The sequence below is a fragment of the Cryptomeria japonica genome, chromosome 7 (genome assembly GCF_030272615.1).
Source record: "Cryptomeria japonica chromosome 7, Sugi_1.0, whole genome shotgun sequence".
Lineage (NCBI taxonomy): Eukaryota > Viridiplantae > Streptophyta > Pinopsida > Cupressales > Cupressaceae > Cryptomeria > Cryptomeria japonica.
In genome coordinates, this window is record NC_081411.1 from 279,549,117 (window position 1) to 279,621,205 (window position 72,089).

At 36.3% G+C, this 72,089-nt stretch overlaps 1 protein-coding gene and 1 long non-coding RNA gene across 2 annotated transcripts; both read left to right on the forward strand.

Moving 5' to 3' along the window:
* Positions 1–29,483: 29,483 nt before the first annotated feature.
* On the forward strand, positions 29,484–47,356 carry LOC131027080 (chromatin assembly factor 1 subunit FAS1). The gene is made up of 13 exons (XM_057957052.2): positions 29,484–31,228; positions 31,468–31,567; positions 34,757–34,904; positions 35,092–35,215; positions 35,304–35,345; positions 41,476–41,750; positions 41,838–42,215; positions 42,386–42,467; positions 42,551–42,697; positions 45,751–46,188; positions 46,288–46,425; positions 46,534–46,579; positions 46,710–47,356. The coding sequence occupies exons 1-13, from the start codon at positions 30,233–30,235 to the stop codon at positions 46,916–46,918; spliced, it is 3,123 nt and encodes a 1,040-aa protein (XP_057813035.2). The 5' UTR covers positions 29,484–30,232; the 3' UTR covers positions 46,919–47,356.
* A 5,364-nt stretch (positions 47,357–52,720) lies between these two features.
* LOC131027091 (uncharacterized) lies at positions 52,721–54,713 on the forward strand. The gene is made up of 2 exons (XR_009358578.1): positions 52,721–54,443; positions 54,558–54,713. It is a non-coding gene; the product is annotated as an uncharacterized LOC131027091 (long non-coding RNA).
* Positions 54,714–72,089: the final 17,376 nt, after the last annotated feature.

The following is a 72,089-nucleotide window of genomic DNA, read 5'->3' on the forward strand; positions in this document are numbered from 1 at the left end:
CTAGGGGTCTTACAGATACGTGAGAGGCATCCGACCACACAATGCCTGCGAGATCAGTTGACCGTTCTGGAGATAGATTGTATATGTGCAACAGGGTTATATGATATGATGCACCTACCTGTGATTCAGACAAATCATGGATTACTCAGAGCGTTGGCACAGCGAGACATGCTCCTTTCATTTGGCGATAAGAGAGATGAATGTGACACTGGAGGACGTCTGGAGGATACTGCATATCTCAATTATTGGGGAGTTGGTTACGTATGACAGGGCGCTAGGTGAGGTGACACTACGAAGAGTATTCCCGTATCCATATTTAGAGGTGTTCTATAGATCGGTTCCATGGGAGGACATGGTAGATTCATTTGAGGTATTACCAACAGTGGTATCAGGCATTGTGGGAGGGCTACTATGTCTGGATCAGAGGTCACATGGGCTTGTAGTGGGCTAGGGGCAGGTGATTGAGCGGATGTTCAGTGAGGGCACCTGATATGCATGGGGACCATGTGTGCTGGCACATTTATACAGGGATTTACATGATGTTGTGTACCATGAGATTTCATTGTTGGGAGTAGGGATTACCTTGCTTCATATTTGGGCATGGGAGCACTTGCCGATATCGAGACCAGTGTGTATGAGGTTTAGGGTGATTGATCAACTCTATGTATATATGTATGGAGGTATGATGATACAGCCCCACCTGGGGAAGCTGGACTACTAGCGGTGTGCATTGGATGAGTTAGATACAGTGATATGGTGCCCCTACTGGGAGTGTGAGTAGTGGGAGGATGATGCAGAGGTGATGCCATATGTTTTCATGGGGCGGTTCCTCATTAGATGGACAACGTACGTGATAGAGAGGCATTTTCCAGGGTGGCTGATGAGACAATTTGGGCATATACAGGGTTTGCCCCGAGGTTTAGGTGAGTATGCCAAAGTAGTACGAGAGAGGTTCCAGTGGGGGCTAGTATTATCCCACAGAAGGTAGTAGCAGAGTTTCAGACATTACAAGCTAGACCATGGGCATACCGAGCAAAGGTTGCAGATGCGGGGGTGACAAAGGAGTATACATAGTATCGCGTCACTCATTCGATTCCATGGATCTCAGATCCCATAGAGCCCATGCCATTGTTTGAGGATGATAGAGCACCGCAACAGGGGAGGAGGAGGAGATAGGCAGGGGTGGCGAAGATGGTAGGGGAGATGGAGGAGGAGGAGGAGGAGGAGGTGGTGGAGGTGGAGGTGGAGATGGAGGTGGTGGGGGTGGGGGTGGGGGAGGTGGATTTTGAGGTGGAGCAAGTGGAGGAGGATGATTACAGAGGAGAGGCAGAGGTGGGCAACCATTACGACTATCACAGGGTTTGCTGATACAGGGAGTAGCAAGAGAAGGGGAGAGATATCGGTGGTGGACAGGGTGGTGATGAGACGATGGAGATGGAACAAGGAGTCGTAGGTGGTGGATATGAGATGATGGAGATGGGACAGGGAGCCGTAGGTGGGGGAGAGGGAGACCTACGAGATGTGATGATATTACAATTGCAGACTTGCCTAATATCAACCGATGTGCACATCCGAGATTCATGTCGCATTTACCAAATGATGCTGTGAAAAGGGGATTAATGGACAACAGAGAAATCATGTTAGAAAATTTCAACCATAAGCATAACATGAAAATGAATCCATTTCAAAGAATATCAAGAAAGATTAATATCAAAGCAAAGAGGACAATAAATAACTAAACAACTCTAATACTCCCTCCCTATGCTTGATGATGTTGGCTCTTCCTTGTTCCTCTCCTCTCCAAGTCCCAAATGAGTGTAGCTCTCAGCTTTTAGCACTATCCATGGATGCCATATAAAGATTCAAGATGGTTGTAAATGAAAACAAATGCTTATGCAAGTGTAAAAGATTTTCTATGAGAAAGATCCTAATTAATGTCTATGTGAATCTTACTATAATAACAATGTCCAAATGATTTTTCTCTCTCCCCTCTTGCTTGGGGAATGATGTCCTTTTATAGGGAAAAATGTTGGTTGAATGACCAAGATTGAGTGGCCTTGCGAAGGGTCAAGATATATGGGTTTGGGATCTATGTGATGGCTTTCAACCCAATCCCATGACGGAAAGTGTCAACATGAGATGGCTTGAGAGGAGAGGGAAGAAGCATTAAATGCTTGAGATGATATAAGGGTTACCCTAGGAGGGTTTGGTTAGGTTTGAGTTAGTGGACAAAGATTTTATCCAATGGATAAACTCTTGTGCAAGAGTTAATGGAGATAACCATGGTCAAAGGAATAAATTTTTGAAGAGATTCATGAGTTAAATGAGGGTTGAGTTAGAGGGAAAGTCTCTAACCATGTGGGGAAGTTGAGCTAACCATTAATGGTTATGTAAGAGCCATAAAGGCTTTGAAAGACTTTGGGGGTTAACTTGTTGAAGAATAAAAACCTTTAATGCATTTTTGAGAAGTGGCCTTTGTTTGGGAATTGCAAATGATTAGAGACGGGGATTAGGCTAATTAGAAGGGGTTAAAAGAGTATAGAAGGGGGCTAGAAGAGTCTAGAAGAAAGTTAGTGAGCGAGTGGGTGATGATAAAAGGGGATTTAATTTTTTTTAAAATCATTTATTTCAACTGTGCAACTTGCATTTGTAGGAGAATGCAAGTGGGAGGGTTTTTAGAGATTTAAATAAATATTTATTTATTTAAATGTGGAGAGGGGTTAGTTAATCAAATATGCTTTATTCATTTAATTAATTGTTAGAGTATGGTTTAATGAACTAAATTAAATAAATTGAATACTTTATTCAATTAATAGGAGAAGATGTTTAAGATGAATTAATTAAATATCAATTTAATTAACTATTGATCGATGGTTAAATAATCAAATAAATACTAAATATTCATTCAATTAAGTGGACAGATTTGGGTGTCTACAGTATCAACTCTTGAATTTGTCTCTTGATTTCATCATTTTCCAAAACTAACCTCCTATATATTGGTTCATGTGGTAGTGGTGTCCCTGGTATTAAATCAATAGAGTGCTTGACTAGGCAGTGTGTTGGGACCCCTATTGGTTATTTAAACACACTATGATATTCTTTCAAAAGTTTATCCATTTGATTTTATTGTTTTTCTATTATGGCCACCTTAACATGTGTATGAAGGACAAATGAATTTGTTTTCTCAGGACGGATCATGAGTACAACAAAAGCTCCAGTTTGAGCAATCAAACGTTTACATTGTTTAGTGTAGACACCTAAAACTTGCACAACTAGTGAAATGAATTTTATTCATTTAATCATCATTTATTCGTCTATTAATTAGACCAAGGTTTAGTTAATATCCCTATCACCCTATTAATCAAATTAAACACTTGATTAAAATCCATTTCTTCTAGCCTAACCTATTAATTAAACTGAGGTTTGATTAAATCCCCTCTAGCCATTTAATTGAATAAAACTTATTTATTTAATTAGAACCCCTTTTCCCTTTTAATTGAATTTACATTTAATTAAAAATCCCTTTGCATTTAAATAAATCATTATTTATTTGTGAATAGTCCCTCCACTTTCAAAATCCTATAAATGCAAGTTGCATCCCTTTTGGCTAAAATAAATCTTTTATTTTATCTAAAATGCATATTTTCCTCCACTTGCATTCTCCTACATTTTCCATTAGCATGCTAATATTCTTCTAGAACCCCTCTAACCTCTCATAAATTAGCCTAATTCTTCTTATCATGTCACATCCCTAAATTTGGGGAGTCATTTCTCCAAATTTGGAAGGAAGTCTTCTAAATGTGTTGAAGACTCTACCTTCTTCAACAAGTTAACTTGTTGAGTCTTCCAAACTTGTAAGGTTATCTAACTTTCAACAAGTTAACCTCTAAAGTATTCAAAGAGAATTTAATGCCTCTTACAAGACATCACCCTAGCCCATGATGGTTGTCCCTTTGGCCATCCCTCAATTTTGTACAAGAGTTTACATCTTGGACAATAGCATGCTCCCTTGGATAATGACATTATCCAATGATGTCATCTCTTGAGGTTACCCCTGATGCTTACTTAGCATGTAATGCTTTCTTAGCATCCTCTCAAGCCATCTCAAGGTGACATTTGTCAACATGGGATTGGATTGAATCCTCCTCGTGGATTGATAACTTTCAATCCTAGGCTTTGTTGAGATTACTCAATCTCAACCATCCATTTCTCTATTCTCTCTATAAATAGAGCCTATTTCTTCAATCAAAGGATCCATCTTCTTTTGAAATCCATATTATAATTATTTTGTTATGCAGGTTATCAAGGAGCTTCAATTATTCATCTTAATTGCATTATAGTTTAGATTATATCATGTTTTAGACTATCGTTTAGCTTAATTTCATATCAATTTCATGGCATTCTCATATCTCATCTTCATCTTAGCTTAATTAGATCACTTAATCTTTCAATTTGGAAATACACCTCCATTTTGCATATCATATCAATAGCTTTTCATCTCATCACTAAGATCTTAGTTGCATCCATTTTGATCCTAGATCATATCCTCTAATCTCGTTCTTTAGGTTGTCATCTTAAAGATCAAGTGCTATTCCAAGTGAGGGGCACCTTGAATCTTGAAGATCCTTGGAGATAGAGGACCATGAGACGATTTTGAGCAATTTGATTTGATGAACATGTTTTCTTTATTTGGATTTCTCCATGTAATGTTTCATGGGTGCATTTGATGTTTGCTTGTTGTCTTGCAAGCTCCCAACAAACCAAGTGTACATTTAGCACTAATCAAAGAAGTAGTTTGTTTTGGACATACATTTGGTATACGATATTTCCTTTCACCAAGCTTGATTGTGACACTGTGTGGTTTGGATTCAAACACCCCATGTCATTGATACATGTATAGCTACCCCAAAAATACATCACACACATCCAAAGGTGCTACATCACAGATTACCTCATCCTTGAACAGTTTTATTGAATATGACAAATGACACTGTTGGTTTATTTAAATATCTTGCCCCCGTTCACCCATCCCATGGAGTATGGTTGTGGGTGTTTTGTTGTTTTCAAATTTAGTCTTTTCCTCCCTAGAGATTAAATTCTTTCGGCTGCCGCTGTCAACAATAAAATGTAGAGGATTCCCACCTATCCACATCTGTGAATGGAACAACCACTCTTCATCTTCATGAGGCAATACTTTGGCAGTTGCAATTATGGCATACAGGTCTGCTTCTATGACCCGATCATTTTCCTTTTTCTCAAAGGTGTTTATTGGTGATGATTCAAGCTCAACTTCTTCTCCTTGTATCTTTGTCACATCTCCTAAGATAATTCCCCACTTGAAAAATTATACAAATGAAAGTTGCACCCCTTTTGGCTAACATAAATCTTTTATTTTATCTAAAAATGCCTATTTTCCTCCACTTGCATTCTCCTACATTTTCCATTAACATGCTAATATTCTTCTACAACCCCTCATTAATTAGCCTAATTCCTCTAACCATGTCACATCCCCAGATTTGGTGGAGTCACTTCTCCAAATTTGGAAGAAAGTCTTCTAAACGTGTTGAAGACTCTACCTTCTTCAACAAGTTAACTTGTCGAGTCTTCCAAACTTGTAAGGTTATGTAGCTTTCAACAAGTTAACCTCCAAAGTCTTCAACGAGCATTTAATGCCTCTCACAAGACATCATCCTAGCCCATGATGGTTTTCCCTTTGGCCATCCCTCAACATTGCACAAGAGTTTACCTCTTGGACAATAGCATGCTCCCTTGCATAATGGCATTATCCAGTGATGTCATCTCTTGAGGTTATCCCTAATGCTTACTTAGCATCTAATGCTTGATTGGCATCCTCTCAAACCATCTCAAGGTGACATTTGTCAACTTGGGATTGGATTGAATTCCCCTCATGGATTGATAACTTTCAATCCTAGACCTTATTGAGATTGCTCAATCTTGGGCATCCATTTCTCTATTTTCTCTATAAATAGAGCCCCTTTCTTCAATCTTAGGATCCATCATCTTGTGCATCAAACTTATAGTCATTTTTTTAGGTTATCAAGGAACTCAATTTGTCATCTTGAAGCACTTAGATCATCTTAGTTGCATGCTAGTTTATCTTTCATCATTTTTATAGTATCATGCTAATCCCATTTTCATGCTAGTTTAATTCATAGCCATTGTATATCAATTTCATAGCAATATCCATGTTAGTTTAATCAACACACCTAAGCTTTCATTTTGTATTCCATCTTGCATTTCATCTTTTCATATCATTTGATCATCTAGCTAGGATCTTAATTGCATTCATTTTGATCTTGGCATATCCTTCAATCTCGTTCTTTAAGTTGACATTTAAATGATCAAGTGACCTTCCAAATGAGAGGCACCTTGAATCTTGAAGATCCTTAGAGATAGATGAACATGAGACATGCTTGGGGTTCTTGATTTTGAAGCTAACTTAGTTTAGTTTCTATTTTGATTTCCAACTCTAACATAATGTTTCATGTGTGTGTTTGATGTTGTTTGACTCTCTTTTGCAGATTCCACGCTTTCTGACACACACCTTGAATGCTCAAGAGTGCTTGATGATAAATACTCGAGGAATGCATGAACGATGGATGAATTTTTCTAGGTGAAAATGAATTGATAGGATGTCCTTATATAGGTTTCCCTAGGTAAATTATTAATTAGGCCCATCTCCAATGGTCAAATTGAGCCATGGGAACCCAAACTCATTGGGGAGAGAAAGTGCCCTGACCTATTTGAAATAGGGCCTATTTAAGGGGGAACAAGGTGCCTAGGTCGCCCTGGTCTAGATAGGGGCACCCCAAGTGCCCCTGTCCTCCCAAAATAGGGAAAACAAACAGACAAATGGGAAGGCACAACCCCAAGATGGGGTCCACTCAACCATGCAACTAGGTGACATCAAATTTGAGGTAAAAAGGGCCAAGATTGAGCCTAGGGGAGAACTAGGATGGGACACACTAAAGTAGGGGCACAATAATGAGGTTTGAATTGTACCAAGTTATAATTTATGACGCTACATTAACAAAACCAATAGAGCTCTATATCAAGAATGTAAACAAAAAAAAAGAAGTTATACCTTCACACACATGATAAGTTTGACTCCATTATTCTTCAATCCTTCGAGACCTTGTGGACAATATATTTTCTCTCAACATTAAGCACTAGCACAAGATGGCATAAAAAATGGAGTTTGGTTGATTGATGATATGAGCATGATAGAAATACGATGATGAAAGCAATGATGGAATATCTAAGCAAATTTCAACACAATAGATGTAGATGCTAGTTGTAGATATGTTGAATGAGAGGGGAAATACTTATATAAATCTCCAAAAGAATCAAGGGCTTCGATTAAGAGGCTAAAAGATGAATGATCATAATTAAGAGGTTAAAGGAGAATGAATACGATTAAGAGTTTGAAATGAGATGGAGGGATACGATTAAGAGGCTGAAGATAGTGAATAAGATTAAAAAGTTAATTTGAATGAAGGGATGAAATTGAGATGTGGGTTGACTTTTTGAGTTTAATGAATCTAGACGTGTGAAGAAAGGAAAAAGTGGGACACTTGTCAAATGACTACAAATTTTGGTTATGATTCATGTGAACAAGTTAAAGGGCCAAGATTGGAAAGAAGAGGATAATGAATTAATTAAATAAATACAAGTATCTATTTAGTTAATAGTGGTAAAATGAAGAATAATTGGCTTGTTAATGGGCTTCAAAGGGTCAATCCTTCAAAACAAATGGATTTCCAAGTATCATGGATGGGTCATCAGAGCAAGGTTGGATCAAGGTCAATTTTGATGGAGAAGCATGTGGTAATTCCGACCTATTGGGTGTAGGATGTATTGCAAGGGATGACCATGGTCACATTATTTATAAATGCAATCAACACCCAAGGGCGAGAACTAATAATGAGGCTGAAGCCAAGGCTGCTCTTCTTGCAGTTCGATTGGTTGGAAGATTAGGAGTGGAAAATATACATCTTAAAGGTGATTCCCATAATAGTATTCATGCTATTCTCATGGGGCAAGGCAAATAACTGGAAGATTGATCATGAAATTCAATGCATTAAGAATATCCTTATCACTTTTCAAAGATTTAAGGTGTCTCACATTCGGAGAGACGGTAAAAAAGAAGCTAATGCATGTGCAAACCAAGCCTTCGACCTTCGTGAAGGTGAAGCAATAGTGTGCTTCCCTCTCCCAAATGATCAAGTTTTTTATTGATTTTGAAATTATGTTGGTTACCATCTATATGTTGATGGTTATGTTGGTTGGTATGGGAGGAGTGAAGGAGAAATAGCCCAATTCTTGACTCCCAAAAGATTGCTTGTTTCCATAGTCCTCTTCTTTGCATTTGAATATCTTCCTGGAGAAGTATGTTGAGCTCCCACATCCCCAAGTTTGCTTCTGGTATTTCTGGTTGATGTACTATTGTTGTTTTTGTTGTTGCTATTCTTTTTTTTGTGCTTAATCTTTCTTTTATCCTCCACTACTTCTTCTTCTTTCTGCTTTGACTCACTCTTTCCCAGCGCCTTTTTGATGTCTTCTTCATCTCCCCATTTTGGCTCATTTTCCTTTGGAAAATTCAACTTTACCTTAGCTGGAGAGGCTAATGAGATCTCCGACAATCCTTGATCCAGGATGTTATCAGGTTGTGCATCTTGGATCCAGTCTGCTACCTTATCTGACTTGAATGAATTTGATACTAAATTAAAATTGTCTCCTTCCTCTTTATTGACTCTGGATTGATGATCTCCCTTGTTCTTTTGATCTATATTTCTATTCTCACTATTATCTGATTTTGATCTATCTTATCCTCTTCCTTTTCCTCTTTTTGGCTGCTGACTTGTGACTCTCTTCCTCCATAATCTGAGTCCTTGCCATTCTGCTCCTTCTCCTAATGGATGGTATTTACATTATCTCCTTTCTTCATTTCATTTACCAACTCTTTGACTAACTCTTCCTCTGTCCTTCCAACCTGGGACTGTTTTTCTTGATCCAGACCATCAGAACGTGATGCTTTCAAAGAGTTGTCCACCTTTTTCTATACTTTAGTTTGGCATTGAGATTTGACCACATTACTTTCTTACAATGAAAGCATGCAAAAGGGATTGTTTCATAAACAATATTCTGCTTCCATTTGCCAAGGTTTGATTCTATCTCTATTTCCTCTGGCATATCCATTTCGGGCCCAACTCCTACGCAGATTCTAGCATAAATAAGTCTTCTTCTGGATGTCGTGACTGGATAAATAGCAACAAGCTCCCCGAAGGCATTAGCTATTCCTACAAGCACATCTTCCTCCCAATATTCCATTGGGAGCCCAGGTAACTTTATCCAAATTGGAACTTGGACACAATTTTTTTTTCTCTTCCCGCATTAGGGTACCACTTATAGATATACATTAAATATTTTCTGATTGCCCAAGAACTATTGCAAAGGATGTTTCTGTGATCCTCCTCACAAGAGAAAGAAAAGGACATGCATCCTTTGTTCATAGCAACCACATCTACCTGACCTTTCAAGTTCCATTTCCTCTTAACAAACCCACGAACGACCTCAATATTCAGTCTTGTCCCAAAAAATTTGCCAATCAAAGTATTTTCCATTCGAGCAATGTTATGATCTACAATTTGGTCAGGAACAAAAATAGCAAACTTACCTTGAGACACATTCGAGGTATTTTTGATCGGGGGCAAGGATGAATTACCTTTAGGTTTGACCCCAAACAGAGAGGACCATTTACCAATGTGTCCAATTGATCTGGGTCCCCCCTTTAGATCCCCTGAATTCGGTAGGTTCTCGAGATCCTTCCCATTAGATTCTTTTCCTTCCACCGTGTCCTCTAAACTGCTTGTCGCTTGCTGTCCTGGAATTGCTTTCGGTTTACCGCCTCCCAAATTTAAATTTTGGACCTGACCATTCCCCTTGCCTCCTAATATTTGCTCCTCACGTGGTCTGGGACCCCCACCTAGGTCCCCCGAGTCCAAAGGAACATCGGGTTCCTTACCATCTGAACTCTCCCCTTCTACAAGGCTCTCTGAATCTCCCGCTACATACTGTCATGTTGCTGAACCAGTGCTCCCGCCCAAAAAAATTGAATTTTGGGTCCGACCGCTCCCCTTCTCCTTCCTGCTCTCCATTAACATATAAAATTGATGACCTATTATTGATCTATTTTTTAATACATAATTCCATATTAGTTGTCATTAATATAAGAAATTATGCAAAGAGTTCATTTTAAGTACATCCTATTTATATTATCTTGTAGAACGACAATGCACTGAGGGTGAAATGGTTCACTGTGATGGCGGTGAACTTCTCATGTGTTGTACTAGATTTGTTAGAGTTCATGGTAACAAGGAAGGATCACTCTATGTTCATTCCCAAAAAATTTAGGTGCATTAATGGGAACTTTATCTACTGGAGTTTTCGAGCACAACTGATTTGTGCAATCATTTTCCTTGATTCAAAATGCTTGCATTTATGGCCTTGGGTGGTGAAGCATCCTATTTGGATGAAAGATGTTTTATCATGTAGATAGCCTCTGAGATAGTTGTTTCTTTTGGAGTAAGAGAGCGTTAGCGAAGAGAGTAAATCAACACTAATTGGGAAAATGGAAGCCAATTTGTCATTGATGGCAACAAAGCCCATGGTAGCCTTCTGGGGTCAAATTTTGAATGAAGGGCTATCTAATATAGTCAAATACGATGATAGAGACTTCTTTACCTGTGTCAGAATTGTTCTCGAAGATGAATATTTGAAGGCACAATTTAAATACAAAAGCAATGCAGATATAGCCTCCATGTTCGTCACTCGCTTTGAACTGGAATCCAAAGAAACGGTGTGATGGGTGGTTAGTAGTTGTATCGGAGAGGAATGGTGTGAAGACTTTGAGAGTTTAATGGGCATGGAAAGGGAGGGCAAAGGTTTTGTTTGCCTAGGTGGTGTGTGGTTGTAGGTGAGTGAATTAATTGCTCCTCTACATCCTTTCCTCTTATGGAGTGCCAACAACAATAAAGAGATTCACAGAGCATCTGCACAAATTGGAATGAATGTTGTGAAAGATTATTTGAAGGCCAAAGAGGAACAAAGCATTCGGAAGGAGTTGGAAAAAGGGGGGGCATACAAGGTGTACTCGACTACATCATCAGCTACTTCATCGAGGAGGCATGAGTGAGGGAGGCTGCGGGGGTCCAAAAATAAATCATGATATATGTCGTGGATTGGTTTTCTTCCAAAGAACCAGGATGTTGTTGGTGCTTCAATGGCTACATAGGGTCGACGAGTTGCAACAAACAACAAAGGAAAATAAATTATGGTAGCAAGTTAAATTTTTTGCTTGATACATAAAGTTTGTAATGATATTTTGATGAAGACTTTTATGTATGTTTTCAAGTCAGAGGTAGACATGCCATAAATGAATGGTTTAGCAGTTTAGGGATGGTGCAATGATATAGTGATAGTAGGATGGGGGTTGATATTACTGTTAATATGTGTTGTAGTGTTTTCGAAAGGCAGAGAGGGGGTGTAGATCAAATGATGAATTTTGATATTTCAGATGAAAATGTATTGTTTTGAAAATTTTAATACAAAGACTCTTTTACTAATTTTTAAAAAAAGTAGAATAATTGAATAAATAAATAAAAAACATTTATTTAATTAATAGAAGAAATAATAAAAAAATTATTAAATAAAATAAATATTTATTTAATTAAGTGAGGACATGTTTAGTTGTCTACACTAAGTAGTAATGACTATGGGCTCCCAAAACCACCTAAAGAAGATGAGAATAATAAAGGCTTGTCTACCGAAGAGTACACAACCATATTGGCTTAGAAGATGCTCCTACATCTTATACTCACAGGAATGACATTTTTGATATTTATATTTTGAGATTTAAAGTCATCTCTTGGTCTATCAAAAGCAAAGTGAATTTATCGAAGTGTTGCGAATTCTAATACTTCAATAGCATAACAATTTCCCAATTTGAATTTGAGGAATATGGTGATATTTTTCAGTTTAGTATTTACTCCTGATATTATTGAATTCTTAAACTATATCAAACCAGTTTTTTCTTCAATAATTCTTGAGGGATGAAAGAATATGTTTTACAACCACATTATTGGCAACTCTAATATAGCGGAAAAGGGGTTCACTAGTCTAAACATGCAAATTAGGAATAAAAATGAATCCCACCAAATACATCAGAGAACAACCAATAGGCCCAACTACAAACCCTTGCGAGAGTTAGGCACAATGACTTGATTGTTCTCTTTTGTTGAATTGATTGATTGGATAAGTTGGATGTAAGAATTAGGCTAAAAGGTACAAAATTGACAATAAACAATATAAATAATCAGATGCAAATCTAGAAACCAACTAACATGCATAGAACTAGAAAGGGGATGCAAAGGGAATCTATGACAAAAATTTGATTTGAAACTAGGTGGACATTGTAGCTTGGTTCCCTAGTCTAGACAATTGTCTAGGTGCAGAACAAGAATCCAACTAAACTCGAGAGCTTATAATTTTTTTTTCTCAATTTTCAAGTCAAAACACTTGAACTATGGGGCTAGGTGCCCTAGTCCTCTTATTTTCTATTGGATTTTATTTGGTTATCTCTATCTTTATCTACATCATGCTCATGTGTACATTGTCTGAACCTGAAACCTGTTTATGAGCCTAGGTCTATACAAAAGGAAAGAAAATGGTGTTGGGCTATATAGGGGCTTACCTTAGACAAACCCTAGGTTAGACTCAACCCTACAACAATGACGATGAAGAAATAGGAATTTGAAGTGAAATACTTGATTGAAGTGATTATAACTTTAGTTAATGATGCAATGCTCTAAAGATAGGTCCTCCATTTGTTGATGCAATGACATGATAAATCATCATAAAATTCATCACAAAGTCATCATGAAGACATAATTGAATATGCCTTGTTGTAGGTTGTTGATCCTTGAACTCGGATATGCTCTTGAATGAAAAATAATTGCTCTTATATTGGAATGTTAGGATAATAATGAGATAAGATAATGAAACGAGTTAAGAATGGTGTCTTATATATGGAACTCTCAAGGTAAATTCACTTTTTGGACAAGTTAAAATAATCATATTCCAACTTTGAGGATAGATCTATAAATGTTAAGGTTGACACATTATCTTCTTGAAAAGCCAAAAAACATCTGACCCGACAAAATAGGCCCACATTTTTAGGGTTACAAGATAATAGGGCCCTAATACATATATGTATTTTATATGAAAAATGACAATATTTAAGTGGGAAAAAATGTACATGGAACTTTAAAACGAGATAGGACCCATAAGAACTTAAAATGAATTAAGATAAAGGACACACTTAAAATAAGGGCCCAAATAAGTGTTGATGTATTAAAGTGAAATATGACACGTATACTTGGTATGAGGATTAATTCAAGGTAAGAATAGGGCCAAAAAAAAACCTAAAAAGGAATGGAAAATTAAAATAAATGCTAAGGAGAGCATGGAATTGGACTCGTAATTAAAGGAGTACAATTTAAGACACTACACTAACTTCCTGGGTTGGTATTTTATGCTATTAGTATTTTGTGTCTAGCTCCTAGGTAAAATTGAAGATTGTGTATTGACACTGATTCCAGCTAAACAATCTCAAATAATCGAACAAGACATTGCATTTCTAGATGAGATCTAGATAATAGTTCACACATTTATCTAGTCTTCCTTCAATTGGATTGAATTGAAATCACCTTTACCAACAAATATTTTACCACTGATGTTATTCAATAACTAGTAATGGGGTTTGTCCATTGCCATGCTTAACTTTTTTCCACATGATTACAAAGTAGTACAAGATGCCACGTCATGTTAAAATCCATAAAACCACTCAGGTTACAAGGGTAGAAGTTGTTCTTCTTGTGTCAAATAGATAGATAATACCATGTTTACTTTCAATTGTAAAGTGAGCTCTCTATAGTTGGTGGGTCCAAATGTTTTTTGTCTTAATCATTTAGTTCACATCCCTTTTCATTTGATGGAACTAAAGATGATTAGCCTTAAGAAACTTTTCTATTTCCAATGGATGTATTTCAAACTCAATTTTAAATCCTTGAGGTTAAAGCTCAAGTCCGGGCCTATAAATCCTTAAATACACCTTATTCTAAAACAACTCGGGTTAAAAAAATAGGAGTCACCCATAGGTTGTTTAGAGTTAAACAAACATATTATTTGTATTGTATGCTACGAGCAAACTAGATACACATACACATACACACGTACGTACATATAATGGATAATTCCCATATTCAATTACTTAGACCATCTAGTGTATAATTACTTGATGCTAAACACAAGATTTCTTGTATTCATAAAGTACTCAAGTTGAGGTCCATATGAGAGCATAAATTAAATGGATAGTTGAAATGAAAAGGTTACATTTGTTCATTGAATAGTGAGCATGATGCTGGGACTTTTATTGGTAAACAAGTTGATATAGTTCATAGATATAAACATATTCCACTTGTAGTAGCATTAACTTGTTTAGTAAGATTCAATGTCTCTTAAAATATCCACAGTGGTCAATTCATTATCCTACATGAAAAGTAATCACAATCCTTAGAATTTACAGTCATCGCATGTCAAATTGTTTCTATTCACTTCATTCATCATAGTCATTCTAGGTTAATACTACATCTCAGTTAAGTCACATTGCATTTTCATTTTTACCTTAAGTATATGAGATTTTAGATGCATGATTAGACTACTATACACATGCAATATGACCATAATCAAAATATAACCATAAAACAAATGTCCTTGTCATCAAAATCAAATAAAAGCATCTCAAAGTGGCATCAAAATATTAAGTATCTATGTCCATCTATAGGTCGAGCCTCACATGCTTCTTATAGGTTACTCGACATGTTTTATTACTTCAACCTTGTCTTTTGAGTTATACTTCAATGATGGTATAGTAGTGAAGGACCAAACCATAATGATTATTTTCGAAAAACCTATAGAACTTTTTAGAAAATTTGTGTCCCAATAAGCTCAGTTGCACCATTTAGCTACCTTCTCACTAATAACTTCAACAAAGAATGACATCCACGAGCCAATAAATTAGGGTGCATTGTAGGGAAAACCCCCACATCACTTTGAAATTTGAGCACCATGATCACCCTCTCAAAAAATAACTTCAACCCCATACACCACTTGGAAATGATCAGAACCATGGCCACACACAAAATTGTCACTTTATCTTTTCTCCAATCTAGCATGATTGTCATAAATTATGAAGCAATAACAAAGTTGACTTGGCAATTGTTAGCCACATTCACGAGAGTTGTTAAAAACACCTCAAGATTAAGAGGGGGGTTGAATCAATCTCGAACAAGCACTTAGACCTTTTAATCACAACTTCACATTCAATTAATCATTAGTATTAATGGAAGATAAAATAATGAACACCATACACAAGAGAACACCATATTTACATGGAAAACTCTAAAAGGGAAAAACCATAGGGAGAGCTAACTCGCAACATACAAATAAGATTATTTATTTTAGGTACACTGCTAAGGAATATTATTACTCCTGGAAGGACTTGTAGGCTGAGATGCACTACCCCAAGGTAAGATACAAAGGACTTGCAAGCCGAGACACACTACCACAGGGCAAGACACAAATAACTTGCTAAGGAGATTCAAATATAAAATGCTTCTAAAATGTTTATGTGTGAGAGATTTGATTAATTGAAAAAGTCATGTGAGAGGGATCAATGTAGCACCTTGATGATGAAATAATGGGTCCTATTTATAGATGAAATAGGCAAATGGAGGGTTGAGATTCAATTGATTGAAGAAAGGTTAGGATTGCTTGAGGAATTTGTGATCCTCAATCCATGCACTCCTCTTCAACCCAATCACACGTTGACAAGTGTCAACATGAGAAGGCTTGAGAGGAGAGAGACAAAGCAGTAAATGCCTGAAGAGAGATGATGGTTACCATGGATGGTTGGGTTAAGGTTAGGTTAATGGATAAAGCTTTTATCCAAGGGATAAAGGAATTTGCAAGGCCTAAATGGTTACCTTACTTAAGCAATAAATGCTCGAAGAGACTTGAGGGTTGCCTTGGATGGTAAGGTTAAAGTAAAAGTCTCTAACCAAGGGTTAAAGGTGGGTTAGTTGGATCAAAGCCTTTAAGGCTTGAGGAGACTTTGAGGGTTAACTTGTTGAAGATAAAAAGGTTTTTAATGCTATGTAAGAGACTTAAATGTTTTGACAAGTGACTCTTCTCCAATCCCTTAGTTTAGGAATGCACAAATACTTGGAGGGGGATTAGGCTAATTTAGAAGAGTTTAGAAGAAAATTAGTGAGCAAGTGGGCATTGTAGGAAAATACAAGTGGGTGAGGATAAATAGGATTTTAAGTAAATAATAATTTATTAAAACGTGAGAGATTTTAAATAAATATTAATCTACTTAAATGTGAAAGGGGGATTTAATTAAACAAATATGATTTATTTATTTAATTAATAGTTGAAAAAGGAGGAAGGATTAATTAAATGCGAGTTTAATTAATAGTTGGATGAATGGTAATTAAACAAATATAAAATTCATTTAATTGGGTGGCCAGAAATAAGTGTCTACAATAGCTACTCACTCAAGCAACCATTATGCAATTCAACACTTATACTTTACCACACACACTTTTGCAACCTCAACTTCACATCTTCCACTATTACCTTTGATTCATATACACGCACCTCTAATTCACATTATTTGATCTTCTATGTATATCATCCTCTTCGTCACAAAACGTAAATTAGGTTGGCCAAAACAAAGGACAAGCATAAGTCCTATCAAGTCAACCACCAAACATAATTACAGTGAAAGTGGTCCAATCTAGGAGATAAAAAGGACCTAAAACATCATATTACAAATTTCTAAATAGTCCCAAACATCACACATGGCAGTACACATGGACAAGGTAACATGTAGATGAACTAAGTAGCACATAACTAGTTGACCCAAAAACATATCTTCCAAACAAATCAACTCCATGTAGATCCCCACAAGCTAAAGTAGGACCCTTTAATACAAAAACACAATCTCCAATGTTGTTACATACCCCCAAGGGCATAACACAAGCTAAAGAAAAGACTCTATCAACCAAGGCACAATAGTTACCTCGAAACACTAACACCAAACACAATGTAGCATTGAACAGATCATCTAACATCATGCAAAGCACATAAGGACATCCTTTGAACGTCCAACAACATTCTTGTAGCGTCCTAAAATTGCGACACTTGCAATTTCGATTGCATTTCGGTCTTCACGATGGCGACGCAACACGCAACCTGAATGGAGACCCCGAAACTTGCTCACGACACTGAAAACTGCATTTTTCAAGTACCCTGGCCTGAACCTCCTTGCACCCTACTGTCCCGGGAGGTGGGACCAGAGCGCCCAGCGCCCTGGTCCCTGGGTCCTATTTTGGGCCCGGTCTCCTAAGGGGTCTCGGGTCTTTTTGTTTGCAAATTGGAAATTAAACTTTCCTGGTCGGCCTAAGGTCGGGAAAATCAGTCTATCAGCCCTAATTGACAAGTATATAAACTACATTTTTCTCTCTCATTTGGAGATAACACATACATGAGAGAAAAGGCGTGGAAACTATACTCAAGCATTCAAGCATTCAAGCATTCCTTCAAGCAATTGATCATTTCAAGTCTCCATTCAAGGCTAAGTGTTGCATTCAAGACAAGGATTCAACCATTGAAGAGGAGATCACTTACTACATGCTACATACAACATACTACTACAACAAACAACAACATCTAAACCTTCGCACATAAGGATACCAACATCCTTACAACAAGGTATTGTACTTGTTTTACATTACAGACATTTACATTTACAGCACTTGCTCATTTCTTGGTTAATTCCAAAACCGGGGTTTGACCTAAAGGCAAACCCCTAATCCCTAACCCCCCAATCGTCTTCGCTTTTCTGTGTGTAGGTTGCAGGTACGCGGCTGAAATTGAAGATCTGGAATCCTTGTGCAGAGATGAACAGATCCCCCTTCGTTTCGCGGATTTTTCGGAGGACCGTGGCGCCGGGCGCCATCGTCCCGACAACTTTTGCTCAAATTTGCAGGACAGCGCCGTATCGACATTTTACTGCTAATTCCAGGTCCGCAGCTTCATCCTATATCCCTATCTCAGTTTATAAGCGAATATTTGTCATTTTCTATGCATTCCTAGCTTAATTCTTCTATCAACATTCTTTACAAAAGAGGGTAGCCTTGCTGTCTTAACCCTTGAAACACATTTAGCATCCAATCTTGCATTGCGTGGGATTGGATCTTGTGGGTTTCAACCCCTCTTTTGAATGTAAAGTCTCTCCCCTAAGTGAAAACCATCAACCCTAGTGAATCTCCCTAATCTCCCTTCTCTCTCCTTGGAGTTGGAAGAGGGGAGAGCAACTAGGGTTCGATCGTGATTTTCCGCTTTACATTTTGGTGAACCCGACGTGAACATCCTTTCTGATTTTTCATGCTTAGATCTGAAAAAAAAAAATTGATTACATTTCCATGTTTGATCTTTTGCAAAATTTTAGAGGTGATTGCATAAAAACCCTAAATTTTCTTTTTAAGTAATTAAACTTGTGAAATATTTAATCATTAATGCTTGTTACAGATCTGCCCTTCTATTACAAATTATCAATTCATATTTGTGCTTTAATTCTGAAAATTAAGTGGTTAAGTGTCAAAACTCTAATTTTTGAAACCCTCTTGATTCAACCTTTGTCTGACAATTTCACTGATCAAAACATCTCCAAATCAGCTGTAACTTTGGATTCCGCAATAAAATCACAATATCTTTCATCCCTGAAAATTTGGAAAAAAGTTGCGAGGACCGTGTGCACTCCGAGCGCCATCGTCCCCGACATTTTTTCCGAAATTTCGGGAGCGAGATCTTACTGTGTTTTTCTGTTAAAATTCAGAATTTTGGCTGATTTTATCAAATCTAACACTTTCAAAATTACAGTCAAAGTTGGTCTTGTGATTGCTTGGATTAAGGCTTCTAAACATTCAAAAATCATCGAAATTGAAATTTTGTGTCAAAATTGTGTTCTTACTGTCCTAAATCTGAAAAGTGTGTTTGCATTCATTCGAAATTTCAGTGCTTCTTTCAAATTCTTGCAATTTGTGACTTTTGAAATTAAGTGCTTAAACACAACAACTTTAATTTCCGCTTTCAAAATTGAATTTTGCGTGAAATTGAGTCAATTTTTAAATTTCAAAATTTGCATTGCTCTTGACATTCCCTCTAAAATCATAAAATTCAAAATTTCAGTTTCCCTCTCTTTTTCAAAATTCAAATTTTGCATTTTTTCGACAATCTTGGTAGGATTCAATTTTGAGTTTGCAACTTTAATTTGGCCTATCTACAGATCATAAAATCACTCAATTTTTTCAGATTAGCTCTAAAATCATCATACCTTTCATCCCTGCAAATTTTGAAAAAAGTTGCAAGGACCGTGTTGCACTCCGGGCGCCACGGTCCCGGACATTTTTTCCGAAATTTCGGGAGACTGTTGTGATTGCATTTAACAGCTTAAATCTAGAAGATTGGCTGATTTTACTGAAAATTGCTACCTCTAAATTCAAAACTTTCTCTCCTTCTCTAGTGCATGAGTTTTACAACAATAAGCCCTACTTACACTATTCCCGTTAGACGAAGCCGTAGAATTAAGTCTTTCCGAGGTTTAATTACTGAGGAAATGGAACCTAATTTGAATAGCCTTTTTAACAAGGACATGGGTAATTCCTCTAATCCTCTTAATGATGAAGAAGCTCTCCATGAGGTTTTTGAAGAACAACTTTCGAAATTGGATAACCAATTTGATGATTTTCGACAATGGATGTCTCAAGAATACCCTGATAGTCAAGCTCTTCCTTTAATTGAGGGTCTAAAACATATGCTTCAAAGTGATAAGAATGGAATTGATATTTTGCGTGGTATTGCACACATTGTGGATTCAAATGTGATGCCTATGAAGAGTTGTGCCGAATCTTTAGGTTATACACAACCTCCTACTCAAGTCAATCATTCTATTCCTTTGATGACTCCTATTGCTAGCATACCTACCTTTACATCAAACATAATGGCTACTTCTACACAAGACATTCCTCCCGTGATTACTAGTCATGGGGGCAACCCTTCTTCTTCAATTAACCCTCTTCCTTCATTTAATCTGACTTCTTCATTCATTCCTTCAATGAATGTCCCTATTATATCTCCACAAATGAACACGACGCAAGGGGGCAATTTGTTTAACCATTCCATTCCTCCTTGTAGTGTTCCTCCCGTCCAATCATCTCCTATGACTAATTATCATAGAGTCCCACCACCTTACTCTTTACCTTCTTTCAATAACATAACACCTCCATCTCAATCTAACACATCCAATATGAATTCTTCGACTAAAGCGACCATTAATAATCTTGCACAAACTGTCTCTTCTTTACAGCAACAAATTGCCTCTATGAATCAATCTAAGTTTAGTGTGCCCACATTTGACGTTGCGAGCCCACTTTCTCTTGACATTGTCCGAGCTATTCCCCCTAAACATGTTGAAATTCCGCATTTGGAGCTTTATAATGGTAAGGGTGATCCTCTAACACATGTTAAGACCTTTCAAACAATATGTACTGATTTTGCTTATGACCAAAGGTTGCTTGCAAAATTGTTTACTAGAACATTAAGAGACAAAGCCCTACAATGGTATTGCTCGTTGCCTTCTTATTCTATTACTTCTTTCGAACAACTTGCAAATGCTTTCATTCAACAATTTCAAAATAATATAAGTCCTAAAGTTACTTTGATTGATTTAATGCATTGTAAACAAGGTGTTAAAGAAAAAGTGACTGATTTCATTGGTAGATATAAGCATTTGTATGCTCAAATTTCTTTTCCAGTGCCTGACAATGATATTCAAAGAATCTTTATTTCTAATTTACAAAAAGATATTCGAGACAAACTTCTGTTTTCTGAGTTTACTTCTTTCCAACAGTTGTGTGCAACTCTTCACAATTATCAACTGACTGTGAGTCAAATGGAACAATCACATCCTATGGCTCCGAGTGATAAGGGTGATAGCAGTCAACAACCATTTGGGAAGTTTAAACCGAACAGAGATTCCATCAAATTCAATGAAAACATCATCAACAACAATGTGAATGCAGCATCAGGTGTGCCTCCTATTTCTAATTTTTTCAAGAAAGAAAGAAAGTATACTCCTTTGAATGAATCATTGCATAGTATTATGAATAAGTTATTGGAACAAAATGTGCTTACTCTTCCTCCTATAAGACAAATTGATCCTGCAAAGACTACTTCACCTTATTTTGATAACAAATCTTTTTGTCAATTTCATCGTCAGCCTAGGCATGATACTGAAAAATGTTTTTCTTTAAAGGGTAAAATTCAAGATTTGATTGATAATAATACTATTTCTGTTTCTGGAGTGAATGATAAAGGCAATACATCTGTAGCTCCTCCTAATCAAAATCTTCAGATTTTCACTGATCCATTACCTTCTCATACCTCTAATGCAATTGAAACTAATGATTCCTCTCTTTCATCTGATGGTCTTGTGTCTATGACTCCGAATGTGATTAACTTTGTAGAGCAGCAAGAAATCCCTAAAGAACCTTCCATCACATTTGATTCCAGTGAAACCATTAGGGCACCTGATGGTCCTTTATACATAGTTGCAAAAGTTAAGAATACACCTTGCCGTGGAGTGCTTATTGATCCTTCGTGCATGATTAATGTTATTACTGAAGAATTTCTTTTTACTTTGCAATTGAATCAAGTGATTTATGACAAAACAGATGTGATTGTGAAATTATTTGATGCATTTTATTCTCCTGCAATTGGTTCTATTACATTGCCTATTGAGGTCCATAACAAATCTCTTGATGTGAACTTTGCTATTATTCCATCTTCCGAACAATTTCGTGTGAAGCTTGGCTATCCTTGGCTGTCTTCCATGAAAGCTATTGCTTCTCCTATTCATAAGTGTTTGAAATTTCCCCATAATGGTGAAGTTGTTACTATCAATCATAGTCTCTTTAAACCAGCTGAAAGAACTTCTAGCGTTCCTATTGATTACTTTTGGCCTAAACAATTCCAATCTCTTCCTCTGCGAAGTGATAATCTTTTCAAATCTTATCAAAAGTGGAAAACAGATATGATCCTATCTCTAAGTGAACCTAGAACACCTAAACTTGATATTCCTATCATTTTTGAGAAGGAAGTTCTTCCTTTGAAAGATAGAACTAATGTCTTTCCTCAAGAAGATTCCCAACCCATCCCTATGGATGTGACTATGTCTATGCCTAATAAACTTCCTAAGAGTGGACCTATACCTCCTCGTCATGATGGACTTGGTCTTCTACCTAAACCAAATATTCCTCCTTTATATGGAGCAGTTCCTCCTCCTTCCTTTTATAGAGAGAAGAGACCTTCTTCTTCTCCTATTATCCAGCCTAAGAGACCACAACCTAAACACCCAAGTGCTAAGGATGAGAACATTCCTCCTCCTCAATCTTCTTCACTTCCTACTAAGACTAGATGTAATTGTTCTGCACGCGAACGTCGACGAAAGCGTCATCTTAGGGCTCAAGCATCTGCTTCTCAAACTTTGCAATCTCCAAAAACACCCTCAACAAGCATTATTCCATTTTCTCCTCAGCCGGACATTGAGCCTAAATCTCCTAAACATAAGATGCATGATGGTCTTGATCCTGTGCGAGTAAAAGATCCTATTTTTATAAATCTTGATGATGATATAGATGAAAATGTTATTCATGATGAAAATGTTACTTCTCTTGCTTCTGATAGTGAATATGAACTTGTTGATGTTGATAACCATTTATCTAATGAATTTTCTAAAGCACTTATCCTAGCTCCTAGACAAGAACAATGTGGCTCAGAACATGAACATAGCCCTTGTTTGGATCTTGTGATAGCTCCATCTGCTGTGTTGGATGTTCCTCCTCTGGCGTGTTCCCTGCCTTCCCGAAACATTGATCAGCAAGATCGGGGGGTAGATGACGTGCTAGACTAGTTACATTAGCATAGCAGATTCTCCTCCCCTCTCTTTTTTTGTTACTTCTTCTATATGTTATTTTCATTCTTCTGTTTGTCGTCCTTGGTGTTGTCTACTTGAGGACGATGCAAAGCATTGAGATCTCTTTTGGTCTCTCTCATGTTGACTCAAAAGACACATGTGTTCCCTTCTTCTAGGTGACCTTCCTTGATTGGGGAATGAAGAACAATTATGCATACATACATATGATATACATGAATTATCATACAACATACTGACCCCGAGGAAAGCGAAGTCACCTCGTGCTTTGTGTTTTGTGTCTATTATCCTTGGGCTTATCTCACACTTGGGGGCTAAATCCTTGCGATAACGTGCTCCTTTCCTTTCTCATTTCTTATGTGTATCACTACGTTAAAACAATCACCCCCGGTGAGGTGTGTACGATCGCTTTAACGTAGGGGGGCATACATCCCGTTCATATCTTTTCAAGATACTTGAAAATTTCTTGGTAAATTTAGCTTTGCCTTGAAAATTTTCGATATCTCTCTTGCATGACTCATAGTGAGGGAACCTTACTACTGACAGTCATGGTTCTCCCTCGTGATCTTCCCTTTTACTTTGTCAATCGAAGTCGTAAGATCCTTAGTCCACTGGGGGCTTGGTATGTCTTGCCTCCTTGACGTGGTGAAAGTCTTTCAATATTGTTTCCTTGTACTTTACCGGAAGTATGAGCATACATACTCCCGCTAAAATGGGGGCTAAATGTAGCGTCCTAAAATTGCGACACTTGCAATTTCGACTGCATTTCGGTCTTCATGATGGCGACGCAACACGCAACCTGAATGGAGACCCCGAAACTTGCTCACGACACTGAAAACTGCATTTTTCAAGTACCCTGGCCTGAACCTCCTTGCACCCTGCTGTCTCGGGAGGTGGGACCAGAGCGCCCAGCGCCCTGGTCCCTGGGTCCTATTTTGGGCCCGGTCTCCTAAGGGGTCTCGGGTCTTTTTGTTTGCAAATTGGAAATTAAACTTTCCTGGTCGGCCTAAGGTCGGGAAAATCAGTCAATCAGCCCTAATTGACAAGTATATAAACTACATTTTTCTCTCTCATTTGGAGATAACACATACATGAGGGAAAAGGCGTGGAAACTATACTCAAGCATTCAAGCATTCAAGCATTCCTTCAAGCAATTGATCATTTCAAGTCTCCATTCAAGGCTAAGTGTTGCATTCAAGACAAGGATTCAACCATTGAAGAGGAGATCACTTACTACATGCTACATACAACATACTACTACAACAAACAACAACATCTAAACCTTCGCACATAAGGATACCAACATCCTTACAACAAGGTATTAGTACTTGTTTTACATTACAGACATTTACATTTACAACACTTGCTCATTTCTTGGTTAATTCCAAAACCGGGGTTTGACCTAAAGGCAAACCCCTAATCCCTAACCCCCCAATCGTCTTCGCTTTTCTGTGTGTAGGTTGCAGGTACGCAGCTGAAATTGAAGATCTGGAATCCTTGTGCAGAGACGAACAGATCCCCCTTCGTTTCGCGGATTTTTCGGAGGACCGTGGCGCCGGGCGCCATCGTCCCGACAACTTTTGCTCAAATTTGCAGGACAGCGCCGTATCGACATTTTACTGCTAATTCCAGGTCCGCAGCTTCATCCCATATCCCTATCTCAGTTTATAAGCGAATCTTTGTCATTTTCTATGCATTCCTAGCTTAATTCTTCTATCAACATTCTTTACAAAAGAGGGTAGCCTTGCTGTCTTAACCCTTGAAACACATTTAGCATCCAATCTTGCATTGCGTGGGATTGGATCTTGTGGGTTTCAACCCCTCTTTTGAATGTAAAGTCTCTCCCCTAAGTGAAAACCATCAACCCTAGTGAATCTCCCTTCTCTCTCCTTGGAGTTGGAAGAGGGGAGAGCAACTAGGGTTCGATCGCGATTTTCTGCTTTACAATTCTCATATATTTCATTTCGAAAGGCCAAAAGACTCAATCATGAATATAACATCATTAAATAGACTTGCAAAACACATTAGCATTTTAAACTTGAACTAAGACACGACACAAATATTTTAGGCATGTCCTCCGAGTCACATCAACAAAAATGACAATGCAAAGAAATATAGAGCATTTAATGGAACAATTAGACTACCAACAAACTGTAATTACTAGCCACATCAACTGCAACACAATGGACCTAAAAAATATAGGAGTGCAATGTCCATAGAGCATACATATTATGTTCACATCCACAAGACCACAACATCAAATGTAGAGGAATGTACAACATTTTTCCAAACTATCTTCAACATACATTCTTGCAAATACTTACTCCAGATCAATCTACCAAAGACCATATTGTCTTATAAATATCATTTTCTCACTTAGGAGCAACCAAGAGAGATGAACCACCATCTCGTAGTATATACAAGATCGTCACAATCACATCCACCTACTTATCGTGCTTCTAATCTTCATCTGAACATGATATCATCATCATGCTTCTAATTCTCATCTTGATACTACTAATCCTCATCTAAATATGATGTCATCATCCTACTTCTAATCCACATCTTAATATGATATCATCATAGAGCAACCAAGAGAGATGAACAACCATCTTGTAGTATACACAAGATCGTCACAATCACATCCACCTACTTATCATGCTTCTAATCTTCATCTGAATATGATATCATCATCATGCTTCTAATCCTCACCTCAATACTACTAATCCTTATCTAAATATGATATCATCACCATGCTTCTAATCCAAATCTTAATATGATATCATCATAATACCAGCTCTGCCATCAAGCACATTATCAACATATCATTAACATCAATACATCATACTAAGTGTAGACATTAGACACCAAGAAGGTGCACATCCACAACACATAACGTCTTCGACCATCATTCATCTACACTATATATCAGTGAAAACAACTGCCAACAATCTCCTCATGCTCTAACAATCATCATACCAGACATATTATTAATGACAACACACAACAATCATCATACCAGGCATATCATTAACGACAACGCACGAGATGCATCAATGGCAACACACAAGCTGCAGGTTGACATCAATGGCGATAAAAAACAACAAGAGCAGCCACTAACATGATCTTAATCACCTATAGAACCACCATGGAGTTTATCTTAAATTCTTTATTCAATCATAGCCTCAAGATTACCCCTATAATGGCAATTTGATGCATCCTCATTTTTAGACACATTATTAGCTCCATAACACAACAAAACAATGAACTATCCAAAGTAACCCAACCAAAACATATCCCAGTGACATAAGTTGTCATAAATACATTTCCCACATCAAATTTGTCCTCCATATGTACTTTGCCAACCAAGAAGCCTTGGGTTTGTATTAAAAGGGTGCTTTTCCTTGACACACTAAAGTGCCAACCAATGCCTCTAGAATATCTGTCATAACATTCTAACTTCCTATACCAGGTATTGCCAAGTTAGCCAATGTGTTAGCATCTTTATTGGCTTCATGGTGTCCATGGATCATGCTAACATCGTCAAAAAATTTAAGCAAGTCCAAATGAATCCACATAATGTTGTTTAATTTCCATTTTTTAAATTTTCCTCCATCAAAGTATCAATTATTATTAGAGAGTCACCTTCAACTACTAGTTTCTTAAAACCTAGTTTTAAACCTTCTTGAAGACTGTAGTAAATTTCATGAAATTCAATCCTATTATTAGTGCCTAAAGGAAGAGGAATACACAATTTGCCGATTTCTTTGCCTTATACAAATTTCAAAAAATACATCCAACCCCACACTTGCTTTGATTCCCTTTAGAATCCTTGTTAAAATTCATCTTAATTAAACCAACCTCCAAAGGAAACCACTTCACATTCAATCTCACATTAGAACTAGGTTTAACCGTTTGATCCTCGTGAATGAGTGCTTTTAATTTTATTTTCATTTATATTATTTTAACAGTATTTGAATTTAAACAAATAAGTCCTTTTCATTTTGAAAATAAAATAACCTAAAAAAAGAAAGAACACTCCTTCCCAACCATTCACATATTTGGTTGGCAACTAGAAAATCCCATGATTGGAATGCAATGTACTTTGACCTTTAATTACATGTATTGGTTAAGCTAGCTATAGAGAAATTGATAAGGACAAAACAAGACAAACAATCATTACTTATGACAATGATGAAACCTTATGTGTCTGTGGGAGGGTATTTAATTCTTGACAACATGATAAAGTAACTCATTGTATTGATCCACCACTCTCTACAATGATGCTCTATCTCCTATTTTAGGGAGGAACACTTTCCTGCATTTACCTCATCATCACAAAGTAGTTAGTCCATAAGTCATAATTATACCAAAATTTGAATACTAAAAAAAAATCATTTTAGTGATGAAATGTAGTTGGGAATGGAGTTCACTAGTTTAAACATGCAGACCAGGAATCATTTCCAACCTTATAAATTAAACGGGGAACAATCAATTAGGCTCAACTTTAGTCACTTAGGAGAGTTGAGCACTTTCATTAATTGTTCCCTTCTTGATGATTGGAATGAAAAATGATGCACAAACTAGGTAAGATGCTAGGAAATTGCCAAGATTTAACATAAACATAAAGATACAAAACAAAAAGTCAACTCAGAATCACAAATCTGGAAATGAGATACAAAGAGGAACTTGTCACTAAATTTTGAGCTTGAAAATGTCAGTCAAATATGCTACGTGTCCTAAACCTGGATGTGCTTTTGTTAGCTAAAACTTTGGATTTTAGATCAAGATGTTCTATAGATCACTCCTTTTAAAATATAACCAAAAAGTGTGTGTCACATGTGCAAATCAAAATAGACAATGAACTTTTGCCTTTTCAAAACTTGGAACCGTATGTCTTAGTCTGCTCTCTACAACTATGCAACTTTCAACTATTGGATCTGTAACTTGCACAGACAAAAGAAAAATGTTTTATTGTATAAGGTTTTGCCTAAGTCAAATCTTCGGTAGGAATTAACCTTCACTATAACAATTATCGATTAGAAATGAGAGCTTACCTCTAGTAGGGTAGAGGCTGAAAACTTTATAGAAATGCTAAATCGAATTAATATTACCTTAAGATTGACAATGGTGGTGTTGCAATGCTTTTTACATAAGATCTTCAAGGGTTGACGTGATAACACAACATGAAAATACATAATAAGATCAATCATGAAAAAACACTTGCATTAGATTGTTGCTCCACAATGCCTCAATTTGAAGACACTTGCTCAATAATGCTTGGTCAAGGATATGGAACTTATGAACTTGCTAGATGATAAAATGAATTAAGGATGATTTATTTATATAGGGTTTACAAGGTATTTTATATTTTAAGCCAACTTCTAATGGTCATATCATAATATTAGGATCTATAACAAATGGAGAGAATCGAAACTCCAACATTTTTTATTTTGGTTTGAGAGGAATATGGCACTAGGTGCCCTAGTCCACCTAGAAAAGGACCAAAGAAGGATGGATGTAGATTGCATAGGCCCAAGACACATCATATGGTCACCTCACGAGCATATGACAACAATTTGGTTGTGACAAGACCAAAAATAGGTTTGAAATGAGCTATGAAAGGACATGATAAAGCAAGGGCCCAAAAAAGAGTGAAATTGTGAAGGGTCAATTTATGACATTACAAGTGATTAAATAAAGTCATTCTTAATTCTTATATTATCACATTGATATTTACACCTAATATTGCAATAGTCATAAATGTACATCATAATGGTCAATACAATTGAACTAGAGATTTTCACATTTTAAATCTATATTATCCAGACAAAGAGATAAATATCGAGTTATGGAAGTATTCAAAAACAAGGTTTGACAACAACTAATGAGAGTCCATACAACTCAATAATAACCACAAATTGAAGAATGTCTCAACTCTTTCAATCACCTTTAGTCATACCAAAATCACCTCCACCATAGTTACAACAAGAAAAAGAGCTCAAAGGTTTGAAATTACACAAACTTTAAAAAAAATAAAATTTAAATTTAAAATCTTATAAAAATATTAAATTAAAAACATAAAAATAACTAAACAACTACTTAGTAAGTTGCAAAATCTTCGCCCATTTAAATTTTACAAAAATATGAAATTGTTTGTAAGGTGGGTCCTGTGCAGCACACAGTACTTAATCGATGATCGTCTATAATTTCTAACTTCGACAAATCTGGTGGCAAACTTAAAGTTTGGCGGGAAATTTAACTTGCCAAATTTCATAACGAAAACATAGAGTGGAGGGAAAACCATATTTGCCCCATTTCTCCGCCATCACATCACAAGTCCTTTTCTTGTCATTAAATTTCGTTCATCTATCTAAATCGAACGGCCGTTGCATCTGTTTCAAAAGTCGCTGGGCGGATTGATCCCTGTAAAATCGCCAGAGAGTAAAGAGATTTATCGCAGTAATGGCTGAGGGCGCTTAGGAAGCCGAAAGCAATGCTGCTCAACGGTTTGTTTGCACGATTCAGTCGAAGAGTCGAACTCGTGTCGCTTTGCCGATTCTAACGGTGTGCTTCTTGGTAGGTTTCGGCGGTTAAATCCTGAAATGCATTGAAGATACCGTGGCCGCAGGTTTCGTTTTCGTTATTTAATTTTGGTTTTGAGTCCGTGATCTGGTTCTTTCTATCGCAGCACTAAAATTGGACAAAAAATTGCATCATTTGCCCAGTTGTAGATGATAAGGGTTCGTTTTTAGGGTATTATAAATTCAGAGGAGAATAAGCTTGAAATTTTAAGTAGGTTATCCCTTATTGTTAAAAAGGGATTATTTCATATCACTTCTAAAATAGTAGTTTCCTTTCAGCTCAGTGTCAAGTGTTACGGCACTCGGCCCTTACGGAGAAACAAATCTTGACGTACTTTTTGTCAGCTATCGTTCTCTAGTAATCTGCCTTGCCTGTTGTGACATTATAAATAGCATTAGAAACTAAAGCCCAAGTTGCATTCACGGTTAGGTTTTCTCAAAGGTAAGTGAAATGTCCGAACCCGTTTCCATGGCACCCACTGGAGTAGACAATTTAATGGAGAACAATGAAAATGTTCCACCTTGTCCCGCTTCAAATCCGGAAGAAATGCCCTTGGAATCGAATCCTGCTGTAAATCAGACAAAGGTGCTCAAATCCGCATCTCTGCCTCGAGGCCGGCCCAAAAAATCTCAGGGTAAAACCCCTGATTCTTTACTTCCTTCCAAGCGGTTAAAGAAAAAATCTGCAAATACTTCGTCAAAATCGAAGGTCAAAAAGCTGGATTTTTCGCCTCTTAGAACATGCCAAACCCTCGGTGGGAAAATTTCAACGCCCGTGTCAAAATTCGAGAGTGGTAAACTCTCGAATTCAAATTCTTGCGATGTGAGGTCAGATTCTTGCACGGAAGATGTGGAATTAAGGCATGCACAAGAACAATGCCCGCTCAACACACAGGGCAATATCATGGTTGTCTTAAGCCCTAATGATGCGGCTGCGATAACACCCACTGTGCTCAAGATGTCCAATACAGGTGGCAGCAAGGCAGATGATTCGTTAAATAAAGCGGCATCAGATACCTGTACCTCTTCTGCAAAGAGGTCACTGAAGCGCAAGCGCTCTTTATTTTTGCAAACTTTGGATTCAGAGTCCAGGGAAACTCATATTCAACAATTTCAGCAAGAAATCGAGTCACTGCTCAAATATTTTAATGAATCTTTTGAAAAGATTGGATCTGTAGATGAGGACGAAGTTGCTGATATGGGGAATGCACCAACAAACGTGATTATTGCACGTCTTTTGGAGGACAGTAGGCTTTCTTACACAAAATTAGTTGAGCAGATCCATGAGAAATTGAAGAACAAGTTGGATCAGAATGGAGTGGAGATTAGCTTGGCATTTGTGAAAAGTTCAGTGCTGCTTATTGGGCAGCGCCCTTTGTATGGCATTCCAAGCACTGTAGCTGATGTTTTAGAGGATGAATCCGAATCTTGCTTGTGGTGCTGGGAGGTGCAATTTCACCTTAATTTTTTAATGTTAAAATCGAGAGCTTTTTTATTGTTTTTATGTAGTTGCTAGTAATGTTGATAAAAGTCAATTTGAGTTTCTTTCAAATTGTGGGAATCAGAGTTATAGGACAGTTGTTTTCTTATTCTTGAAATTTGTTATGCAATTTATCTATTTGATAGAACTATTTTCATTCTCTGTGATAAGGGTGATAGTGAATACATTGACTTGTTCTATACCAGGTTCGAGACTTAAAGCTGCTACCCAAGTCACAACGTGACTTTGCCAGTGTTCGCCGCAGATGTCGAAAGAAGATTCATGAGCGCATTGCTGCTCTTTCAGGTAGGGCTTCACTCCTATTTTTGAAGTTTAATTGCATTGATTTTTAATATCCATATTGATTGTTGCATTGTTGTTGTTTAGCAAACTGAACCTCTTTTTTAACGAACTCTCGAGGGAAAATCCTAGCTTGATAAGAATTATTCCTTCCCTCTGGTCCTTGCAATTCAGACGTGAGTCCTGAGATCATCTTTCTTTGGCTCTTTTGGCAGGCCTCTTTGAATATCATCTTTCCTCAACAATTTTGAAATTGCTTAAAGCAAGTAAAGTTTGTAATATCAAAATGAGTTTTATTCTATAATATTAGTAGCACACCATCTCAATATGATTTATATCTCAGGGCTAGTCATACATGTGTACGCTGCTATGCAATGTCCCCTATTAAGAAGTTGCCAATTCCTATAGGGAAACATACATTACTACCTACCGTGTTACGGTAATTAGTATAATTACAAATTAATGACTAGGATTGCTTGTAGTACAGTTAGGCATTGTCCTTATTCAGGCCTAATCTTAATTCCCATCTAATTTCTAATCCTGGATGGTAGACTTGCTTGTCTAGGGCATGGTGATACCATCTCCCTAATGCAGCCCAGATTACTGGAACCTTAGTCCATTCACCCTTGAGGCCCGCAGCCCAGATTTCAGGATCATGAGTTCTTTCACCCTTGGGGCTCATCTATAATGAGATGTTTTAACTCTCCCTTTCTCTAATAGCATCACATCAGTCCTCAAGAAAAAAGGAATCAGAACTGGTTAAGGCATAGGTCTGTAGATAGGCCATCATCTTGTTGTACGGTGAATGTATTTGAAATTAAGTATGACTGTCATACATATTGTAGTCTGCATTAACTTAAATTCTGCATAAGAACATTATCAAGCTTCATATATGAATCATACATATTAAGCACATCCCCATGCATATCACCAAGAACAAGGATGTTACTGCCTGTAACTTGATAACAGTTATGATCTGATCTGATCCATTGTGTTGTCACTGAATGCTTTTGATTCCTTTCCTTTGTATCTCTCAATGTGAGGGAGATGTCACATCTTTTCATCATGCATGCCCTTTGGCAAGAGACACACCCTTTCACCATTAGCACTCTTTGAAAGAGTGCACCTCTTCATTATTTCTGCCCTTTGAAAGGGACACAACCTTTCACAATCAGATCTTCACTTATTTAAATCAGATCTGCACTTCTGATTCCCAAATTATCCCCTCTCAGATGAGGCTCTCTTCTCCCTTTATATCTCATGTTTGAGGGACTCACAACTTTTCATTTTGTCTTTTGACCATTCATTAACTTAATATATAACGAATTATATATTTTTTTATATTTTTATATTATAATTATTATTTATTATTAAATTCTATTTCAAAGTGGGGACATTTCACGCTATCCTTTCTCAAGGCGGATGCATTGCTATGAAGATCTGATTATACTCTTAGCTGTCTAGTTCATAATATCCATACAACAATTGTCTACACAAGTATCGCAACTAGATTGAGTCATGGTTCTTTGTCAAAAAGTGACTGTGTAGTGGGCTTAAGCTCTATGAATCAGGTAAATTATAAATATTTGTGTAGAAGTGCATCTCATTGAATAGTTCAATAGATGTATATGCAGTTTACTTAAAAAAAGGTAATGATGCATCAAAACTTGATATTATACAGAATTTATCCCACCCTCAAGGTTTATCTGGTGTGACTACAAAGTTGACAATGTTTCTATAATTGTTTATAACAGTAAAAAACACAAGTTCTCAATAATTCCCTTTAAAAATTTTATCATGAACCGAATCAAATAAGAGGACAGTACTATCAAAAAGGCTTAAGACACTTTATTTTTATATTACTTGGGTGTTTTTGATGGATTGGGTAGCCTAACGAGCCCAGGATGTAGGGAATGGCAAGCTATTCTAAAATTGTTGCAAGCAAAGGGCGATGTTTACATACTTCTTTGATATTTTTAGGACAGGCAGGGGACATCCTCTACATCCTTTCATTCCCAAAACTTCCCCTAATGAAGGGATGCTTGGTTTGTATTGGGAAGGCATACTTTATGACTGGGATCTTGTCCAAGGTTTATTCCTTCCCTTGTTGCTTCCTAGTTTTTGTTTTAAATTCTAATTTTTTGATTGTTGGAGCTGCATTATTACTCCTGATTAGCTGTCATCACTTCTTGGACTTCTGTGTTCCACTATTTAATTTCTTTCGCTATCTTTTCAAGACATATTTAGACATTTGCAGTCGTTTTTTGCATGTGGTATTAAAAGCTAAAAATGTTTTTTTGACTTGTGCTATCCTGTCCAAGCTTTATTTTTGCACCTGTTGTGTCCCACCTTTTGTTTTAAATGCTTTATTCTTGGTTGATTGAGTTGCATTTCTACTTCTGATTGGGTGTTATAATGTGTTCGTTGTCACATTATGTAATTTCTTTGTGTTTTTTTTCAAGCCACAAATCTGGATATTAGCCATCATTTTCTGCACCTCTGGTATTAGAAGTTAAATAAATTTATTTTACAACCTTTGCCATTTTGTCTAAGGTATATTCCTGCCCCTTATGCTTCTTAGTTTTAGTAAGCATGGAAGGAGCTTATCAAAGATTACCTATGCTATGCACTTAATACAGAACCGCATAACTATAATATTTTATAACTTATATTTAACTGATGGAATTGCATTATTTTTTAATTATAAGAATATATGGTTTGTATAAGGCCCCCATACATGCTAAGTGTATGGAAGTATGCAACTACTACTATTGCATATTATATCGACTGCCTTATTGGATGCAGCAATAGGAAGCATGAAAGGAGCTTATCAAAGATTACCTATTCTATGCATTACATACGAAACCATTTAGCTATAACATTCTAGACCTTATATCTAACTGATGGAATACAGACACAATACAGGATAGACTACATCTTATCAGCCAGAAACAAAAAAACTAAATACATAAGACTACACAGAATTACATTTCAGCAACACCTCATTGTACCATTCCTTTATTGGATTTGCATCATAACTTCTGACTGGCTGTCATAACTCTTTGTAGTTCTTTGTCCTATCATGTAATGTCTTTCTCTTTGACTGTCTTTCCAGTGCATAAATTTAGAAATTAGCAATCGTTTTAAGCTCCTTTGGAATTAAAAGGTAAATATATTTCTTTGTATTTACAACAGCAATGGTATCAGCATTGTCATCATTAGAGTCAGAGGGAAGCAGGAATGCAGCTTTAACCAAAGCTGAAGATCTGCTTATGAAAGCTGATGATGAAATCAGAATCCGTGCAATGGTGGCAGACTTGATGCAGAAGTGTCTTTCTCAAATGTATGTAAATATTCTTACGTATTGGATTGTACTGCAACCCATTTGGATATATTCTTTTGCCTATTAAAGATTATGAAGTGGTAGTTCCATGTGCTGAAATGAAAGTTATCAATGAGACCATGCTCTTGGTGTTTGTGATACTCTATAAGTTGAGAGTTCTAAATGCAATATTGTTTGTTTGATAAAGGATGGTTAAGCAAGCTAAAAAAAAGGAGAAAGAGGCAATTAAGGAAAAGGAAAGAAATGGCCGAAAATGTGAAAAGGAACAACAACGTTTGGATCGGGAATTAAGAAAGGAGAAGATTCAGCAGGTTAGTTAAACCATCATGCTGAATTGTAAACCTATGATAGAATAATGTTTTGAAGCATTTCCTAATAACTTTTTTGTTACAATTCCAGGAAAGAGAACAGGCTCGAGCTCAAAGGGAAGCACACATGCATGTTAGATTCTAAGTACCCTTACTTCGATTGTTTAGTTTAAATAAAATTACATTATTCTAAATTTATCATCTATAATGACATTGATCAAGTCTATGCATGTTACAAATATACTTCATTTCTAAGTCTATAATATACCAATTTGAGTGTGGGATATAGTCTTGCTTCTAGACACGATTATGAGAAGACACGGACTTGTATGGGATAGGGGAATAGTTGCTTCAATGTCTTATTTTTTTAAAGAAAAAAGGAGGTAAATATTTTGAAAAAGATAAATATAAAACTATTTAACTCTTTATATTTAGAAAAAAAGTGACAACTTCAAAAATGTAAAATTTATAAAAATTAAAAAACTAATATTTAAAGTGTTAACAAATGTCAATAAAAACAAAGATTAATTGTATTGGTATATGATCAATCTATAGGTTTGGACTCAAGTATAAGGGTTTAGATATGCTGGTATGGCAATTTTTTTTGGGATTGGATTTGTTTTATTTGTAATCTAAAAATCTGAATTAAATTTAGAGTACCACATGCCATATACATAATAAACAAAACCGTCATTAAAAAAATTACTTCAATGTCAATTTTCCTAACTTGATTGTCATGATGGATGTTCATTGTTCACAAGAAGTGTCAATGTCACTTGCACTATAAGTATATTGGCTATTTGACTCAAACAATGAAGTCTATTTGTTTGTGTGAAAGAAGGTACAAGTTAAAATACATGTGCAGTAACTCCTTCCCTTTTTATGATGTCAATTCATTTTGCTTTTTTTAGTGGATGAAGGAATATGTATTGCTTTTTTTCTTAGATAAAGATGAACAATCAACCTATTGTAGCAAAGTTAGAGACGTAGAGTTACAAAATTATAAATTCAAATTCAAATCTGAAAAATAATGTTTTCCAAAAAAAAGAAGCTTAAATTTAAAGAGTTTTTAGTTTGAAAATAAAAAACTTGCAATACTAGTTTGATTACAAGAGGTTATATGTGTTGGAATGTTTGGCCATGGTATAACTACAATTTGTGAATATCTTGTTCACATTTGTCACAAAGAGTGGAACTGCTTTGATTGTTGAAGTGTACAAAATCAAATCAACAAGCTCATTCTTTACTTATTCTCCAACTTAGGATTAGGCAAGAGTTTAACAAAGATCAGCTTGTACCTTTCATTCACTTTCAAAGCTTTGAATGGTGAAACCCTCCTATTTTGTAATATTTTGGAGTCAATGCAAATGCAAGAAGATGCAATGGGGTAATCATTTTGCTCCTTTTTTCAACAATAATTGTTTGCAATTGTTTGAAGGAATATATCTTAGGATCTTGCTTGTTCTCAAATGCTCCTAATGATTTAGTTGATGCCATCAAATACTCTCAAACATCACTTAGCAATGTTAATATAATGGATAATTCTTAAGATGCTCTTTTGAAGAGATTATATTCCATTTAATTTGATCAAGTGTCATCTAGGATCACTTGTTTAATAATTCTTTGTTTTCTCATTGTTAGATTACCTTCACATGGACCAATTTAAATTTGTTAAATGACCATGCTAGAAAATGCCTCTCATACTTTCACAAGTTGTCTCAAGGAAATTGTGTTGGAGGCAAATTGGTCTCAACAATATTTAAATAAATAAATAAATTGAAGACAGAATATCTAAGCATTAAAAAATAAATTACTATAGTGTAACATAACATTGCATTGCTTCACTTATCTTCAGTGGCACTATTTTTTGAATAAACTATATATGCCTTGCAAGATGTGGTGGTTAGTGATGAACATACAGATTTATTTAGCACTAGCATGCACTTGTTTGATCCAACTAGTTTTGTAGCATAGGGTTAAATGAGTGGATAACACAGTTTCCAAAAGATGTAAATTAGGTGCACTAAATTTTGTTTTGTTCTTTATGATGTGGACACTATAACCCCTTTAGAGAAGATAACAATCACATAGATTAAGGGTTGATTTTTGGTATTTGTCTATCCATTATAAACAATAGACAACCTTGTCTCAATTCATGAATTCTTGATGGGCATCAACAAACCTTCAAGTTTCATCTCCTTTGCCAATTAGGTTCTATGCACCTTCTCGAAACTTGGTCTCTTGCTTTCTTTTGGAGCATCATTAATTTTCATAACCAATTTTTGCTAATATGGTGAGTGAACAATGCTCAAAGCCAAACCATTTGCATATACAAGTCTTGCAATGTGTTGATTGACAATGTTTTGGAACTTATTTTGAAAAGACTTCTAATGGTCTTTTTTGCAGAGTTACTCGGGGATGTGTCCCCGACCTGAAAACCCTCGTCCCCGTCCCGAGGACGTTTCGGGGATGGCCAGGGGACGTGTCCCCCATCCCCAAATTGCCTTGTTTTTGGAGGGGACATCCTCGAAACGGCTGGATGCCTGCCCTAGCTTTGGGGGATGTCCGTACGTCCCGGGGACGGTTGGGACGTCCCCAATCTGTCCCGGGGACGCCCAGACGTCCCCCATTCTAAGGCCCTTAAAAAATATTAAAAAAATTAAAAAAGTTGTATTTTTAATTTTTTATTTAAGTTTTCTAATATAGGCCCCTTATTAATTCAAATTGTTATTAAAAATAAAAAAATTAAAAGATAACATTAATTAAATTTTAAATTTATTAATTTAATTCATAATTTTGACAATGAAACTATATGGCAGCAGTGTAGCCTTTGTGCATTTTAACACAGAGATTAGAAAATTGCCAAGCTCGGCGAGTCAATAGAAAAATAACACCCAACGCCTTTATTAAAGTATAAGTTTTTTTGGCCTTGCGGGGCGCTGCCCCTCGACCCCGCCCTGTATTGCGTGCGCAAGGTGCTGCCCCTTGACCCTAGAAGGGGCGATGCCCCTTGACCCCACCTTGGGGGCGCTGTCCCCAAACCCCCGTTGAAAAATATGGGGGGAAATTGTGTCGATCGAAGTAGGGAAAATTTAACCTCCGAGTCTATTGATATGCATATTGACAATGTGAATGAATTGAAATTCTGATTTATGAATGCATAATTGCATATTGTGTATTGAGTATTAACAATGTTGTATGTTTAGAATTTATATTCTAAAATGTTTTCAACTTTTCATATTATCATACACATGCTATATCCATGTTTTATTATTTTCATATGAATATAATGTATGTATGCATGCTTTATCCATGTTTTCATATGAACATTTAGAATTTTGAAATTTTCCTATATATTTTAAATTTTTCCTATATTTTATATAGCCGTCCCCTTTGCCATCCCCCGCTGTCCCCAAATTTGGCAAAAAAATTTGCCGTCCCGGAAACGTGTCCCGTCGTCCCCGTCTCGGAAACTCGGGGACCCGGGGTAACTTTGCTTTTTTGTACTCTTATGTGTGGTAGGCTTGTCTTAATGTGTAACCAAGATTGGGTAGCTCTTTTCTTTATGAATAGATGGGGAAGGAGGGGGCTTCATTGCTCAAGATCTTTTCCTTGCCAAGGGATGTGTTGTAATATGAGCAATTGTTTATTTTGGTTGATTGTGCTCTCTAATGTATTTTAGCACTTAAGATGTTGACACAATTGCACCCTTCTTCCATGAGTAAACTCTAATACCTATGCCAAAAATATCACATATGTAGGTTTTCACTTGATTACACGAGCATGCTTAAATAGCTGGCAACTTATCGTGTGTAGGGGTTGTTGGCATGTGAAGTCAGTTGCTTTATCAAGTATTGATTAAATAGTTGGTAACTTACTACTTTTGGTTAAATTTTGTTCAGGATTCATTATTTTTTTTAAATGTTAATTTTTATGGCGACGAGTGGCCATCATCTTGGGGATGGCTAGTTGTGCCCTTTTGTTTCATGAGACATCCTTAAGTTTTTGAGATGTCTCTTGTGTTTTTTCAAAAATTGGGGATGGCTTGTAGGTGTCCCTTAGGCATCCCCTCATCCTCAAAATGTTTTGAAGATAGGAATGAACCAAAATGTTTGGGATGCATCTTTGCGTTTCCTTGGTCACAATTGTAATATTAGCTTCGACCACCATTGCCTTAATGCAATCTTTTTTTCTTGATGTCTAGTTTTAACCACCGGTGCCTTCAGTCAATCTATCTTTTTGATGTCCTAACATAATACATGGTTTAAAAAATATGTTTTTAAGCACCCTTCACCATCAAGTTAGGTAACTTGCATACATGAGTTGAGTTGATCACTACTTGTACAACATCAGAGACTTCAACCTTTTTTAAGGCATCTTTAAAAAGCAATTTTGATTTCCTGCTGAACGTGGAGGGTAGATGCTCTTGAAAATAATCATTTTGTCCCTACTTCTAAAAGTCTTCCCCACTTCTTCTAATCACATTCTTATCTCCCAAAAGAAGGGCCTGAGATTTTTGTGCATAATTTTCTCTCTCCTGTGCATTTGCTGAGTCAAACTACTGTGGCACCTCATCATTGTCCTGCTGCTAGCCTTATAGAATTCTTATATTCTCATATGAATAAAGTGCGGTTACAGGATTTCAATTTGAGTGAAGTATATAAGGAATTCAAGTTTTCATGCATGCCATTTATGTTCAATTGAACAACTTGTATTCAAGTAAAATTTAACTCACTTGGTAAAATTAGTCAAGGGATTTTGATCCTGCTGCGCTCACGGTTCAAATAAAATGAAAGATGCTTCCTGCATGGTAAGTCTTGTGCAATTGTAGACAAAATGGGTATGAAATGTTCTTATGTACTTCATAGGGGTTAGGCATATGTATAAAACAGATCACTTGAGCCTTAATATGAGTATATGCAATCTAACATGGAAGTGCTTAAATGGTGCACTTGACCTGTTTGTAATAGGGTTATCAAATTTATCTTATCTTAGCGCTAATTTGTCAATACAATGGAACATTCCTGCTACCATGGTCTACACTCTAAAACACCTTATCAAGGAAGGAATGCCTTTTATCCAGCTACTATGAGCGGAGATCCTTGACATTGCCTAAAGTGGCAAGACTGCTTTATGGTGTGCTTGAATAAGGAATTATGTGCGTTACATGGTGTTTCTTCAAAAATATTTATAACTAATGAATTAATCAGAGCTTCAAACAAACTTACAAAACATTTGTCTTTGGTTGAAGTCTACCACATTTTGTGACTTTGGCATGATAGATAACAATACAATTTGACATGTAATAGAAAGATAAGTTTGTGTTTGCTGTGCAGACCCTCTGTATATTTCAAGGCTCAAGATGCGTCCTAACAAAACTATTAATAGTTTTTTAAAACTCTTGGCATTTCTGTATTCTTGATGTAGAGGCTAGAAACCTAGTGCTGGCTTTATGGACTGATTATTAAAAAATGAATTTTCTCTCAATACGTAATTTGATTATTTTCAATAATAGAGGAATAAATGAGCTTCAGGTTGACAATTTCACATCATATATTTCATTCCTGTCCTGCAAAAAATGTGTTTTCACTGTTCAAATTGTACAGTAACATCATATGATATGCATACTAATTTATTATCTAAATATTGAATGCTTGACATATATTGCTCCCACGGAGGCCTTTAGACAATCTGAACTAATGCAAGTTGCAGTCTTGAATCTTGAAATATTATTTTGGAAAAAGTGCTGTCTTAAGTGCAGTCTACTTCTTGTTGGTGGCAGCACCTACATCCTATTGGTGTCAGCATATAGGATCATTTTTTTTGGTTAATAGCCCATCATCAGCTTGTTCCGATAACATATTTTTAAGAATAATTTGTGTATCCTTTATTTTTGAGTCTATAAAAATCTGCTATAAGTTTTTGTTTTGTTTTGTTTTCCAAATATTTCTCATGAATAATTTGCAACTGAATCATCTAATGAAATATTGTCTGCCTTTCTACTGCTTTAAGTTTCTCTTGATGTTATGAATTAATTTTCAAGTGGTGCTAGGAATGCCTGATTGATTACACATGTGACACAACACAAAGTTTCTGTTTTTGAACTAGTTTGTTGTGTAAAATGTGTTGGTGCTTCTACCTGGCTCTTTTTTCTAGCAAAAAGAGAACAAAGTTATATTGAAGCTTTGGTTGATTGTTTTGTGGCATCTTTTTATATAAATATGATAGTAAGCACAGTTAACTTTGGCCGATCTTCTGTACAGGAGAAAGAAATTAAAAGGCAGCAAGAAGAGGCTGAGAAGGAACAAAAAAGGCGTGAGAAGGAAGAGGCTGAAATGAAAAAGCAACTTGCAATACAAAAGCAAGCGACAATCATGGGTCGCTTTCTTCAGAGTAAAAAAGAAAGCACCAAAACTCAAAATGTGGAAGAAGCTACTCACAAGCCTTTGGTGGAAAATGCACAGGTTTGTAGTGGAGTTATGGCACTAATGGATAAAACATTATGGCAAGGAGAAACTCAAACAGAGAATCTTTTAAGGTATTTTCTCTAATTGGAGATATTTCCATTTTGTTTGTAAGGGTTTTGAGAAGAATTTCTTATCAAATCTATATGGATTGTGATCAGATCACATTTGGCAGCTTGGCGTGATGCTAATAATAAAAAAATTACAAGAAACCTACGATGGGGCAAGCGGCGTAAGCCCAAAGTTGCGTTGTTCAATGAACTGCGGCTGCAGCGAGCATCTGCTGAAGCTGTTATCTCAGAAAAAGTGCAACCCTTTACAAGCAAAAAACGGACTGCTAATGATATTGAAGATCATGAGTTTAAGGCAAAAAATGCTGCAAACGACTGGGAAGAGCAGGATTTATGTGATAGCTTGCCTGATACTATTGGGAGTACTGATGTGAATAGAGAAAGTATGTTTCATAATAAGAGGAGAAAGCTTTTGCAGTTTGATAAGGCTCATAGGCCACCTTATTATGGAACCTTCTCAAAGAAAAGGTGAAACTTCATGGCATACTTGGAGTGCTAGGAATTATTAAAGGGCTTCTTGTTTTAAGCTTCCAAAATTTATATGCAGAATGTCTTTTGAAACAATGTGGACCTATTATTTACTTAATAGTTAATATGTAATAGGTTGTAGTAAACTTTTGGGTATCATCATTATGCAGTGACGTTGTTGGACCTCGACATCCATTCAAGCTAGAGTCATCATTAGATTATGAGAATGACAGTGATGAAGAATGGGAAGAGGTAATTGCTACTCTTTTTTTAAAGAGTATTATTTTATATGATCTCAGAACTTTTTCCTCTGAATGTTCAATCACAATTTACAGGAGGATCCTGGTGAAAGCCTTTCTGATGCTGATGAGGATGATGAAGAAGAAAAGATCGAAGTTGAAAAAGAAAAACTAAAATGCGAGGAAGATGATGATAGTGAAGACGGCTTTCTTGTCCCTGATGGATATCTCTCAGACAATGAGGTATGCTCCATGAAAGGAAATTTTCATGGATGTAATTACATTATGACATGAAAGCACATGATTAATTGTTGAATTTACATTTGACTTGTCTAGATTGAGATAACAAGTTTGTTTGAGGCTTCTTATTGTAGTTTGCAGTTTTAAAGGTGCATTATCAATTGTTTAGCATGAGTGATATATGACATTCTGATTCCAATTTTATATTGGACCAAGTTCAATTATGAACGTTTCTATTTTTGTGCAAATTATTAATTTGTTAGTTTAGGGGATTTTGCCCAAAAATCAATATTGTAGGAATAGTGGATTTCTACAAGTTGGGCAGTCTATGTAAATGAATGGAATCCTTGTCTTTTTTCAGATTAAAAGGTATCAGTAATGGTATTGCTTGGTTTACCTGATGCCTAAAATGAATAAAGAGGTGACCATAACTTCATCTTATCAGTACACGAAAACTAACCAGTTATGAATCATGATATTAGGTATCTGAATGGGAGATTGCAAGAGAATGCTACTCGTAAGAATGAGATCTTTGATGATTGGACATATCAGAGGCTGCATGAAATTCAATACAACTTGGGAAAATAGTTACATTTCTTAATTCTGTACAGCCAGTATTCTGCAAATCAATAAATTAGTGCCTATTAGGAGCAGTTGGCCACAATTTATAGGTTTATCAAAATGCAATCCTATGGCCTGAATAGGTGAACAATCAGTAATATGTGAGTATGTAAATGGCATCTTGCAAGTTTTGGACAAAACTCAGTCTGTTTACAGTGTTGCCATGCCTAGGAAAAGCCATGGTATCTGGAATCTGAAGTTGAATGCACTTTCATTGGTAGTTTTGATGCCCTTGTTAGCCAAGTATGAAATAAAGGTGAAAGATGAATTTGGAATTTATGAAATGCAACCTTGATGTAGATGTTGGCCCATCACATTTTCTATGACTTAAAAATGTGTTTCGATTTTTAATGTCATCAAAGAAGGAATCTAAGGATTTTCGAATTGCCACACTGTCAGCATGACACTGTAACAATGCAAGAGGAAGCAAATTTATGCACATGAATTGCTTTCATCGCTTCTTTCCTTGTCTCTGTCTAGTGGTTTTATAATTTATCAACAAGATCCCAGAGTGAGGTTTCATTAATACTATATCTCTTATAAGGTTTCCTCCCAGTTGCTCATAGTCATGCCTTCCAAGTTCCAAATGATATTTTCAGATATGATGAAATAGCTAATCTAATAAGAACAAACACACCAATCTCCTATTAGCTAAACAAAGATTGGTAATCTATTGCAAACAAGATTTAAGGGAATAACAACACAATTATTGCTCTGATCTTGATTTAAAGTAATTATCAATTGTTGCCATGGATACATCCTCATCTTGATCGGACAATGATAAATTCAATGGAAGTGGTCATGACTTATGTGCTATGGAAGTTGAAAATGGAGGTTCTCCTTGAAGAGAGAGATCAAAGGTCAGCTGCGACAACGAAAAAGAAACCAGACAAGATAGATCAAGGTGAGTTAGATAAGATGAATAAGAAAGCATGGGGACCGTCTATCTTTATCTTGTAGACTCTATCCTACAAATATCCTTGGCACTCTTTCCAATGTAGATGAATAGGAGAATAACATTTTTTAATTTTATTACTTGATATTTGATATTTGACATGTGATATTTTACACCATATTAGGTTGTCGAAACATGATTTGCATCTCACACAATTGTCTCAAGACAACTTTTGAAGATGTGAGATGCATTGGGTGCTATGGTCATCATCAGTTGTTGGATTGTATGAAGGTAGTCAAGCACAGAAAGAGCCTTAAAAGTAAAAGCATTGATCCTAGATGATGAGTGGTGGGCTTGTATGAAACATGTTCTGAGTTTCACTAAGCCAAGGATGTTTCTGTCTTATTCACCTACATTGGAGATTGTGCCAGGGATAGCTGTAGGGTAGAGTCTAAAAGATAAAAATAAATGGTCCCCATGCTTCCTTATCCATTTTATCTGACTCACCTTGATCTATCTTGTCTGGATTCTTTTTTGTTGTTGCTGCCAACCTCTTTGATCTCTCTCTTCAAGGAGATCCTCTGTTTTCAACTTCCATTGGATTTATCAATGTTCAATCAAGATGAGGATGTAGCCATGGCAAAAATTGATTATTCCTTTAAATCAAGATGAGAGCAACAATTGTGTTTGCAATAGAGTACCAATCTTTGTTTAGCTAATAGGATTTTGTTGTGTTTGTTCTTATTAGATTAGATATTTAATCATATCTTTAAAATCTCATTGCAAGGCATGACTATCAGAAAGCAGCAATTCATCAAACTATGCATTGCAGCAATTAATGCAATGCAAGACATAATTGCTATTTATGCCAAGAAAGCAGCAATTCTAATTATAGATGGTGAATCAGAATAAGCAGAAATGTATTATGCCTGGGATATTCTTTTGAAGTTTGTGCCTATCTTTTGCCAGCCAAAGGATGTTTTTCTCTCCCAGTTGTTCATAGAAATGGACAAAGGCAGGCAGTAGATTTTTTAAGAGGGAAGGATTCATGTAGTCTTCAACACAAATCTAGTCTTTGCTCAAATTCAAAGGTAGTAAATATTAAATATACACATCAGTGATAGACGTTTTTGATTTTCTTCATGGCAAAGGAGGTATTTCTTCTATAGTATAAAATAATCACTTTCAACATTTAAAGAGTTTTAAGATGTCTATGAATTTCCATATAACATAGATATTCTGTGTACAAAGCTTCTGCATAATCTCCCTTGGTACTTATTTTAGGGTTTTATCCCTGTTAAAGTCTTAGATTATGTCTAATTTGCATACTTCCTTAAATCTCTGTATTGAATTCCAATTTCTATTTGCTTGCCTCAAATGTTTCTGCATTTTGAACTTTTTTGGTTCAGCTGGATAATTCTTACCAGGGTACTCTCTCAAACCTGTCAAAACTAGATTTTCTGAGTTTTTTTCCTGTTAGAAAATTTGGTTTTCAATTTTGATCATTAGTGAAGACATGAACCTTCTGCATGATGAACAGGGAGTATGCTTGGATGACACTGAATCAGATGTGGATGAAGATTCGGGTGAAAATGTAGACTCAAATATCATATCCCAAAATTGTGGTAAGAGCCAACAGCTAGAAACTGAGTCTGAATGGCATGCTTTTGAGCAGCAGCAAAAAGTTCTTGAAAATGCAACAGATCGTGCTTTGCGGTCTGGTCGTGTTTTTATTGTCTCAAACTTGCTTAGAGAGAGAAATGATGGTAAGAGCAAATCAGGATCTCCAGATCTAAATCCAAGACAGAGATTGGAACAAACTTGCTTACAAGCTCTGCAAATTCAGATTTGCTCACCAGAAATCTCTATTGGCCTGATTATTGAGCCTTCAACAGAGGCAAGTCTCCAAGAGGACCAGGAGCCTTCTAAGCATCAAAAGAAAATCTCTGCTCTGTCAGACTCTGATCTACCCATGTTGGTGAGTTATTCTGCACCATTATTGAGAGTGCAAGGAATGAGAGATGTATTAGCTTTTAGTTTTTTCTATTGTCTCAGAACTATTGGAATGTGATTTCAGGTCTCTATTGTCAAGTCATCAACCCAAGGCATCAATAAAATAGTTGAATCTCTGCTTACAAAGTTTCCTGATATGGCAAAGCGGCGGCTTAAAGACAAAATCCGTGAAATAGCAGACTTCACTGAAAATCGCTGGCAGGTTTGTTTAAGTCAATTTGTTCAACAATCATTGCTTTTCCCTGCATCATCTGCATGTTCTTGAAATATAATAATTTGTAAATGTGACTGCTAATGCGTTCTTGTGCAGGTGAAAAAGCATGTTTTGGAAAAACTGAACATGCCACCTTCCCCAGGTGAGGCTATCCTAGGACAATTTAGTAGTTTCATCTCAAAGTTTGGACTTGTGTTTCTTAAATTTAACATTACCATTTGACAATATCTTGTTAATCTCTTGCCATTACTGATTGCCTGTTCCGCATGCAGTTCGGGCTTTGGAAGTTACAGAGACTCCAAAAAAACAATTCAAGGATGTTGTTACAAAGAGTCCAACACAATCTAAGGGTATTGCAACATACTTTTTAAAACGATGTTTACCACCTGAAGCAGCTGGAATTAATATTCAATCTTCTCCTGAGAATGTCAATTTTGAAAAGCTAAAAGATAAGCCCTCTGCCGTGGTTGAGGAAAGCTAGGATGTTTTGTAGTGGTAGCCTAATTTCATTTCACAGTTTCGTGATTTGTTTTTGCTCTCCAATGTGAATGTCTTTTGAGCTCCCATTTTTGTGTAGAGGAACATTTGTAGGGGATAGTGTGTTCCTTTTGTTCCATTTGCTCACAGTGGTGAATTGTGACTTAGAACAGGAGATTTTATTCCTTTGTTTCCAAGTTGTGTGAGGAAGTGTCAGGGAGATAATCAACACCTTACATGTATTTAGATCAACATCCAGGAGTAAGGCAAGCATTATAAAAATATATTCCTTTACCGTATTTGGTATTATGCAAGCTGTGTAAAGTCTTTCCCAGTTTAGAACTTCAAGCTTGTCCGGTTATTAGCAGTAAGCTGGTCGGGGCATAAATTATAATGGAAGTCCTTGCCTAGCATTTACATGTATTCAGATCTTTCTCATTTCTATGTGCTCCCACTTAAGCGTTTGAATGCTTTTCTGAATTCTGCAACTTGTGTTGAATATGTCCTATTTCATTTGATAATTTTAATTTTTTTAATTGTTCTTCCTAATTATCTAACAACCATCAAATTTAGGCCGTGAATTGCATGTCATTTGCAAATATATTTGATCTATGTGCTTCTTGTTGATGTGTTCACTAGGCACATGCAAACTCAGAATAAAATACCAAAGTATCTTACCCTCTCTTGAACAAAATCTTTTGGATGTTGAAGATTTGCTTAAGGTTCATTTGAGAAAGACTCCAAGGTTTTGAATGTAGGATCTCTATGTGTGGATAAGCCTAGTTGTTGTAATTACTGTTTCATCAAAGGGCATTTATGGTTCGAAGAGACTCAACAATTGATTAGCAGATGGTATGCAGTAAAGGATTTTTTCTAATACTGCTAAGTGATTTTCAAAAAAAGGCAAAGGGCGAGTGTTTAGAGGGAATTTTAAACTACTCTAGTATGAATGGATGAAGAAATGATATAAGTGAAACTCAACTAGTTATAGCATCACCATACATGAACAACTTTGCTAGAACTAATGCAATCTTCTAAGGATGTTTTAAGGTTTTCAAATCAGTGTCAACCATAGACACCGTCAATTGAATGCGTATCAAGGGTTAAACAATAATTGAACTTGAACACTTTTAAATGCTCCAGTTGATCAGATAACGAGCTTTACAATGTATCAAATACAACATTCTATCATTAAATCTAATACTAAAATTATCATCAAAAGATTAGCTTGAGAAGATAGAAGAACCATGCAACAAGCTTCAAGGATTGAGCTAAAACACACCATAACTTCAATGTTTCATTGATCCATTGGCCAAATAACAACAATTCTTCAAGTCTAACTCTTGCTATTATTGTTCTCACACTATTCACTATTACTATCAATTGTTAACTATTAATTGGTTTTATTACTATTCTCATTATTATTATAACCTTTACAAATGAAATGAGTGGAGCTTATATAGAGCTTCCAAATATAATGAAAGGTTGAGATCGAATGGAGATCAAGGGCCAAGACTTTGACACCTAAACCCTAATTAGGGTTTGACAAATGAAATCCCTAATTGGATAATTATCACCATGAATCAATCAATGATAGAATAACACATGCTGACATGGAAGTCGAGGAAGCATCCTCCAATAGGGTTGCGACATGCCAAATGAGATAATAACAAACTTTCTTTTAGAATTTTATTTCCTATCTCTTTCTCCTTGGCATATTCGAAGAATTTGGGGGTCATGCTCTCAATTTCAGAAATAGGAATCTCAGGTAGATTCTTCATACGCTCCTTTAGGTGAATCACCTCATCAAAGGCTGTAAGAAGTAAGATCTCCTATCAATGCTCAAGTTCTTTTGTCTTATCAATATGAAACATAGTGGTATGCATAAGATCCAATTGTTTTTCTATGATCAATCCACTTTCTCTTTGAAAGATAACCTTTTTTTTTTTTTTTTTCTAATTCTTGAATGTCCACACATGTTTCATTTTCCATTCCTTTGTCAAGAATGATACACATTATCTCGATGATCTTATTATGAATAGAATGAACGGTATCTTCCACTCGGTTACATCTATTCCTCACATCTTCAAAAAGGAGTTTATTTATTTGAAGCAAGGTTGACCACTGTAAAAGATTAGGAGGTGATTCCTTCCTAAGCATCCCTTCTTGTGCCAACATCTGTCTAGGTGCCTTCCTTATTGTTTCCAAAATAGAAATGGTGATGTCCGTAGTATGGACGAAGGCATCAATTGTCATCATGAGGTTATGAACTATCTCAAGAACTCGAATGGCTCTTCCAAGTATTTTCATCATATTCCTTACAAACTCATTAGACGTTGTGAAAGATTTGCTGATCCAAGCCTTTAGAAGTTGTGTTGAATTTCTCGTTTTCTCCATGTGATCAACTGACTTGATAGAAAGCAAAGGAGGTGGTGTGGTTGCCGGAATTTGATGTCTCAAAGGCTGCTGAAACTGTTGAATATAGCTCCTCCATGCATGTACCTCTTTTTCCAATCTTTTGTTCTTTTCTATTTCGGTTTTTAGCTTCTCATTTATTGCTTTTATGGATTCAGTAGCTTGCTCGAAAGTGAGTGGACCCAAGTCGAATGTCTCTAACCCATATTCTTTCGCCAAGATCTCATCTTCATACTTATCTGCGATGGGAGTGATAATCTCTATCCTTCTAGAACTTGTATCATCCCTTATTATCATAGAAATCTTTGGAGCTTTCCTTTTCTCAATGACCTCTTGAGATCCATTTAAAACACTATCTAAATCAAATGCTTGTTGTTGTTCTTCTTCTATCACTTCTTTGGTAAGTCTTTCTTTGAGCCATTCGGGAATGGAGGATCTTCCTTCTCTTACTTGTAATTCTTCAGGTGGAGGCTCATTCCTAGGAGGAGAAGTTACTTCATTATTATCCTCTTGTTCTTCATCATCACAAATTTGAATATGAAGGGCTGGATGTGATGAATCTTGAGACATTCTTCCTTGTTCTTGCTTGCCATTCCTATCATTCTGTATTGTTGACTCTATTGATTCATCTACTTCGTGGATTGCACCTTCATTTCTTCTTTGATCTTCACCTTGATCTTTTTTCTCATGTCTAGAAGAATTGATGGGAGGTTGATCAAGATTTGTCTTTTGCTTCTTCTTGGAAGTTTCCTTCTTTCCTTGTTCATTCTTTCTCTTTGATCCTTTTGAGTGTGAAGTATATTCACTCACACTTACCCTTTCCTCTTCTTCCATCCTTGTCTCTAAGTTGAAAGTCACGGTCACATCTTGCTCCTTTAGCTTTTGATGTTGAATATCTACCCATCTTCGTGTGCAAGCTAAAACAGGATCCATCAATTCCCTCAAATCCGTGACTTCCTTTTCATCCCAATTGATCTTTATTCCTTTGTCGACTTTCTCGTAGGTAGATTGGATGTATCGACCACTATCTTGTGCTTGGTCGGCCACTCTATATATCTTGCATCTTCTGATTAGGTCAAGAGGCATTCCAGACTTCATCTTCTTTCTTATCTTAGAATCATCTTGCACATTCATCCAAAAGTCTTCAACTTGAGACACATGCTTGTACTTCCTTCCAACCATATCTTCTACATTACCACGAGGATTGAAATTTTCTCTAGAAGCAAATGGTGTAGATAAATAGAGAGATAATTCTGGCTTCGCACTTTTAGCTGCATGAAGTGAACGACAAACTTCTATTGAATTCCCAAGTGTAATGGAATTAGTGATGACAACTCCATGTTTGTACGTTAAGGATTTAGTACATGCTAACAATTGCCTTGTCACCTCAAGAAATACTATTCTATCCATAGGATATCGTGGCAACATAAGGGGAGGAGAAGGACATCCTTGGATCCTTATATATGTGAACTTGGGAAATTGAGTAAACCAAACCCCATATTGCTTGATTAGGTCTTGTGCGTCTTGAGATAACCTTTGATAGATTCTTCCTTGTAGGTTCTTGGTGATATGCATCGTGAAAATATCATTGACCAATCTATAATGTTGTTTAGGTGGATGATGCAAAATCTCATAAGAATCACAAACCCTTGTCTCTCTGGACCCTCTTCCAACTTGACCTGTATGTGGTAACACTGCATATTCATAGCTCCTTGCTATAGAATATATGATATATGAGCTCATATGAAATGACGTAGTTGGAATCAACCTTCTCAACTGCACATCTAGGCAATTATTAATGATCCTTGCCTAATTAATCATTCCCTTCCCTTGAATAATGGTTTGAATGAAAAAGAACATCCACTTGTCAAAGCAAAAGGCTTGAGGAGCTCCTACAACTTGACCAAGCAAGGTGATCAAATCTCTAAATTCTTCTTGAAAATCCATGCGATGTGACCCATTGGGAATCTTGTTAAGGTGAGGTCTACTCTTTTGCAACCAATCCCTATTGATGATCGATAGGCATGTGTCAGGATCATCTTCATAAATTGATTTGGCTCCTTCTAGACTCCTATAGATAATGTTTCTATGTTCTAGTAGATGGAAGGCTTTGCTTATGGCTCTCTCTGATAGTTAGGCAAGAACAGTTCCATCCTCTGCCACGATTGTCCTTGAGTGTGAATCATAATGCTTAACACACTCGATCATCAATTCATGACATCTAACTGCAGGAGGGAAGCCGACTATCTTGATGATGCCACTCTATTATCTTCTTGGCTATAAGTGACAGTTTGCCGATGCATGGTGCCTCACGAAACTTCTTCACGTCGAAATTGTCAAGGTTTGTGTCTCTAATGGTGCTCCATCGGGGGGTTAGTGCAGGATCATGGGGGGCCAAAAAGTGGCGATGTGAATAAAATAGCCTTTTTCACTCACCTAAAAACGTGAAAATCCGTGTTGACTTTTTGCTTGGCCTGGGTGTCAGTACACCTTGGCATGGTAAACACCTAGGCAAATCAGATATCGGATATCCGATTTTTATAGGTAATTTTAAATTAAAAAATAAATTATATATTATATAATATAAAAATATATTATATATTATACATTATATAATATATAATAATATATTATATATTATTATATTACATTATATATTATATAATATATAATACGTATTATATAATAATATATAATATATCATTATATTATATTATATATTATTAATAATATAATATATTATACTATACTATATTAATAATTTAATATATAATATATTATATATTTTACTATAATATATTATACTATAATAATATAATATAATGTTATATATTATTATATAATACATATTATATAATATAATAATATATTATATATTATATATTATTATATAATACGTATATAATCATATAATACATATATAATTATATAATATATCATATTATATAATATAATGTTATTTTAAAATAATTTAACTTAAAAAATTCGATATTCGATAAAATCAGATATCGAATTTTATCAGATATCCGATTTTCTGAGACAATATAAGTGGACTGTGACAACTCGTGGGTTATTTTTCACCCACGGGCTGTGCGATTTCTTTCATATTCGATATCTAGTTGGACCCGATATCCGATTTTGTGACCCAAAATTGCAAAAAAATCCATTAAAAGGTAGGATTTTTATCGTTTTTCATCATTTTCATTCAATTTTTTGCATTTTTTTAATGTTTATTTGTTTTTTCATTCAAAATATGTTTTTTTTCTTCATGAAAACTAGGTTTTTTTAAATCAAATACAAAATTGTTCAAATTTGTTAACTTAATTCAATTGTTTACATTCAATTAGGTTAAAAATGGGGGATAACAGTGAAAACATTGATCAACCACAACTGCAACAACCAAACTCTCATTTGCCAAACCCCCCTCAATTCAGGATTTAATTGCACAAAATTTGAACCAATTGAGGGGGACTGCAGATGTCTATCGTAGGATCCCTCGCTTGAATGCAATGTTTGATCCCCTCACGTTGATCATAAAGAGTATAGAAACCGTCACTGAGGAGCACAATGCCTCTCTTTTGTGGCGAGATTCTATGAGGGAACAATATGTGGATGGCTTGATCCTATAAGGAGATCAAGGATCTCGAGATATCCAAAGTTGCTATCGCCGCATTGTTTGTGAATCCCCGCACTGGTCAACCTGTAGACCCCCCAAAAAACAAAACTTTCTATTAAATTGTGCACAAATGATGGTATTGTGAAAAACTTTTGGGATTGTTGGTGAATGGTTTTCGATAAACCACCCAACAACAATCTTGATGTCCCCTTCTACTTCATCAAAAAATTGTATGCTGAGTTTGTTTGAGGAAAACATGTGAACTACTTTAACATCCAACCTTTCTAGGGTGTGGGTTTAGGTATGCCCTGAAATAGACCTGGAGTAGTCAGAGTAGTTGAGGGCCCATATGTCCCCCCCTCCTCTTGTTGATCCCCCACCTCCAGTGCAACATCTAGATATCATCTGTGAGGCGGGGTCACATACCATATCAACTATTCACTCTTTGAGTAGCCTTTTAGTTTCTCAGGTTGGGGCAGTAGCTTAGCCTACTTTTGATGGTAGTGGTGCATCTGGTGGCACTAACACGTCCTCCTCGACTCCACACATTTGCGTGCTCCATAGTTGTGTCATGTGTGGGCACCTATGCTTGGGTCCAATTGGACAACCTATTGATCCTCCTGCGCACACTGCAGATTATGCGGTGCATGAGATGCATAATGCACCATATGTTATGATAGAGACTTGAGGATACCCTGGAGAGTCCTCGCATGCTAGAGGCGAGGAGGCACCTTCATCATACATTGGCGATGTAGTGGTAAGATTTGTATTTTCACAGTTCATTCTATATTCTAAATGAATATATATAATCTAGATAATATTAAGTACTAATTTTCATTTACACGATCTATTTAATAGTTGATGACAGAGGAGGAGTTGACACAGATCCAGGAGGGCACCTTGATGGCCATTTCATTTGGCCTTGATAGCTTTACGATACATATGTTATTGCACCTAGTCGTTTGTATTTTATTGTACATACATGCTCATCATTTATATTGGTATTAATTAGATTATGTAGTAACTTGCATGTATATCTTATTTTACTCTTGTAGGGCACAAGTAGCACGAGTGTGAGGCTGTGTGATTCGGGATCTGGTAGTGCAGTTGGAGACAAGGGAAAAGTAATTGAATGCAAATATGATTGAATGAATAGTTTAAATAACTTATTATGATTATACACGTCTAGACATAGATTGATAGTTTCACATACTTGTTGTGTATATGTACAAAAAATTCTTGGCTTCACATCCTTGTTGACTACACTCACTATACCTAAAGAAGAAGACGAAGAAGAGATGCCTCAAGTACATTTGTGTTTATTTTATTTTGTGTTTAGTAGATATAATTCGTTATTATCAGTGACAATTATATGCTAACTTGTATCAATGCCATGTTTGTGAACATATGTAGGTTGTGTATGAAAATATTGAAAACATACCTCCTCTACCGAAGACATACATCAAGAGCAAAGCCGAAGAGAAAACGCGGAGATGAGGTAAACAAGAATAGTTCAATTATCGTTCATTTTTATGTTAACTTTTTGAATGTGCGTTATATAATATAACTAATCTTAATCATCGTTTGTTTTTTCTTGTGCAGGATCCTTCAGAGCTGAGCAATGTAGCGAAGAGGATCGATTTTGATGATCCATCAGTAGCTTAGGATGTTATAGATAGTTTTGGGATGCTTACATGTCTAGTTGGCATGCATATTTTGTATATGGACATACATTCACGTATATAGACATACATTTTGTTTGAGTTGACGTTTATGCCATATTTGTGTATGGACATACACTTGTAATCATTTGACATTTTCATATATATAGAAGTTGATATTTGATCATATAAATTGTTGCTCATGTGTGCATGGTGTTATCATGGTGTTTTCATGTCATCGTAAGTGTTGTTTGTATAATGAACAATACAATACAATTCATTTAATGAACAATACAATTCATTTAATGAACACTACAATACAATTCATTATTACCCTATGTATGCTCCTATTTTGCTCCCCCTACTCGGTTGAACACTTGGGGTCATACCCTAACGACATCATCCCTTGAGCACCCTAAGTGCTAAAAATTGTCAAACTTTGACGGGCCCTAACTCGGAATCCGTGGAACCTGCGAACGATCTATTTGAACCTACAGGCCCATGAGAGGGGTCCCTACAAAAGCCTATCTTGGTTTTTCAAGTTTCCCTACGATTTTATTAGGGCAACATTTTTTCAGTTGGCAAAAAAATTGTCAGTCTCATTCAATCGAATGTTGTCGTGTGACCAATTTCTTGTTCTGCTCATCATGATCACGAATCGTTGGTTCTGACATGTCCAGTTAGGCATCATTACCCTATGCATGCTCCTATTCCCCCCCCCCCCCCACTCAGTTGAACGCTCGGGGTCATACCCTACCGACGTCGTCCCTTGAGCACCCTAAGTGCTAAAAATTGTCAAACTTTGATGAGCCATAACTCATAATCTATGGCACCTGCGAACGATCCGTTTGAACCTACGGGGCCACGAGAAGGGTCCCTACAAAATAGTATCTCGATTTATCAAGTTTCCCTACGGTTTTATTAGGGCAACATTTTTTTAGTTGGCGAAAAAATCGTCAATCTCATTCAATCGAATGTTGTCGCGTTGCCAATTTTTTGTTCTTCTTGTCGTGCTCATGAATTGTCGGTTTCAACATGTTTAGTGAGGAATTGTTACCCTATGCATGCTCCTATTCCCCCCCGCCCCCCACTCGATTGAACGCTCAGGGTCATACCCTACCATCGTCATCCCTTGAGCACCCTAAGTGGTAAAAATTGTCAAAATTTGACGTGCCCTAACTCAGAATTTGTGGCACCTGTGAATGATCCGTTTGAACCTACGAGGCCATGAGAGGGGTCCCTATAAAATCCTATCTCAGTTTTTCAAGTTTCCCTACGATTTTATTAGAGCAACATTTTTTCAGTTGGCGAAAAAATCGTCAGTCTCATTCAATCAAATGTTGTCGCGTGGCCAATTTATCGTTCTTGTCGTCGTGATCACGAACCGTCAGTTCCGACATGTCTAGTTAGGCAATATTACTCTATTCATGCTCCTATTCCCCCCCCCCCCCACTCGGTCGAACGCTTGGGGTCATACCCTACCAACGTCGTCCCTTGAGCACCCTAAGTGCTAAAAATTGTCAAAATTTGACGGGCGCTAAATCGAAATCCATGGTACCTGTGAACGATCCATTTGAACCTTCGGGGCCACGAGAGGGGTCCCTACAAAAGCCTATCTCAGTTTTTCAAGTTTCCCTATAGTTTTATTAGGGCAACATTTTTTGAGTTGGCAAAAAAATCGTCAGTCTCATTCAATCGAATGTTGTCGCGTGACCAATTTCTTATTCTTCTCGTCGTGATCATGAACCATCGGTTTCGATATGTCCAATTAGACATTATTACCCTATGCATGCTCCTATTTTGCCCCCCTCACTCGATCAAATGCTCGGGGTCATACCATATTAGCGTCGTCCCTTGAGCACCCTAAGTGCTAAAATTATCAAACTTTGACGGGCCCTAACTCGAAATCCATGGCACCTACAAATGAGCTGTTTGAACCTACAGGGCTATGAGAGGGGTCCCTACAAAAGCCTATCTCAGTTTTTCAAGTTTCCCTATGGTTTTATTAGGGCAACATTTTTCAGTTGGCAAAAAAATCGTCAGTCTCATTCAATCGAATGTTGTCGCGTGACCAATTTCTCGTTCTGCTCGTCGTGATCACGAACCATTGGTTCAGACATGTCCAGTTAGCTATAATAAGGTGTGAATACACGAGAATGGTTTTGTGTCTCTCATAGTCTTCAAATGCAGGTATGCCATTCTTTCTAATCATGTATGTTCACAACCAAGTTCCCACAACAACAACTGAACCTATAGGATATGTGAACCCATCATCATCTGTCACTGGTTGTGTTAGCTTCTGTTTTCCCTGTACACATCGTGCCAACCAATATTCTTATCTCTATTCATTTCCTTGCGGTGCAACAACTGCAAAAACATGTCTTGGCTATACAAGATCTGATAGATGGTCATACTCAAGTGAACTTTCCATGTCATCGTTTGACAAGGATATTGTTTGAGATAAAGGAGTTAGATATTGGGGAACCCATGTATCAACCCACTCACTTGACTCATACTGATCCCAATCACACCGAACACAACTCTGACAAAAATAAGCCAACGCTCGTGTCCAAATGGTCCATGTACTTGCATATGAGTTGAGAAATGAATGCATCTTTGAAGAATCTTTAATTGTTTGACAATCCAATCTGTATCCCATTATGACCTCCTCAACCAACCAAAAGAATTTGGTCACTGCTGAATCAAGAGTACCTCCATGTGACAATGCTGAACTACACCAATTAACAATAGAACGTGCATCAGATGAATTTGCACCTGAAATTCTCAATTGCTCGTTAACTAGAGCTCTCTTCAAACATGCACCTACTCCATCATGCTCCCCCTTCCCATTCCCTGCCTCAAATAAACACCAAGTATGATGTATACGCATCTCTACATGCATTCTACTCAACCAATAAAACATACGGGCATTCTTGAATTGACCCATACAGTTATCTGACCATATGATATGTTGATCAATTGCAATCTTTCTCATGCAAGAACTCAAAAAAATTCTTGAAAGAATGCTGCACATACTCGGAGGAGTGTGATTTATCATCACTCATATAAAAATGATACTCCCTTATTATCTTCCTGTCCTCTTCTGTACTATCAGGAGCATGTCTATATGTAGTGTGAACAAAAATAGCAATCTGGATTGAATTGTAGTACTGAGACTGTACCTCATTCTGTGGTTGCAATGTATAGTTCTTTGCAAAATCAACCACCGATACAATAGTGCCAATTGGGAAAGAGTTCTTACACATCCTGAACTATTGATCCAACCACTGAGACCTATGGGTGTGCTTTGCATACTTGTAGAAAAGATTTTCCTTAAAATCCAAAATAAAACCAACAACACTCCTCTTGAGACTAATTCTCATCTAGAACCTTCACCTCCACTCTTCAAAGTATATTTCACTGTCTCATATCTTTTTTTATCAACATAATTCTTTCCAAACTCGTGTTCACTGCCCTCATGAAAACATGAAACAAACTTTGACAACTCACCACATTGTGAGCACTTCTCATTCAAACAATCATTTCTATAGAAATAACAACCATCATCTCTAGGGCATAAAAAATAGATCTTGCAAGTCTCTTGATGATCTCGGAAATAACATTGCACCACACTCCCACAACATGTCATTAGTATGCATCGTAGAACGAATATGACATAAAAGTTCATGGTACATTGAAAACTCCACATGGTACTTGCAACAACAAGTATTACGAATCTTAAGAGGTACACAATAAAATGGCTTCAAAGATTCAAAGGCCCTTTGTAATATTTGCAAAGTTGGATGTACTTCACAAATTTTTTTGTACAACATTGTTTGGCTTGAATCCAAGAAATGTTTGGGATGCAGTGTGCGGTATCAGTTGCCGATTCTTAATTTCAAAATGTCCTTTACATTGGGTGATACTCTAGAATTAGAGTACCAAAATTGTTGAATCTCCTCCTTCACATTGTCAGTCAACTTTCTATTGACACGTGGAAGCCTCCCACCAAAAGCCCATGTATCATGTTGAAGTGGATCGTCAAGTCTTTGTCTTCGTGCAAGTGCTCTATCCAAAGTTTTACGGTTTATGTTCAAATCAACACAAGTTTGTCTCATTTGACGAGCCTTCCTCAATTGCTGGCTTACTAAGGAGGTTGTAGTCACTCTTCGAGCGACTCTCTTATCTCTTTCCTTGGTATTCTTTCCAATAGAATTGAGAGCATCAAATAGATTTTTGGCACTAATTGAATTTCTCTCCATCTTCTTGTTCATACGAATCTTCAATTTGTTTAGCAATGGTCTCATCTTTATCATCTTTAGCAATTGAACAAAAAGTTGGCATTGCTCGGTCAATGTCTTATTGCTAAAATTTTGGTCGAAACATTGTGTAGCCCACAATCAAACAATTCTTGTTGACCTATTGCCTTCAAGATCCGCAATAATGTTCTCATCAATTTCAAGTAACCATTTTGGGGTTTTTGAAGGTCTTGGATTTGGAATTTGTCTTTCATCCATGAGAGGGTCTTCATTTTTGAAGTAATTAGGTGTTACATATTGTTAACTTGGTTGAGAAATTCCACCTTCAATGTCAAAGTTTTCCACATTTTCACCTCCAATGTCAATTTTCCACATGTTCACCTCCTATGTCAAAATTTTCTACATTTTCACCTCCAATGTCAAATTTTTTCATATTTATACCAAAATTATGGACACCTTCATTGTCAACTCCCAAATTTTCACTTTCCATTCTCACGTCATGTTGAGCATTTTCATTATCACTTTCAACATTTTCACTTTCAAAATCTGCATTTTCATTTTCAATAACTTGTTCAACATTTTCAAATTTCCTCTTCACTTGGAGTAACATTAGCAATATTTAACATACCTTGTCTTCTCCTCCTATGACCTTATCTATCTCTTTCTCTATACACTTCAATTTGGTCATTTGAAAGTTTTCTTTTGCGTTTATACTTCCGACAGTACTACTCCCGATTTATCTCCACAAAGATGCTCCTAAATGATTGATAATGTAAGATTTGACTTAAAGAATCTCTCAAAAGCACAAATTTGTCTCAACTTGTTTGAAAACCCATGATTGTCGACATAAAATAGAATGTGAAGAATGTGGGTTGTTGGAATCCACAAAATGGCCCACAAGGCTATTTTTTATTTACAAAAATCAAATATCCGATATAATCGGATATTAGATTATATCAGATATCTGATTTTAATGCATAAATTTGAGGTCCCAAAAATAATTCTTGCTGCCGCCTTTTTTTTTTTACTGTTGCCACATTAATGGCAGTGACAAAAAACATATATCTGATTTGAGTACTCATATTTTAGAGAGAGAGAGAGATTAGGGGAGAGAGGGGGGGAGGGGGTGAGGGAGAGAGAGAGAGAGAGAGAGAGAGAGAGAGATTAGGGGAAAGGGGGAGAGAGAAAGATTAGGGGAGAGGGAGAGAGAGAGAGAGATTGGGGGAGGGAGAGAGAGAGACCAGGGGAGATGGAGAGAGAGATTAGGGGAGAGGGGGAGAGAGGGGGGAGGGGGGAGAGAGAGATAGATAGATAGAGAGATTAGGGGAGGGGGTAGGGGGAGAGAGAGACACCATATGACCCCTAACGACACCGTATAGAGTCGTAAATGGTCATATTGTATCCTAAGGGGTCATATGGTGTCCTAAGGGTCAATATGACCCCTTAGGACACCATATGACCCCTTACAACACCATTTGGTTTCGTAAGGGGTCACATGGTTTCTTAAGGGGTCGTAGGACACAATATGACCCCTTAGGACACCATAGGAACCATAACGACCCAATATGGTGTCATAAGGGGTCATATGTTGTCCTTAGGGGTCATATGGTGTCCCTTGACCCCTTAGGACACCATATGGTGTCATAAGGGGTCATATGACCCATAACGACATCATATAGAGTTGTAAAGGGTCATATTGTGTCCTAAGGGGTCATATGGTGTATTAAAGGGGTCATATGACATAATATGACCCCTTAGGACACAATTTGGTGTCGTAAGGGGTCATATGGTGTCGTAAGGGGTCATAAGACACAATATGACCCCTTAGGACACCATAGGACCCATAAAGACACCATATGGTGTCATAAAGGGTCATATGACATAATATGACCCCTTAGGACACAATTTGGTGTCGTAAGGGGTCATATGGTGTCCTAAGGGGTCATAAGACACAATATGACCCCTTAGGACACCATAGGACCCATAAAGACACCATATGGTGTCATAAAGGGTCATATAACCCATAATGACACTATATAGAGTCGTAAATGGTCATATTGTGTCCTAAGGGGTCATATGGTGTCTTAAAGGGGTCATATGACACAATATGACCCCTTAGGACACAATATGACCCATAACGACACAATTTGGTGTCGTAAGGGGTCATATGGTGTCCTAAGGGGTCGTAGGATACAATACGACCCATTTGGACACCATAAGACCCATAACAACCCAATATGGTGTCATAAGGGGTCATATGTTGTCCTTAGGGATTATATGGTATCCCATGACCCCTTAGGACACCATACGACCCCTAACGACACCATATGGTGTCATAAGAGGTCATATGACCCATAATGATATTGTATAAAGTCGTAAAGGGTCATATTGTGTCCTAAAGGGTCATATGGTGTCTTAAAGGGGTCATATGACACATTATGACCCCTTAGGAAACAATATGACCCATAAAGATATAATCTGGTGTCTTAAGGGTTCATATGATGTCTTAAGGGGTCGTAGGACATGATATGACCCCTTAGGACACCATAGGACCCATAATGACCCAATATGGTTTCATAAGGGGTCATATGTTGTCCTTAGGGGTCATATGGTGTCCCATGACCCCTTAGAACACTATATGACCCCTAGCGAGAACATATGGTGTCATAAGGGGTCATATGACCCATAACGCCACCGTATAGAGTCATAAAGGGTCATATTGTGTTCTAAGGGGTCATATGGTGTCTTAAAGGGGTCATATGACATAATATGACCCCACAAGACACAATATGACCCATAACGACACAATTTGGTATTGTAAGGGGTCATATGGTGTCCTAAGGGGGCGTAAGACACAAATATAACCCCTTAGGACACCATACGACCCATAACGACCCAATATGGTGTCATAAGGGGTCATATGGTATCCCATGACCCCTTAGGACACCAGATGACCTCTAACAACACCATATGGTGTCATAAGGGGTCACAGTGTGTCATAAGGTGGCAAGACGAACTATTATTACAATATAAAAAGCATTGCCAATATTGCTTACAAAAATTTGACACCTAAGGAGCCATATGGTGTCTTAAGGGGTCATAAGACACAATATGACCCCTTAGGACACAATATGACCCTTTCCCCCTCCCTCTCTCTATCTCTCTATCTCTCTCCCCTCCCCCCCTCTCTCTCTCCCCTACACTCTCTATATTCTCCACCCCTTAGGACACAATATGACCCTTTCCCCCTCCCTCTCTCTATCTCTCTATCTCTCTCTCCCCTCCCCCCCTCTCTCTCTCCCCTACACTCTCTATATTCTCCCCCCTCTCTGTCTCTGTCTGTCTGTCTGTCTGTCTCCCTCTCTCCCTCTCCCTAATATCATTTACTAATTTATTTATAAATTAATATATTGTATATTAATAAATAGTAGATTAAGTATGTGCAAATTTCGTTAGAAAATTTACTTATTAAAATCGGATATCCGATTTTTGTTGTACAAATTTCAAATTTGAAATTTTGGCTTGGGAATGCTTTGGGATTTGTCTTGGAAGTGACAAGCCTGGAAAGTCAACTGAAAAAACATGTTTTTCAATATTCCTTGATTTTCCAGACTTTGCACTGGTGGCTGACGACTTTTTTAATAGCCAAAATTGATAAAATGAAAAGGGTTTTTTAAAGACGTTCTCAACTTTCCAACAATATAAGGCTTGTCTTATTTCAACTTTAATAAATAATTATTATTTATTTTCTAATATTATTTTGAGAAAAGTCCTGATTGATAGACTGATTGAAAAACACTCATAACTTTCAAACAATATAACATTTTTTGAATCCGAAATATGTGTCACATCCTATGCCTCGTCTACTATAGGGAATATTAAAAAAAATTGAATTTCATAAGGTTTTGACCAAGTTAAGGTGGTCAGACGTAGGAGTTTCTGAATTTCTGAAAAGCTATAGTAAAAAATTATAAAAATATATGTGTCACATCCGAACATGAGTCTAATACTAATATTATAAATATTATAAAAAAATATTATGATTTGATTGTGATTAGGGTGGCCAGACATACGCCTACTTGTTATCTTTTTCCTGAAATTTTATTACCACTCCATTGAAATTTGAAATTTTCATCAAATAGGATTTTTTTTCTTCCAAAAAACAACTAGTAGCTTAGAAACTAAATTCAATTTTCTATAGATTCTCTTCTTACATATTTTAAAAATAATGTTCACAACTTATTCAATTTTTCATTTCAAGTTGCATAACTCTGATTTTCTGAAATTTCATTGCCACTTAAGGGCCTGTTTTGGCACACCATGATCCTGCACATACCCCGAGATGTAATCTTGGTCTCCAAATCATCACTCTTTTGGTCTTCTTTGATAAGATCTTGCCTTGATGACGATCCACTTGCCTTAGATGCTGCCATAAATTTACCTGTGAGAGGTGATCAAGTTAGAATCTTGATGAATTATTAATGCATTAAGACCTATAAACTGAACCTTGCATCAAATATGAAATTCGCTATTGAAAAGGTTCTAATTGACTTTGACAAAAAACCATTAATAATGCAAACTAGACCAGCTCCTGCCTTTAAATCTACCTAAAAGATGGAGTTACCTTTGATTTAAGCACTTTATCCTAAAGAAATCTTATTAATGGCGACTGCTGATATTCAAGAATTCACTGTCCTTTCAATCTCTTGTTGTTTAAATGATGAACTTCACCTATCAATCTGCTAGACTTCAATTTTATTGATATCTTCTTATTTGATTCACCTTGCTAATGATTTAATCTTGCTACCTTGAATTTGAAATCTGCTGACTGCTAAAAGAGTTCGCTCAATCTTCTTATCAAACTCGATGATGATAGAAGATAAATGCTTTGATTTTGATTTTTTAAATTTATCTTGATAATGTCTTTATATATGCGATATTCTTTATGAAACAATTAGGCCGACTTAGTGAAAAATGAATATCATTTAACCTTTCATGATGACCGACTCTTCATTTAAAGTTTCCTTAATTGAAAATAAAAATTTTGAATATAATTTAGCGCCAAACCTTTTGTATCATGCGACTCTACTTAGGAACTTGATCAAGGTTCATACATTTTGATTAAGCATTGATTTCACTCAATGTCCTCCTTAAGGACATGCCCTATATGGTTTTTCGTTCTTTGTCCTCTCGAAGGACAAGACCTATATGAAACTCGCTGACTGTCCTTGATGAAGGCGAGACTCATGATGTATATTTCTTTCTATGGCCGCCTTAGGGACAAGACTTATATCCAAAATTTGCTCACCATCCAGCCTAGAGACATGCCCTATATTTAAAATTCGCTCATCATCCTCTTGAAGGACAAGAACAAAATTATATCTTCGCTCCTTGTCTGTCCTAAGGACAGGACCTATAATAAATTCACTTTGGTCAGCCCCTTGAAAAAATGTATTCTTATCAAATCGCTTCATATATTTGATGATTAAACACAAAGCAAGGACTTCGCTCAATGTCTTCTTTAAGGACATGTTCTATAATAAGTGAATTAGCTCCATGACCGCCTCAAAGATAAAACATATCAATCACTTCGCTTTGTGTCTTCTTCAAGGACATGCCCTATAAATAAATTCGCCCTTCGTCCTTGCTAAGGACAAGACCTATATCTTATTATTTCTCTTTATGTCCTTTGTGAGGACAACTCTCAAGAAATGGTTCACTCTAGGATCGCCTTAGGGACAAGGCCTATACCTTGAATTCGCCCATTTAAGAAGAGAAGTCCGAAATGAAGAAGCTTGCTTCATGTCCTTCTCAAGGACATGACCTAAATCCAATTTCACTTTATGTCGTTTGTGAGGATAAGACCAAAGGATAAACTTCTCTCACTGACCTCCCCAATGACAAGCTCAAATCGCTCCATAACCAGCCCAAGGACAAGTTTCAAAACATAGTTCGCTCAATGTCCTTGATGATGATAGAGTCAAGATAGACAAAGTTCGCACTTCGACCTCTCTAGGGACATGACCTAAATGACAAGATTTGACAACTTACCTTATGACCTTGACAAAGACATGAATTGAAACTTACTACTTCATTGGTTAGGAAGAAACATCAATTCAGCCCTCTAAGAACACCTCTATAAGAAATTCGCTTTGAGACCTTCAGAAGGACGAGACCTAAAATAGAATCTCGCTCTATGTTCTTTCTAAGGACATGACTTAAATACCAACTCTTCACTGAAAGATAAAATCAAGGACACAAGTCAAATTCTCTCTAAGACAACTTCAAAGACAAGGCTAGAAAGTGCGCTCCAAGACCCTTGGAAGGACAAGACATGAAATTCGCTCTTAGACCTTTGGAAGGACGAGACCTAAAATAAAATCTTGCTCTATGTCCTTTCTAAGGACATGACTTACATACCAACTCTTCGCTGAAAGATCAAATCAAGGACACAAGTCAAATTCTCTCTAAGACAACTTCAAAGACAAGGCTAGAAAGTGCGCTCCAAGACCCTTGGAAGGACAAGGCATGAAATTCACTCTTGGACCTTTGGAGGGACAAGACCTAAAAGATAAACTTCTGAGCAATGATGACTCCTAACTTAGCCTAATCTGATCTATGCTAACCCCATAAACTCACTCATTTCATCCCGAAAGCAGAGAGAGGCAAGACTAGACAAAAAGAAAAACCAAAAAATGAGGGGTCCCCATTTTGATGGGGCAATGTGTGATATGGTCACAACACTTCCCTTCATGGGTAAAGAGTAGATGCAAGACCCTGCCCCTTAGTTGCAAGTAGATATTCATCATCAGATGATATTATAATGGTCACAATAACTGTTAGTCTTTGCCCTAGCACATGTAATGTTCAGTTCTTTTCAACAACACTTGTAATAGGTTGGGCCAATGTAATCATTCTATGTTTGCTAAAATCTTATTTAGGGGAGAATATCTATTTGTTGAACACATAGTCATTATAGTATTTTTTAGTAGTTGTTATAACATTGGCATTTGTTGATTAATAAGTTTTATTTTAATTTGAAAAAGCAAATAAAAAAATACATAATAGAAATAACGAGCAACTCAAAAGAGTTACAAGAAATGAAAAAATAGAACCAGATCGATCACCAATATAGATGACAATATAACAACTGTGCAAAAGACCGTCTAAAAACTTCAGCGAACAAAGCTACAACATAAGAAATTTTAACAACACAAACAAGAAACCATATGGCTGGAGATAGTTTGAGGAGAATCAACATTACATGTAGAATTTGAAGAACTTTTGAAGCTATTTGGAACATTGAACATCATCAGCATGCAACTGAATGATCTAGAACTTAATCTCTTTCAATATCTTGTTGTAGGTGGCCTTCTTTTCCAATTGGGAACACAAAAAACAAATTGTAACATGACGTCACAGTAAAACTGTAGCATATCCACTTCCTGACAAGTAATATGATTAGAGAAAACAGTCAAACATCTACCTTTTGCAAATATGCAGCAAGATAAATTGTCTCATTGAATCAACAATAATATTCCTTGTCAAACCAACACCCAAAATTGCTTCCTTCCAACACAAAATACGATAGAAGATAGTAGGGAAATGTTAAAAAATTGAAGTCCATTTTTTCTTGGCCCAAACACAATCCCAAAAAATATGTTTAATCTATCCCCTACAGGTAATTTATGATGTAAAATTTTCCATGTTAGAATTTGAGCATTTGAATCAACCTTGGTCTTTCATACTTGAGCACTAAGACTCCTCCATTTTTTCTCTTTAAAATTACAACCCCATTTAATGTTTAGCCAAGGATTAAACTTCAAGCCTAGAAGCAAGGTCAAGTAAATCTTTTTCAAGAGAAAACTGGTGAAAGGGATTTTCCCTAGCCACAACCAATCTTTAACAACATTACATTGAAGGGGAGAACAATTTTTCATGAGCAAATCAACAGGCATCAAAGATTTGACAAAAATCATAAAACCTTTGGAGTGGTTATTTAGTTTGAATGAAACTTTAATATTTTGCCATTCAGCCCAATCTAGAGAACTAAAATCTCATAAATCTTTAAATTGATGTACCCCCTTCCTAAAAAAGTATAGAGCTTGTTTAGGAAAGCTAACTGCCAGGGGGAGCCCATGATATTGCACTAATTTGTTCCACCAAATAGAAGAAGTGGAGAAACTAAACCCATTTTGCAAAGAATTTTTGCATTTGAGAAGATGACAAACTTGTTGCCAGGCTTTCCAAATGGATTGTAAAGGAAAGGAAGCCTTTAGATGAAAGAAAGGAGGCATCTAGATTTTATCAACCCAACCCACCTCTTTCCATTTATTGTTAGCTGTAGCAAGAGAAATTTGATGGCAGACCAAAATCTTCCAAGGTTCATTGCCACTCATCTCTCCAATGATCCACTTTGCTAGTAAACAAGAACTTTGTGTCTCGGGATCTATAATCCCCAAACCACTTTTATTTCTTAGTTGTATATAATGAAGCTAAGAAGAGGTTTTGAAACCTGATTTGCCATCCCAATTAGTCCACAAAAATTGTCTTACAATCTTATTAACCTCTTCATAGCCTTTTTTAGAGGGCATCCAACATGAAGAATAATAGACATGTGAGGCTAAGAATTTTTGTTTAACCATCTGAATTTTACCAGAAAATGACAAATATTTATTGTTCTAGTTAAAGATTTTATTTTTCAGCTTGATAATAAACCAACTCCACATATTTGATAGAGAAACTCCCAAGCCAAAGGGAATGCCCAAGTATCGAGTAATTTCTCCATGTTTGATTATTTTCCTTTGCTTAGGAATCCATGATGGAACTGGATCAGAACTAATCATAAGGAACTTAGTTTTATGATGAGCCAACTTAGACCCCGAGACATAACAATAAAGAATTAAGACTTCCATGACACGAACAATTTCAGATTCAGAATTTTGAATAAATAATAAACTATCATCAGCAAATCGAGAATTGATCACTATTGAGTTGTTGGGAATATCAATGCCTTTAATAAGATTCATTTGATTGAATTTTTGCAATAGATATCCCAAGGCATCAACAACAATCACATAAAGAAATGGTGATAAAGGGCAGCCCTGCTTGATAGACCCCTGCAAAGGGAATGAATCAATGAGGGAATTATTGATCAACAGATGAGCATTGGCATCCTGAAATAACAATTGAACATGTTTGCGTAATTTGGGACCAAACCCAAGCTACTGGAGCATTTTTATGATAAACCTCCACCTCATTCTATCATAGGCTTTGTCAAAATCAAGTTTCACCAACAAAGCATCGTGTCCAATTTGTTGAGCCCATTGACAAGTTTCCCATGCCAGAATTAAATTGTCAAGAATGAAGCGTCCTCCCAAAAACCCAGTTTGTTCAAATCTTACTATTCCTTATGCTACTAGTTTAATTCTTAGAGCAATAGCTTTAGCAATATTTTTATAAGATGAACTAAAAAGAGTGATAGGACACCATCAATTAAGAGAATCTTCATTTTTTCCTTTAGAAAGAAGTTTGATTAAGCCTTTGTTAATTTCAAGACCTAATGAACCATTCATTAAAGCTTCTAAATAGACATGGTAAAAGTCATCCTTAATACGTGGCCACATAGTTTGAAAAAATTCAATAGATAACCCATGAATGCCTGGACTTTTATTTTGAGCCATTGAGAAAACAACCCGTTCCAAATCCTCTATGGACAAATCCCAATCAGGTTATTTACTATATTCATAGTCAAACTTCCTTAGAGTGATGTCTTTTATAATATCTTCCAAAGTTTCTTGGACATCAAGCCAATGAAAGTCTTCTTTAAAAAGATTTTCATAGAAATTATAAAATAATTTCTTAATCTCCTCTTGATCAGTAAAAACCTGTCCATTATCATCCTTAAGAGCACCAACATACTCCTTCCTATGCTTATAATTGAGGTAATTAAAAAAATACTTTGTTCCTTTATTACCCTCCTTCATCCAATGAATCTAGCTCTAATTTCCCTTGTCCTTTATAAGACTCAAGTTTATGCAGCTGGGTTTCAATTGCAGCAATAGATGTTTGAATGGAAAGGTTATTGGGATCCAAATTGAGCCTTTTCTTAGTGGCTTCCAATCTCCCTTTAAGAGACTTCTTTTCTTTACGGGACCTCTTCCATGTCACTCTTTTACAAAAAGATTTTAACTCTTTACGGGACCTCTTCCATGTCATTCTTTTACAAAAAGATTTTTAAAAGGTGACACATTGTGCGATGAATTCTGCCACTAGATCCGCCAAGATTCCCCCTCTTCAGGTTTGGGAAAAGGATTCCAAACACCAACTAAAGGAGCAACACAAGAAGGATTTTTCATATGAGAATTGTTGAGCTTAAAAGGTGAGTTATAAAGCTCTTCTTTACTTTCCCCCTTCAGAAGACAAACAATAGGAAAATGATCAGATAATAAAGTAGAATGGTCTATTTTAACCCAACACTCATTAGCCACATGGGACAAATGCAGATTAGGAGAAATATAAAACCTGTCCAATCTACTAAGTTTTCTATCAGCACCTAATCTACAGTTAGACCACGTAAACCAATTATTACTTTGACAAGCAACTCTTTTATAGATAGGGTCAACCACCCCATGAGTATTCCGACACAATAGCCATTTATCAAACTCCTCATTACTCAATTTTACTACTCCATTATGTCACTTGTTGATTAATAGTTGTTATAACACTAGCACTTGTTTATTAAAGTGTCAATATTTTTGACAATATTGCATCAATAGTTATGATTTAAAATTCTTAGTATTGATAGTGACTACTCATAATTGAATGAAATGTATTTCTTATATATAAAAAACAGCAAATCATATGATACCACATCAGTGTACCAATAAAGTAGCCCAAATAAATGATACTAATCTGAATCTCTTGTTTCACATCATCATCATTAACATTCACTTTAGATATCAATTTTCTTCTGGGTGTCGATATGCACGGTGGAAATCTCAGAACACATAAGTTGTACCAGATTGACCTTGATCCATAAGACTTGCTGTGCGGTGACTCTAACTCCAATCTGTCTGATTTGCTGGTGAAGAAACCAGCAAAATATAGGGCAGATAAAGGCTGGCATATTGGCATTGGTGTGTGGATGAACCCGCAGCAATAGACCTTCCAACCATGGTGTGTTTGGTAAACATCACTAAGAGAAATATATACTTCAAAGGCGTTTGTAAGATTAGTGGATACATAAATTGCTGCTAATTAGTTTGGCAATGGTTTTGGAAGGGCACCCAAGCTGCCTTAACTGGTTGTAGTGAACGCAATATGAGTGACAAGGTGGAAAATTTTGAATCTGGATCCTTAATATCTCTTCTTGAATCCTCAGTAATTTTCTTCAATTCTATCTGAAGTATTCCCACATGTATAGGTTTTTTCACAAATTGATTAATTGGTTTTCTACTTCAACAATGCTTTTATAAATTTCTTGGTTGAGATATGTGTATTTGTGCAACACAAAAATTTGAGTGTATATTTTTATTTCATTTTTCTTATATTTATCTTGTCTAATTTAGAGTAAGAAAGATAACGATCAAATAAACAAATTTAATAATCAATATATATCTTTTTTAAACATGTGGTATCACAAGATATTGAACCCAAGATCAAACTTAACAATCCATGTGATAGAAAATCTTACCAATTTATTCATCAAAATATGAAAACAATATGAAAACATCAAACTTAACAATCTATGTGATAGAAAATCTTACTAATTTATTCATCAAAATATGAAAACAATATGAAAACATCCTATGTTCAACAACAAACATGCAATTATTGGAAGGCTTAGCTAATGCTTTCATAAGTTAATATCATATCTTTTATGTGCTTTGAAATTAATTTTTATAACATTTGTCATTATAAACAAACAACCATATTAAAATGGATTAAAATGTTTTAGGTATTAATTCTTGCATCAACAATTTTAGGAGAGTTTTCTATGAGAAAGATGATTCAAATTATTTCAATCAAGAACCAAGTTCATCTTGCTTAGAGTAAGTAATATATTGTTGTGTTTTCCATTGTAAATTTGTGTTCAAAAATAGATGTATTAACTATACAACTTCTAAAATGATTATATGAAATTTTAAATAATTAACATTATGAGCCACATATTATGGTTCATAACTAGGAAAAATTGTTTGCATCGACGAGCATATATTCTTTAAGTTTTATTCTTTACATTATGGATTGTTAAAGATTGGAATCTTTAATAAGGACACTTTGTTCAAAGCTTATCAAATAAAATAAGACAATGGTGGTGTTAGTATTAATTTGTTAAGGATTATTTAGAATAAGAATATTTAGAATGCTATAAGTTAACAAGTTTTGAACATGTTTGACTAAGTGAATACCTACCTAATGCATGCATACAAGAATGAGTTAGCAATGATATTCTTCATTTTTCCTTGTAACTTGTCAATTACAGATATACAAATTTTTGAAATTCTCCACTATTTTTAAACTACAAATATATGCAAATGACTACCTTTTGAAAATCCACATTATTTATTGTATGTGGGGAAAATGGCTCGATGAAACGAAAATTATGAAATCATGACTAGTCCACACACCAATGGGACTCTTGGTGCAAGTAATGGAGCTGTATGGAATAGCTCAACTTCCCAAGGGATGTTCCATTGTTCTCTATCTCACAAGACCCCTTAAGCCAATGCCTTTGCTCTCAGATCACTGAGCAAAGTGACTTAGGGATGACAATCATGAGAATGAGGGATGTTTTGATCAATCTAACATGAATGCAATCCTAAATATGCATGATATTAACAAATATGAATTAAACTAGTATGTATATGATGATAAGATGAAAATATTAGTAAAAGAACTATCCTAACATGATATACTAGCTTAATATGATTATTATGATAAAGAGAAATACTTCTAAAATGCTTATTAGATTATTATATTCAAAGAGGGATTGAAATACTTGATAAAAATGAGTATAAGTGTGATGCTAAAGACTTGATTCTTAGAATGAGAGAATGAGGGCTCTATTTATAGGAAAAATAGGGAAATGGATGGTCAAGATTGGATGATCTTATCAAGGGCTAGGATTGAAAATTATCAATCCATGCACTCAATTCTCACCAATGAAATGGTGACAATTGTGAGCAAGAGACTGCTTGAGAGGAGATGTAAGAAGCATTA

Excerpts from the sequence above, each read along its gene's own strand:
- LOC131027080 (XM_057957052.2), top strand. The coding sequence starts at position 30,233 with ATGTCCGAACCCGTTTCCATGGCACCCACTGGAGTAGACAATTTAATG. Across the intron at positions 42,698-45,750 it reads GATATCTCTCAGACAATGAG|GGAGTATGCTTGGATGACAC; the intron begins GTATGCTCCATG and ends CATGATGAACAG. Across the intron at positions 46,580-46,709 it reads GAACATGCCACCTTCCCCAG|TTCGGGCTTTGGAAGTTACA; the intron begins GTGAGGCTATCC and ends TTCCGCATGCAG.